This window comes from Zea mays, chromosome 2 (assembly GCF_902167145.1).
Source record: "Zea mays cultivar B73 chromosome 2, Zm-B73-REFERENCE-NAM-5.0, whole genome shotgun sequence".
NCBI lineage: Eukaryota > Viridiplantae > Streptophyta > Magnoliopsida > Poales > Poaceae > Zea > Zea mays.
Window position 1 is genome coordinate 210,483,164 of NC_050097.1, and position 58,503 is coordinate 210,541,666.

Consider the following 58,503-nt stretch of genomic DNA (forward strand, 5'->3'; position numbering starts at 1 on the left):
TAGAAGTGACAATGGCAAAGAATTTGACAACACCAACATTCATGAGTACTGTGATGAAATTGGGATCAAGCATGAAGTATCTCCAACATACACACCTCAACAAAATGGAGTTGTTGAAAGAAAGAACATGACCTTGATCACACTTGCAAGAACAATGATTGATGAGTATAACACACCGGAGAGGTTTTGGGCCGAAGCTGTCAACACTGCTTGTTATGCATCAAACAGGCTATTTCCTCACCGGCTACTTTTGAAGACTCCCTATGAACTACTAAATGGGAAAAAGCGAGACGTCTCCTTCTTCCGGGTGTTTGGGTGCAAATGCTACATCTACAAGAAACGCCATCACCTAGGGAAGTTTCAAAGACGTTGTGATATTGGTTTTCTTTTGGGCTATTCATTAAAGTCCAAAGCATATCGAGTATTCAACCATGCCACTGGCGTGGTAGAAGAAACATATGATGTGGAATTTGATGAGACTAATGGCTCCCAAGGAGCACTTGAAAATCTTGATGATGTAGGTGATGAGCCACTTAGGGAAGCAATGAAGAACATGCCTATTGGAGCTATCAAACCAAAAGAAGATGAAGAAGAGGTGCAAATAATTGACAGGCCTTCTTCATCAAATGTACCACAAGATGATGAAAAAGATGAGAGGCATGCAAATGAAGATACATTTGTCTCTCATGAACAAGCAAGGGTACAAGCCGAAGATGTTGATGCTCCAGGATCTTCTTCCCAAGTGGTTGACAGGAGAAACTCATCACTACTTCAAGCTCATCCTCAAAACCAAATCATCGGGAGTCCTTCACAAGGGGTTATTACTCTATCACATAGACATGCTTCTTTTATTGAACATCACTCTTTTGTTTCTTGTGTTGAGCCTACTTGTATAGATGAGGCGCTACAGGATCCAGACTGGGTGAATGCCATGCATGAAGAACTTAACAACTTCACCCGTAACGAAGTTTGGACCCTGGAGAAGCCCCCACAAGATGCAAGAATCATTGGAACAAAGTGGGTGTTCAGAAACAAACAAGATGATCAAGGTGTGATTGTAAGAAACAAGGCAAGACTTGTTGCAAAGGGATTCTCTCAAGTTGAAGGCTTAGATTTTGGAGAGACCTTTGCACCGGTTGCTCGACTGGAAGCCATCTATATCCTACTTGCATATGCATCATGCTATGATATAAAACTTTATCAAATGGATGTAAAAAGTGCATTTTTAAATGGCTTCATAAATGAACTTGTATATGTTCAGCAACTGCCTGGATTTGAAGACCCTAGATATCCTAACCATGCTTACAGGTTGTCCAAGGCGCTTTATAGGCTAAAGCAAGCTCCAAGGGCTTGGTATGAGCGCCTTCGCGACTTCCTCATCGAAAAGGGCTTCAAGATCGGGACCGTCGACACAACTCTCTTCACAAAGAAATATAACGGTGATATTTTCATTTGTCAAGTATATGTTGATGATATAATCTTTGGCTCGACAAATGACTATCATTGCAAGGAATTTGGTGAGTTGATGTCGAAGGAGTTTGAGATGTCAATGATTGGTGAGCTAACATACTTCCTCGACTTTCAAGTCAAGCAAATGAAAGATGGTAACTTTCTCTCACAAGAGAAGTATACCAAAGACTTGTTGAAAAGGTTCAACATGGAGAAGTGCAAACCAATCAAGACCCCCATGCCTACAAATGGACATCTCGACTTAGATGAGGGAGGTAACCCGGTTAATCAAACTCTCTACCGCTCTATGATTGGTAGTTTATTGTACCTTACCGCATCTAGGCCCGATATTATGTTTAGTGTCTGCATGTGTGCTAGATTTCAATCTAATCCAAAGAAAGCTCATCTTCGCGCTGTTAAGAGAATTCTTAGGTATCTCAGGCACACCACAAGCGTTGGTCTGTGGTATCCCAAAGGAGCTACTTTTGATTTAATTGGCTATTCCGATTCGGATTATGCCGGTTGCAAAATTGATAGGAAAAGTACTTCTGGGAGATGCCATCTGCTTGGCAGATCACTAGTATCATGGACATCCAAAAAGCAAAATAGTGTTGCCTTGTCAACTGCCGAAGCGAAATACATTGCCGCAGGTGCTTGTTGCACACAAATTTTATATATGAAACAAACTCTTCTAGACTATGGCGTAGTTCTAGAAAAGGTACCTTTGTTGTGTGATAATGAGAGTGTTGTTAAAATTGCTAATAATCCTGTACAACACTCTCGCACCAAGCACATTGATATCCGTCATCACTTCCTTAGAGATCATGTTGCTAAAGGAGATATCATTTTAGAAGGAGTGAGGTCGGAAGATCAATTAGCGGATATTTTCACTAAGCCACTTGATAAGACCCGCTTTTGCATGTTGAGGAATGAACTAAATATTCTTGATCTCAGAAATTTTATGTAAAATGTCAAATGGTGTTGTCAAGCTTGCATTGCATGTTTAAATTACTTGTATTGCATCTAGGGCTTGTCTAACCTAGTTGAGATAACCGCCAACAAAGCGAGTGAATAAGTTTAACTCGGGTCAAACTTGATAAGTCTTAGTTTTAAGCTTTTAGCACTTAAATTCTTACTTTGTATGCAATTGTTGGTTCTTGAAATATGCATGAGGTACTACACTTAGGGGGAGTATTCAAAACTCAAATCACTCATGAAAACCCCTAGTGCAAGCCAAAATGCAAATTTCACCATTTGCCTATTTACTCTAAAAATTATCTAGCCTATGGCAAAATATTTTGAAAAGTATATGAGGGTGCCAATACATGTCCCAACAAGTGTTATTTTGTGTGATTATAAGTTGGGATTTGGTTTGGTTGGAAATTAGATAGAAAAATTCAAAATTTTCCAATCTTCCCTCTGTTTGGGCTCACCGGGCAGTCCGGTGTGCACCGGACACTGCACTGTGCAATGTCCGGTGCACCGGCAGCCGCGCGCTATAATACCTTTCTCCTGTGCGCTGTCCGGTGGTTCACCGGACAGCTACTGTGTGCTGTCCGGTGTGCACCGGACAGGCACTGTAGACTGTCCGGTGCGCCCATACTCGGTTTTTAAAAAAACTCTTCTCTGCCCGAGCCCGAGCCCAGGCTCATTTCCTACCCCTCTGGCCAGCCTCTCTCTCTGTATCTGGCGGTCTCAACCCCGCCCGCGACCACCCCTCACCGGCGTGCACCGTCTCCGGTCGTGCTCCGGCGACCCCGACCAGTGCTCCTTGGTGAGCAGCCTCCTTTCCTCCTCTATCTTCTCTCTCTTTCTGTTCTCTTGGCTGTGCACTCCTCCATTTCCATCCTTTTGCACAACTTTCAATTCCCTGTGAAATCCTGTGAAACCAAGTGGCCATTTGTGTGTCTCTGTGTGTCTTGAGCATTCCTGCAGGTTCTTAGCTCCTTCGGGAGGGTTTTTTCACCTCAAACAGCCATTTCCCCGAAACCCTAAACCACCGCCCTCCACGTGTTCGGTGAAATGCCCAAACCAGCCAAAAATGCTCCAATTGAACCCAAATTTTTCAGGCACCTTCACAACACTTCCAGTAACATATTTGCCAAATTTCACGCCAATCCGAGATTCCAGGCTTTAATTTCACCAAATTCCCGGTTTCGAGCGATCGTTTCCGAGCCGAGTGCCCAAATCTCTTTTTCTTCGCCTAAATTCAAACCAAGCACACACTTCACTCATATTCACCTATATAAACCTATTCGTGAAGTATCGGCTCAATTCCATGTCGTTTCGTGCCTCAATTCAAATTCCAAACCTCCTATGGCACTGTTTATCGTTCAAACGTCGTTTTCACGTCGTTTGACCTCTCGATCGTCTCATCTCGTGTTTCCTGTGCCATATTTATCTGTGTATGTATTTATTCATGTTTCATATACTTATGACTATGTGACTAATACGTGCTCACCTCTTCTGTCATTTCAGTGACCTTGATTGCCCGTGTGCCGTCTCCTGTCCTGCCTGGATCGTCACCTCTCGTGTGAGCTTTCCAGGTAGTCATCTCATCCTTTGCTAATCTATCGGATATTTTTGATCTGTGCTTAGTCACTCTCTCTCATTTGCAGACATCAGTTCAGGATGCCGCACATGAAGAATGTGTCGGCGCCAGGGGGAGGCGATGATGAGGATCCTCGTCGCCCCTTCAGGCAGGTCAAGGGCAAGACAGTTTAGTTGGAGCAGCAGGAAGGCCGCAAGAAGCGGCGTACGGACACAGCAGCACGTGCAGCGGCAGCAGCAGCAGCAGCCGCTGCGCAGGCCGAGCTTGGAGATCAGCCGCAGACTCCGTCAGATCAGATTGCATACCGTGTTCGTCGTCTCGCCTCCCGACCTCGCTCCTCCACTCACTCCACTGCTTCCACTCCACCACCCACTCCACCTGCTCCCGTCACCCCTGTTGCGCCATCCACCACCACAGCCATACCCGCTACCTCCACTACGCCAGCTTCCACTGCTCCTCCTCCCGCTCCCGCTTCAGCTCCTCCTGTCCCTCCACCTCGATTCCGGGAGCGCAATGAGACTGAGGTTCGACCCCTTGCTGCGGATCCTAGACTATTTGACCTTCAGCGTGCTACAGCGGCACGGGTACGTAGGTTCAGATACGTACCCGTGGAGTCTTGGTTACCAGCTCAGAGGGACCCTGCAGCAGTTGACCTATTCAGCACACGTATTCAGGAGTCTTTTTTTAGAGCTCAGATGTCTGCCCAGATAGCTCTGCGAGTGCACCGGCTTTTGGATCTTCCAGCCTTTCTGCTTGCAGCCGGTGCTGACTCTGAGGCGCACCTCACATATCTGCCTGGCCTTCTGACCCTTTTGACTACCAGCGACCGGTATGTTGAGGAGTGGGTCCGAGTCTTCTACGCCTCTGTATGGATAGACCCGGATCATCACTGGATGAGGTTTCGTTTTGAGCGAGAGGATGTCACCATTACTGCCACTCAGATTCGCCAGCTCTTTGGATTTCCCGAGTCGACGACTCGACTTCACAGCCTCTGCTACGGCACCTCTGACCCTCCTTGACGCCCTCACGGCGGTGTGGCTCCGGGTACAGCTCCCGTCGCGGCTCTGTTCCGCCCGCCCTTCTCTGATGGGTCGCGACGTTCACCAGCAGATTTTTACTACAGTAGCCAAGTACTTATTTGAGCTTATCAGACGGACTCTTCTACCGAGGATGGGATACAGGGAGGCTACCACACATATCCAGCTCTGGCTCCTTGGTGCCCTGGTCTCTCACTCTGAGTTTGACATCGTGGATTTCCTTATTTGTGAGATCGAGGACATCGTTTTGGATGGGATTCGTGCTCGTCGACAGTTGTCATATGCTCACTACTTGTGCCACATTTTTGTGCAGCTGATTCAGTCTCCTCGGTTTCAGGGCACACTTGAGGCCTCACGCCTCGTTTTTGGATCCTACCGTCCTGCGCCTGAGGCTCCTGTGCCAGCTTCTGCTCCTGTTTTTGACTCTCAGGCTGAGGACGCTGCTCTTCGTCAGTTCGACACTCAAGATACAGCAGCTGATGATGATGATGATGATGATGATTTTGGGGTTCCTCCTCCGCCTCCGCCTCCTATGCCTCCTCGCTCCCATGATCATGAGGCTGGGAGTTCTAGTGTTGCCCCTGCTGCCCCTCCGGCTATGGACCCTGCTCTTGCTTCGATTCTCCAGTCTATCACTCAGCAGCAGGCTCACCTGTCAGCCAAGCAGGCCCGGTTATCCGAGAGGATGCTCTCAATGTTTCAGAACATGCAGGACAGGCAGGATTCGCTTCAGCAGCAGCTTCTCCAGGATCGGGCTGAGAGCAGGGCATTCATGGCGCTTATGCTACAGCAGTCTGGTATCTCAGTTCCTCCGGTTCAGTCTGCTCCATCTCCTCCGGTTCACGCTCCTGTTGTGCCAGCGATTCAGTCAGGACCCCCTGTTCCCACTGTTGGTCCTTCTCCGCTCCGGCCGGTCACTCTGGCGTTCACGTCCCCGGTTCTCAGCTCTATCTGCCCTCAGCCGCAAGTGCCACCAGCATCTGCTGTTACCACTACTGATGTGGCAGTATCTGTGACCTCTTCTGTTCCGGCAGCTCCTGCAGCGCGGCCTCAGTCCGAGTCAGTACCAGCTCCAGCTTCTACAGCAGATCCTGGATCCGAGACTGACTCTGACCCCCCGCCGGCGTTCGCTCTGCTGCCTCGACCGCGACCGGATGCGCCCCCGCCACCTCCTCCCGCTTCTGATGTTTAGGTTCGGGTACCCTTTTGGTGTTTGACGCCAAAGGGGGAGAGATATGAGTTGTGAGAGCTAGGGGGAGTTAGAGAGTTAGTAGAGAGTCATTTTGATGTAATATATGTGCTTGCTACTCTCTGTACTAGCTTGATGTTTTTGGCTCACAAACTCGATATATACTCTCGTTGCTTATGATTGACTGTGTGTATTATGTTTTCACCTTATATTTTATCACCAGTCTTCTAGTTCTTGTTTCATTGATTTAACTTCACTTTTATATGAACAAGAACCTTATGATGTGTATGCGCTCACTCTTATTATTATGGTACACGTTCTTTCTGTCAAAGATTACTGAGTATAACTAACCATCCTTTCTATTGACAGAAACTTCAAAACAAACTACTCTCTCAAAACTTGTAGGGTTGTCATCAATCACCAAAAAGGGGGAGATTGAAAGCATCTAGGCCCCTGGTTGGTTTTAGTGATTAATGACAACGTAATATTATATGTGACTAACGTATGTTTTGCAGAGACAAATGGTAAGTTAGGTCGCATAATAGGTAGAAGTACTACAACGTGAAAACAATCCCGGAGATAAGAACTCGAAGCGACGGCTAAAATGATGAAACAAAAGGTGAAGGTCTACGGAGTCCGAGTGTCAAGGAGATGTGGACACTCGCGATTTAGTTAGGTCTTTTATTCTCTTTTAGTCGTACTATAAAGAGGGGTTGTCGATGAGTAGTTTGACCAAGAGAGTTCTAGTGTAGTGTTGGTGAACAATCACACTCACATACAGTGCTAGGTGTCACTCTAGAACTCACTCACAAGTTAGAACGAAAACCGATTTGAAAATCAGCTGAAAAACAAGAAGTAGGGTTTCTGGCCCTGGGGCACCGGACTGTCCGGTGCACCCTCTGCCAGGTGGGGCCTGGCTGGCCCGGGGAAGATCTTTCTCCACCCAGAAACCCGAGAGCCTAGGTTTCAGAGATGAATTTTAGTGGCGCACCGGACATCGCACCGGACTGTCCGGTGTGCACCGGACAGTGATTGTTCACTGTCCGGTGTGCCATGAGCCCAACGGCTAGCTGTCAAAACTAGCCGTTGGAAACGACCGTTGGCGCACTGGTGGCGCACCGGACTGTCCGGTGCGCCAGTGCGCAGAAAGTTGCCTGTAACGGCTAGTTGGTGGGTGAGGGCTATTTATACCCCTTCCACCCACCATATTCAATGTCTTGCACTCCACATTTATTCCAGCACATTGCTAGAGCATTGCAAGCACCAAAAGCCTAGTGAGGAGATTAGAGAATCTTAATCCACGTTTGTTCATCATTAGCGCTAGCGAGAGCCACCTAGAGCACACACCACTTGCATTAGGCTTCTCTTGGTCAAGCGAAAGTCTACGGCTTGTTACTCTTGGTGATCGGCATCACCTAGACGGCTTGGTGGCGTTGGGAGCTCGGTGATCACCGTGAAGATCTTGTTGGTGACCCGACTCAAGTTTGTAAGCGGTCTCGAGGGATCCACCGCGCCGGAGTGGCAAAGGATCATCTCGTAGTGAGCACTTGGTTCTTGCGAGGACCAAGGGGGAGCGATACCCTTGCGCGGGTGCTCCAACGAGGACTAGTGGAGAGTGCCGACTCTTCGATACATCGGGAAAAATTGGAGGAGTCTTCTAAACCTTGCTTTACATTCCGCACTTAATTCAAGCACTTTACATTGTGTATTTTTTAGCAAGTATTTGAAGTATTGTCTTAGCATTGTTGCATTTCTAGTATTATATTATTAGTGCTAGTTGTTAGGGTGAAGTTGGGCTCTTGCTTAGCTCTTGCTTAGGTTTTAATTAGTGTTGATTTTTAGAAAAGCCCAATTCACCCCCCCTCTTGGGCATCATGATCCTTTCAATAATCTTGAGCTTGATCCTTATCTTGAGTTGGTGGAGATGCTTGCATGGAGGAAGATGGTTGATCTTGTGCTTGTGGAGGCTCTTCGGATTCCTTAGAACACACATCTCCAATGGACATGTTCCTTAGCACGACGCACGGAGCCTCTTCATCATCTAGCTCATCAAGATCAACTTGCTCTACTTGAGAGCCATTAGTCTCATCAAACACAATGTCACAAGAGACTTCAACTAGTCCAGTGGACTTGTTAAAGACCCTATATGCCCTTGTGTTTGAGTCATAACCAAGTAAAAAGCCTTCTACAGCCTTAGGAGCAAATTTGGATTTTCTACCTCTTTTAACAAGAATAAAGCATTTGCTACCAAAGACTCTAAAATATGAAACATTGGGCTTTTTACCGGTTAGGAGTTCATATGATGTCTTCTTGAGGATTCGGTGAAGGTAGAGACGGTTGATGGCATAGCAAGCGGTGTTGATTGCTTCCGCCCAAAACCGATCCGAAGTCTTGTACTCATCAATCATGGTCCTCGCCATGTCAAGTAGAGTTCTATTCTTCCTCTCTACTACACCATTTTGTTGTGGTGTGTAGGGAGAAGAGAACTCATGCTTGATGCCCTCGTCCTCAAGAAAGCCTTCTATTTGAGAGTTCTTGAACTCCGTCCTGTTGTCGCTTCTTATCTTTTTTATTCTCAATCCGAACTCATTTTGAACCTGTCTCAAGAATCCCTTTAAGGTCTCTTGGGTTTGTGATTTTTCCTGCAAAAAGAACACCCAAGTGAAGCGAGAATAATCATCCACAATTACAAGACAATACTTACTCATGTCGATGCTTATGTAAGCGATCGGGCGAATAGATCCATGTGGAGTAGCTCAAGCGGCATGTTGGTCGTCATGATGTTCTTGTGTGGATGATGAACACCAACTTGCTTCCCTACTTGATATGCGCTACAAACCCTGTCTTTCTCAAAATGAACATTTGTTAGTCCCAAAATGTGCTCTCCCTTTAGAAGCTTGTGAAGATTCTTCATCCCAACGTGGGCTAGTCAGCGGTGCTAGAGCCAACCCATATTAGTCTTAGCAATTAAGCAAGTATCAAGTTCAGCTCTATTGAAATCAATTAAGTATAGCTGACCTTCGAGTACTCCATTAAATGCTATTGAATCATCACTTCTTCTAAAGACAGTAACACCTATATCCGTAAAAAGACAATTGTAGCCCATCTTGCATAATTGAGAAACTGAAAGCAAGTTATAATCTAAGGAATCTACAAGAAAAACATTGGAAATAGAATGGTCAGGTGATATAGCAATTTTACCAAGTCCTTTGACCAAACCTTGATTTCCATCCCTGAATGTGATAGCTCTTTGGGGATCATGGTTTTTCTCATAGGAGGAGAACATCCTTTTCTCCCTAGTCATGTGGTTTGTGCACCCGCTATCAATTATCCAACTTGAGCCTCCGGATGCATAAACCTACAAAACAAGTTTAGGCCTTGTTCTTAGGTACCCAAACGGTCTTGGGTCCTTTCACATTAGAAACAAGCACCTTGGGTACCCAAACACAAGTATTTGAGCCCTTGTGTTTGGCCCCAACATATTTGGCAACTACTCTGCCTGATTTGTTAGTTAAAACATATGAAGCATCAAAAGTCTTAAATGAAACAATAGGCTCATTTGATGCAATAGGAGATTTCTTTTTAGGCATTTTAGCATGGGTAGAACACCTAGAGCTAGAAGCCTCATTCTTATAAATAAAAGCATGGTGAGAAACAGAATGAGTCTTCTTAGCATGAATTCTCCTAATCTTATCCTCAGGATAACCAGCAGGATATAAAATTTAGCCCTCGTTATCCTGAGGCATGGGAGCCTTGCCCTTAACAAAATTAGACAATCTTTTAGGGGCATTGAGCTTGACATTGCCTCCCTGTTGGAAGCCAATGCCATCCTTAATGCCAGGGCATCTCCCACTATAAACCATACTACGAGCAAATTTAAAATTTTCATTCTCTAATTCATGCTCGACAATTTTAGCATCTAATTTTTCTATATGGTCATTTTATTGTTTAATCATAGCAATGTGATCAAGGATAGCATCAACATTAACATCTCTACATCTAGTGCAAATAGAGACATGACTAACAGTAGATGTAGAGGGTTTGTAAGCATTTAATTCATCAATCTTAGCATGTAAAATAGCAATTTCATTCTTAAGATTGGAAATAAAAACATTGCAAACATTTAAATCTTTAGCCTTAGCAATTAATTTTTCATTCTCAATTTTAAGGCTAGAGAGTGATGCATTCAGCTTGTCAATCTTAGTAATCAAACTAGCATTATCATTTCTAAGACTAACAATTGAATCATCACAAACATCTAACTTCTCAACCTTATCAATTAATTTTGCATTTTCATTTCTAAGGTTTGAGATAATATCATGGCAAGTGCTTAGCTCACTAGTCAATTTTTCACACTTCTCTACTTCCTGAGCATAAGCATTTTTAACCTTAACATGCTTTTTGTTTTCCTTAATAAGGAAGTCCTCTTGGCTATCCAAGAGTTCATCCTTCTCATGAATAGCACCTATTATTTCATTTAATTTTTTCTTTTGTTGCATGTTTAGGTTGGCAAAAAGGGCAAGCAAATTATCTTCATTATCACTAGAGTTATCCCCATCACTAGATATTGCATATTTAGTGGAGGTTCTAGATTTTACCTTCTTTTTGCCGTCCTTTGCCATGAGGCACTTGTGGCTGATGTTGGGGAAGAGGAGACCCTTGTTGACGGCGATGTTTGCAGCGTCCTCGTCGGAGGAGGAGTCGGTGGAGCTCTCATCAGAGTCCCACTCCCGACAAACATGGGCATCACCGCCCTTCTTCTTGTAGTACATCTTCTTCTCCTTCTTCTTTCCCTTCTTGTTATCGCCCCTGTCACTATCACTTGATAATGGACATTTAGCAACAAAATGACCGGGCTTACCACACTTGTAGCAAACCTTCTTGGAGCGGGGCTTGTAACCCTTCCCCCTCCTTTGCTTGAGGATTTGGTGAAAGCTTTTGATGATTAGCGCCATCTCCTCGTTGTCGAGCTTGGAGGCGTCGATGGGGAGCCTACTTGACGTAGACTCTTCTTTCTTCTCCTCCATCGCTTTGAATGCGACAGGTTGCACCTCGGATGTGGAGGTGGCACCTCGCTCGATGATTTGTTTGGAGCCTTTGATCATTAGCTCAAAGCTCACAAACTTCCCTATAACATCCTCGGGAGACATTAGCTTATATGTAGGATCACCACGAATTAATTGAACTTGTGTAGGATTAAGAAAAATGAGTGATCTTAGAATAAACTTGACCATTTCATGGTCATCCCATTTGGTGCTCCCAAGGTTGCGCACTTGGTTTACCAAGATCTTGAGCCGGTTGTACATGGCTTGTGGCTCCTCTCCTTGGTTGAGCATGAACCGACCGAGCTCCCCCTCGATCGCTTCCCGCTTGGTGATCTTGGTCACCTCATCTCCTTCGTGTGCGGTCTTGAGTACATCCCAAATTTCTTTGGCACTCTTCAACCCTTGTACCTTATTATACTCCTCTCAACTTAGAGAGGTGAGGAGTACAGTAGTTGCTTGGGAATTGAAGTGCTAGATTTGGGCGACCTCGTTCGCATCATAATCTTCATCCCCTATGGAAGGTACATGTACTCTAAATTCAACAATGTCCCATATGCTTGTGTGGAGTGAGGTTAGGTGATACTTCATCATTTCACTCCACCTACTATAATCTTCACCATCAAAAATTGGTGGTTTGCCTAATGGGATGGAAAGTAAAGGAGTATGTTTAGAAATGCGAGGGTAGCGTAGGGGGATCTTACTAAACTTCTTGCGCTCATGGCGCTTAGAAGTGACAGACAGCGTGTCGGAGCCAGAGGTGGAAGGCGACGAAGAATCGGTCTCGTAGTAGACCACTTTCTTCATTTTCTTCTTCTTGTCGCCACTCCGGTGCGACTTGACACGGGGAGGTGATTCCTCCCACTTCTTGTTGCCGGACTCCCCCAATGGAGCTTTCCCGTGGCTTGTGGCGGGCTTCTCGCCGGTCACCATCTCCTTCTTGGTGTGAGCTCCCAACATCACTTCGAGCGGTTAGGGTTTAATGAAGTACCGGGCTCTGATACCAATTGAAAGTCGCCTAGAGGGGGGTGAATAGGCAAATCTAAAATTTATAAACTTTAAGCACAATCTACAAGCCGGGTTAGCGTTAGAAATAAAGGCGAGTCCGAAAGAACGGGTGAAAACAAATCACAAACAAATGAAGAGTGTGACACGGTGATTTGTTTTACCGAGGTTCGGTTTTTGCAAACCTACTCCCCGTTGAGGTGGTCACAAAGACCGAGTCTCTTTCAACCCTTTCCCTCTCTCAAACGGTCACTTAGACTGAGTGAGCTTTTCTCCTCAATCAATTGGGACACTTAGTCCCTACAAGGACCACCACACAATTGATGTCTCTTGCTTCGATTACAAAGATGTTGAGAACAAGAAATGGGAAGAAGAAAAGCAATCCAAGCGCAAGAGCTCAAAGAACACGGGCAAAACTCTCTCTTCTAGTCACTAATTGCTTTGAGTGGAATTTGGACTTGGAGAGACTTTGATTCAATCTAATTGTGTCTTGTATTGAATGCACTAGCTCTTGTATTGAATATATTGGCTGAAAACTTGGATGCCTTGAAGTGTGGTGGTTGGGGGTATTTATAGCCCCAACCACCAAAGTGGTCGTTGGGAGGGGCTGCTGTCGATGGGCGCACCGGACACTGTCCGGTGCGCCACCAGACACTGTCTGGTGCGCCAGCCACGTCACCCAACCGTTAGGGTTCGACCGTTGGAGCTCTGACAAGTGGGGCCACCGGACAGTCACTGTGCACTGTCTGGTGCGCCTTCTGCGCCTGCTCTGACTCTGCGCGCGCTGTCCGCGCGCTGTAGCATTCACTGTTCACTTTTGCAGACAACCGTTGGCGCTGTAGCCGTTACTCCGCTTGGCACATCGGACAGTCCGGTGAATTATAGCGGAGTGGCATTTCCAGAAACCCGAAGCTGAGCAGTTCAGAGTTGTTCACCCTGGTGCACCGGACACTGTCCGGTGGCACACCGGACAGTCCGGTGCGCCAGACCAGGGTAGCCTTCGGTTGATTTTGCTCCTTTCTATTTGAAACCTTTCTTGGACTTTATATTGGTTTGTGTTGAACCTTTGGCACCTGTAGAACTTATAATCTAGAGCATACTAGTTAGTCCAATTATTTGTGTTGGGCAATTCAACCACCAAAAATATTTAGGAAAAGGTTTGACCCTATTTCCCTTTCAGCTGCTCTCGTCGATCCGATCACCTTAGAGGCCAATGACTCGAATGCCAGGAATCCGCTACCTGCTGATGGAGCTGAGGTCTCTCCGAGTCATGATTTCAACATTGTTCCTATTGATGCCCCCTCAACAAGCAGCGCATTAATGCTTCCAGCTTTGGGTCTTCCTTTATTTCTCTCCAATCTCCAGGTGGGCCGACCTTTGCTTCTTATTGTTCATGTTGGCAAACGAGTTCTCTTGCTATTTTTTGAAATTGCAGAATGCCTTCGATTCTGTGTCTGCCCAGCTGAAATCTTGTGGCGCTCCTGTCCCCGACCAACTTTCGTCTTTGACGCAGTGTAACCCTCTGCTGCTTCAAAGACAAATAGATGATCTGAAGGCTTCGAACCTTGGTTAGTGAATCTCCAGTTCCCCTTTTTCTGCTTATTGGTTTTCTTGTCTCATATCTTGTGTTCTTTTCCTGTTGCTTCACCAGCTCTGACTCAGCGGTGCTCCGATGATGAGGAGAAGTATACCCAGAGCCAAACTGACCTCAACCAAGTATCTGCCTTCTTGGACAGTGCCTGCGCCTTGAATTCTTCTTTGAATGCTCAACTTGACTCAGAGAAGATGGCTTATGATGTAAATTTTCTTGATTGTTTCTGCTTTGCTTCCTTTGCTTCGATGTTCAACGTTGTTCTTGCTTGAGGAGGAGGAGAGGCGAGCGCTTCTTGCTTCTCGCGACAATCTGGACAGACTATATCGCGACGTCAGTAATTATTTGACTATCCTGGAGAGGAGTCATCGCTTCACCATGTCGTACATGGATCATCATTGGGATGAACAGAGGGTGTCCTAGACTGAAGTATCTCGACTTGGTAAGTTGTTGTCTTCAAAGGATTCTGTCATCAAGGAGTTGCGTGCTTCAAAGAAGCTTGTCACGCAAGAGCTGGAGGCCGCCCGCCTCAACATCAAGGCCTTAGAGGATGACCGTGTTGTCATGAAGGCGATGTGCAACAAAGCCATGGACAAGGCCGTTCGCGCCGGGCGGATCCTGATGAGGAGGCCTGGCGTTGTGGTGCCCGAAGATATTGTTGTCGATGTTATTGCTGCGCCTGCTATCATGAGCCGACCTTCTTCCTCTGCTACTCCCGCAACTGAGGTCTCCTGCAAAAATACTCCTGCATAGTGATTTGCTCGGATGAAAAACACTTTTCATTGAGTTAGTACTTTTAGTGGAACAATGTATTTTGAATTTCATGTGCGTGTAATTGTGCTACACTTGAACTGATCGTTCTATTAGTAGGGTGCTGAAACCACCCTCGGGCATGTGAACGAGTTACTCTTTTTTTTGAAGTGCTCCGGATTTGAGTTGATTACTTTACTAGTAGGGTATAGTGATCACCTTGAGTCGCGCAGGCATGAGCATGTCGCACCGACTTAAGGCGTTTCTGACTTAAGTCGATTGCTCTGTTAGTAGGGTATAGTGATCACCCTAAGTCATTTAAGCGTGAGCATGTCGCACCGACTTAAGGCATTTCCGACTTAAGCTGATTGCTCTGCTAGCAGGGTATAGTGATCACCCTGAGTCGTGTAAGCGTGAGCATGTCGCACCGACTTAAGGCGTTTCCAACTTAAGCTGATTGCTCCGTTAGGAGGGTATAGTGATCACCCTGAGTCATGTAAGCGTGAGCATGTCGCACCGACTTAAGGCGTTTCCGACATAAGTCGATTGCTCTGTTAGCAGGGTATAGTGATCACCCTGAGTCGTGTAAGCGTGAGAATGTCGCACCGACTTAAGGTGTTTCCGAATTAAGTCGATTGCTCCGTTAGCAGGGTATAGTGATCACCCTGGGCGTGCCGTGCTGATTTTGAGTTGAGCCCAACCTAAGTCAGTTGTTGATCAATAACTTGTATGCCTTGAAAAATGGAAGCTTTATTGATAATGAAACCTTCTGCTTACAAAGTACAACTCTTCCTCAAGAGTTTTGAGGCATTGTTAGGGGTAGAATTTCCTGAGGTGCTCAATATTCCATGAATTCCCCACTTCAGTGTTGTCCATCTGAGTAAGCCGGTAGGATCCCGGTCGCGTGACCTCCTCGAAGATGAATGGTCCTTCCCACGGTGGTGACAGTTTGTGTCGTCCCTCCCCCATCAGCACTCGGCGGAGGACCAAGTCTCCCATTGCGAAGGATCAATGTCGCACTGCTTTGTCGTGGTAGCGCCTCAGGGTCTGCTGGTATCTAGCCGACTAAATTACCACATTTAGCCGTTCTTCCTCCAGTACATTGATGTCCTCCAACCTGGTTGCTTCTGCTTCGACTATGCTTTCAAATGGTAATCTGGGTGCTCCAAAGATCAGATCTGCTGGTAGCACTGCCTCTGATCCATACATCATGAAGAATGGGGTGTTTCCGTGTAAAGCTCAGCTCGGCTGGGTTCGCAGGCTCCAGACTACATATGGCAGTTCCCTGATCCACTTCCCTGCGAGCTTCTCGCTTTTGTCGAACACCTTTTTCCTGAGTGCATCGAGTATCATCCCATTGGATCTTTCCACCTTCCCATTAGCTCTTGGGTGTGCCACAGATGCATACTTGATCTGGATGCTCCTCTACTCGCAGAAGTCAAAGAATTCCGAACTGGTGAAATTAGATCCCTGGTCGGTGATGATGTTGTTAGGTATTCCAAACCTGAACATTATTTCCTGAATGAACTCCACTGCCTTTGTTGAGGTCAAAGAGGCAATGAGCTTGTATTCTATTCACTTTGTGAATTTGTCGATGACAACTAGTATGTGAGTATATCCCCCTTGAGCTTTCTTGAAGGGTCCGATCATGTCCAGCCCCCAACATACAAACGGCCAGGTCACAGGAATAGTCTGTAACTGTTGTGCGGGTAGATGTTGCTGCTTTGATAAGAATTGGCACGCCTCGCACTTCTGGACTAACTCGGTTGCATCATTCTTTGCTTGGCCAGTAGAACCCGGACCTGAAAGCCTTTCCTACTAGAGTCCTTGACGCTGCATGTACGCCACACTGCTCGGCATGAATCTCATTTAACAGTTGCTTTCCAGTAGTCGAGTGGATGCACTTCATGTGGACCCCTCCTGCACCTCTTCTATGCAGCAAGCTCCCTATAATGGTATAGTGGGCCGACTGTCTTGCAATGCACTCCACCGCAGCTTTGTTATCTGGTTCTTCCTCGTTTTTTATGTATATTATGATTGGCTCTCTCCAGTCATTGGGATATGCTTCTGCCTGACTTAGAACGTGGCATTCTTCCATCTGATCTGTGGCAACACTCGGTTGTTGTATTTCTTGGACGAAAACCCTAGGTGGAACTTGAGCCAACCTAGACCCCATCTTTGACAGTGCGTCAGCCACTGCATTGTGATCCCTTTCCACATGGTGGAATTCTAATCCTTCGAACTTGTCCTCCAGCTTCTGCACCGCTGCACAATATTTGTTCATTGAGTCGGTCGAGCAATCCCAGTCTTTGTTTACTTGACTTATGACCACCAGTGAGTCGTCGTACACCATTAATTTCTTGATGCCGAGTGAAACAGCGATGCTTAGCCCGTGGACCAGTGCTTCATACTCTACTGCATTATTGGATGCTAGAAACAAGAGCTAGAGTGCATACTTGAGTTGTACACCTCCGAGAGCGATAAAGAGAATCCCTGCCCCTGCTCCTTGCAGTCTCAGCGAGCCATCGAAGTAAATACTCCATATTTTAGTGACCTCTGAGCTTTCCAGGACCTGGTGCTCAGTCCACTCTGATATGAAGTCGACCAGTGCATGAGTTTTTATCGTCGTGCGGGGTCAGAACTCTATATCATGAGCTCCAAGCTCGCACACCCACTTGGCTATTCTCCCAACAGCTTCCTTGTTGTGGAGAATATCGCCTATTGGAAATATTGTGACTACTATGACTTTGTGGTCATCATAGTAGTGCCGGAGCTTGCGAGCTGTTAGAAGTACCGCGCATAACAGCTTCTGAACTTGAGGGTACCTTATCTTTGAGGGTCTGTGGACTTCGCTAATGAAGTAAACCGGATGCTGCACTGGGTATGTGTGTCCTTCTTCCGCCCGCTCGACTACTAACGCGGTGTTTACCACGTGAGTCGTGCAGGAGATATATAGCAGCAAATCTCATGTCGGCTCACCGGGCGTAGCTCGTCGTGGTGGCTTGAGTACTGGCGGAGTGGTCAAGAATTTCTTCAGTGTCTCTAGAGCCTCCTGTGCTTCTGTGGTCCACTGAAATTTGTCCACCTTCTTGAGCAATTTATAGAATGACATTCCTTTCTCGCCTAGCCTTGATATGAATTTGCTTAGCGCTGTCATGCATCTAGTGAGCCTTTGTACCTTTTTCTGTGACCGCGGCGGTTCCATCCTCATAATGGCATCAATCTTCTCTTGATTTGCTACTATTTTTCGATGACTGACAATAAACCCAAGTAGCTTTCCGGCTTGCACTCCAAATACGCATTTTCTGGGTTTTGCTTACATCGGTAGCGTCTCAAGCTACTGAAGACTTGTTGCAGATCCTCGATGAAATTTTCTGAGTTTTCTGTCTTGATAACCACATCGTCGACGTAAGCCTCCACCCGCTTGCCCTAGTGATCGGCTAAGCATGTCTAGATGGCTCTCTGGTAAGTCGCTCCAGCGTTCTTGAGGCCGAACGACATGGAGGTATAGCAGAAGGCACCAAATGGTGTGATGAAGGCGGTCTTCTCCTCGTCCTTTTTCGCCAGACTGATCTAATGATACCCTACCTGGCGCGCCAGCTGTCGGTGTCTAGTGTCCGACCGCACACCCGGGGATACCCTCGTGGGGCTTTTGGGTAGGACGGTGTTGCTGATCGTAGCTTGATGGTTCTGGTGTGGCTCTGTATGTGTGAGACATGCGATTTTCTGCAGGTTCGAGCCGCTTTGAGAGGCGTAATACCCTACTTCCTGGCGTGGCTCTGTATGTGTGGTGTGTTACAAGTGGCGTCTCTTGAATGGAGATGGGCTAATGAGATGAAAATGATGGGGTTCCCCTGGGCCTTATATACACGACCGTGGGACACTCCCTACGTACATGGTGATCACATTCTTCTAGCATATCTCCTAGCTGATAGAGAATTAACTTAGCTTATCTTAAGAAAAACCTGCCAACTCCATCCTGATCTATTCCCGACGTTCGAGGGCACCGGGCGCGGAGAAAACAGACAGTTCCTTGAGATTGTGCGTGATCCAACGGACGATCCGGGCATGAGCCCATTGCCTTCTTGGGTCGGCCCATTTCACTTGCGGTCTTTGTCCGGCCCACGATGAGACGACCTTGCGGGATAACTGGTGTGTGGACCCATGCAAGGGTCTTTCGCCTTCTAGTGGACCCGGGGATATCTGTCCCACACACCATTAGCCTCCCATCTTGCGTGATTGCTCTTTGAAGAGATGTCGCAACCATGGTTGTGTGTCATAGGGGTGTAAACCGATGTAGATGAATGCAGCATGCAAGAGCATGTCTAGTTGTCTTACGATGTCGTCTGTGTCCTACTATACAACATCTATGAACTTGTTAAGGACACTCAATAATTCTTGCCTTACTCGCGATGGATAGTTTAATTTGAATCTAATCACATTCATCAATATGACGAGGAGGAGTGGACCCAACAATGTGTTTGATCATTGTGCTTGGAGGTAAAAGAATTGACTTGGTCGGTCAATGTGACATATATGACTCCTTATAACTAATTTCATAAACCTATTACTTGGTGACATTGACGGCAAACAAATTATCTTGTCTATCTAAAAATAAATTGCAAACACGAACCAATATCGAAGCTAGCTCATTTGTTAAATGTTTGTTTGTTTGTTTGTTTTGGTTTCCTCCAACATTTCATAGGCCTATCAATTTCGAAACACATATTACTCTATTGGATTTGAGGATTGGACAATATATATAATAGACATCAAAGCAATAATTTTTAATTATGGAAACCAATGGTGTGATTCATCCACAATTATCCATGCATCATTGATCTATCATGACTGTACTCCAAAGCATTCATGCATTAAGCATCGGTGTGTTATTTACGGTGTCACAAGAGCAATGTTGTGTGAGATGAAGGAAATGAACAAGTTATAGGACTAACATCATCACAACAGCTGGGTACTGACCATTACCTCTATTTTTTCTCTCAATTCTCTCACAATCAATACTATGGATCCTATGTGTCACAATGGACGGAACTAAACCTTAATAACTTGCTCTATGCCCAATGACAACAATTTCAAACTCATATATATCGTTTTGCTCTCATTAATATCTACTTGGTAGAGAATGACATATTAATCAATGTTTATGGTTTGCCACATTAAAGGTAAAATAACGTAGAGATTTAGTTGGTAAAGAACCATATTTCAGTCAATGTTTTGGTTCACCAAATTCATGGCTTATAGTACTAGTAATACTAGTATAATACTCATGTGTTACGACAGTATATCAGGTATAATGTAACAGTTGTACGATGTTCGAGGGTCCAGTAGAAAGCTAGTGTGATGCACCCTCCCATAAAAATAAATTTAGAATTAAATGGACCATTCCCACAAAAATGAATTTAAAATTATAGTAGCCATATGGCTAACATACCAGATATTAAACTGCAGATATTGTATTTTATTTTAACGAAAACGTCGAGAAGGGTATAAGTTAAAAAAAGACCAGCACTTTTTGTAGCTAGCCCGGTCGTTCGTCCTCCTTTAGCTAGCGAGTTATTACTATCCGGAAGCACTGCACTGCATGTGACTTCGTGTCATATTGGGTTTGATTGTTTTAGCGTGACCTATCTTGGAAGTAATGGTCTGATTGTTAGGCAAGACGTGAAAAAAACAAATCTATTTTACGTGTTTTGCGTGTGATGCACGACGCATGAAAATTGTGCTTTAAAGGAGTAGAGATTATTGGACATGTTGTTAGTACTTACTAGCACAGCGCGTAGAGAGGGTTCCAAATTATCTTTTTTCGTTGAGGCTGGGTTCACGGTTGAAGAAACGGTATCCGAGCAAAGACAATTGGCTATGTATCCCCATTTTTATTGGTTACCTTGTACAGTGACATGTATCCTATTTTTTAGAAAATCAGAAAAAAAAAGTGAGAGAATACAACAAGGAACAAGGATGTCTACGAGATAATTGTATATTTGGGACTCTAAATATAGCACTTCGCAATATTGCCATTCGAAAGATTTACGTCGCAAAAAAGGTACTACAAACATCTTCTACTTGATTATACTACCATTTAAAGTATTGTCTTGCTTTTCTAATCTAATTTCATGTATTTTGTCCTGATTAGCCATTTTTACCCGTATGTAATTATAGGCACTAACTGAACTTACTACTCGTCTGCGCTCTCGCGCTCAACAGGATCAACAGCTGGCCAACAGGAAGCCAATTGCAACACCAGGAAGCTAGTATTTGCAATTTGCAGCTTGTCTGCGCAGGAACCAGGAAGCTGGTATTTGTAACTTGCAGGATGCAAACAACTCTTAATGTTCACGTAATACTCATGAAACACATTGATGATGATACAACTTCCATGGCCAGCGTGTCCCTGGGCTGGGCTTATGATGCGGACGAGGCGCCTCTGTCCAGCATTACATCGCCCAGCGCGCTCTCACCTAGTGCGATCTCGCCCAACGTGGCGGTCGGCGCGGCCTTGGCCAGCGCGCGTAGGGCCGAGCTTGATGGCGGACATTGCAGCAGGGGTGAGCCTAGAGAGATTCTGATATTTGCCATCAGCAAGAAACAAGTTTGTAAAATTGCCATCAGGCCCACATTTCATAGACCCAGCTGGACCCACAATTCATAGACACAGTGGTAATTATAACAAGAAGACAACAATGTGAGTGGCAAAAATCCAATTATCTCGGTGAGCCTGAGGGCCTGGACGGGGTACAGGGTGGCTGTGGGCAAGACGGTGGCCGGTCATCCATGGCGTCGTGGAGACAGAACGTACACACAAGATAATTTGGTTTCCTTAGGTACAAAATATAGGGAAAGAAGTAATAAAAAGAAGATTATATAGTAAATGGTAGTATAATCAATTAGAACATATTTGTAGTCACTTTTTTGTGAAGTAAATCTTTTGGATGACAATATTGCGAAACACTATGTTTAGAGTCCCAAATATACAATTGGCTCGATGTCTACCATCACAAACTTCTCCATCAAATCCACATCCGGCTCGACTTCTTCGCTGTCGTTGGCTCGCTCTATATTCATCCATGAGATAGGCCCGCAGCACCACAGCCTTTTCTTCTATATGCTTGGACCACGGTGTTCTTGTAAATCTTTGCAGATCTGGAAATTCTCAGATCAGGCCAAACGCCCCCTCGCTCTAGACGGCTGGCGTTTCACCGGGCGTCGCTGCCGCCGCTGCCGCCGCCGCCGCCGCTACTGGAGTCCGCCCTGCTCATGGATAGCGTGAAGTAGAGGAGGATCAGTGTTCCCACGCTGGACCTGCAGAAATCAGGAACGGGCGTGCGTAAGCCACACTAGAGTTTCAGCTAGCTGAAGACATCAAATTCTGGACTTGGATTCAGAAATCCGAACAGACTTTTCCAATAACAAGAAACTATGTGCTGGACGGGACGGGAGACATGGACCGAGAAACACTAAGGCGCCGCACTCGGCACGGCAGCGTCGTGCTCGCCACGGCGGTCGCTCGTCGGTCTCCGTCCTTATTTATCACTGCTGTCGCTGTTGCGAAGGCGACGACGACGGCCGAGAGGCCAGAGCCCCCGAGCTAGCTCTGCAACGGCAACCCGACGGAGGCTGGGGCCGACAAAACCTGCGACGCGGGCAGTCCGTCCTGCGCTCTGCAACCCTGCCACTGCGAGCATGGCCATCGCCATCGCCATCGTTCTGCCGCAACGAAACGAACGTGTCCTTGGGGCTGCGGAACAGTGCATTTTGATAAGAGATCCATCGCATAGAATTGATGGAACCCATTTGTTGGTGGGTTTGGTTGTGTACTCTGTACGCGCTACTGACTCACTGAAGATGGTACACTGGAGAATTTACTGGCGTTCACTGTCACTCCGTAGCTTGTTCAGGGCAGGCTCGCTTAACTGCGCTAGGGCCGCTAGCCTAAGCGTCTGGGTACTTCATGTAGGAGTATTAATCACAACTGCCACTTTTGCCACACACTAAGGCAAGTCACAGTGAGGATGTTATGTCTCTGTTTCCAAAAATACCACATCAACTTTATGGATAAATGAAACACTCTCTCTTAATAAAGAGTTTCATCTCACTATTTCATATGTCAACATACTTCTTAAATGCTGCATATAAATAACCAATAGGATTTACTCAAATATATGAAGATGAAACAAAACACTCTCAGTGGAGGTTTCACATAGTTTCCAAGACATTGAAAATGGGTTAACATGGTTTCATCCCTATGAAACTTCATAAAACTCTTCCTTCTTAAATGATGTAACATGTCATCTAAATAGCTGACGTGGAAGGCTAATTAATACATAAAACACCTCATGAAACCTCATGGTGATTAGCCTAAGCTACCAGCACGGGCAATAACTGTAAGACGTACATGCTGTTTAATTTGTGGCTAAGTGTGCCACACTTTATTTAAGGTTAGTCATTTTAATTAAAGAAATAAGTTTAAACTTAAGCACAAAAATTAGGCAAATTATGACAAGTTAACAGCCATTACGTAATGCCACTTTTACCATGTTGAGGTGATATATGTCATAGTATATGTTTTCTTTCTTTTCTAATTTTTTTTAATTCTAAACTTAGAAATCGTAAGGACTGACAACCGAAGGGGACAGTTTCCTTACAGCGTGGCGAAGAGGAAGACCACCCTGCGGGGATCGAGCCACGGCGCCGCCCGCCTTCCGAACCGCCGGGACTTGCTTCCGGGCGTGCCGGCCAGCGGCGTGTGGACGACCAGCCGGGCGCTGCCGGGCGCGTCCCCGAGGTCGCCGGCAGCCACGTGTACGAACAGCTGCGGCCGCTCTCTACCGCCACCTGCACACACACGCACACATCGTCAGCGGAGGCTGTCATAGCGGAGATTAAGGGATGCCCAAAACAAAGACGAGGAGAAGCAGAGAACCACGAAAAAGAATAACCATCGCCATCAAACTGCGTTTTTTTTCTAATGACAAGCAAAAACAGAGGATTTGTATAGCTACCCAGAGAGAGAGAGCGCTAATCGTTTGGACTGACGTACCGGCGGTGGCGTTGGCGTCGGCGTCGGCCGGCTTCCTGTCGCCCTTCCTCGACAGCGACCTCACCACCCTCTGTCGCGTTCACGGCACGGGCGCGAGGAAGAACAGTCAGCTTTGGGAAGAAGCAGCGGGAGAGAATTTGGCGTGCGTTCTCGGACTTACGGGTGTCCGGGGCGGCGCGATGGGCGTGCCCGGAGGGCCGGCGTCGCCGGCCAGAGACGAGAGCTCACCGACGTCGAGGGCGACGAACCCGGCGCCGGTGGTGGGGGGTGAGTTGGCGCTGAAGCTCGATTGCCCAGCATCTCCTCCCGCCGCGACAACCTGCAACTGCAAGTAAGAGAAACCAGAAAAGCAACTGCAAGTAAGAGAAACCAGAAAAGTTCCTGTCAGTGTGTTGCCGTTTCCATCTTCAAGAACAGAGCGCTGGAGAACTCAACCAAAACGGAACCAAACTTGGAGTACACAAGAGAATTCAGCCAATTCCTCGCAGTGAAAACGTCACGGTGCGGCGGCCAGAGACGGTTGGCTGGCTCTCACGAGGTTACGTTACGTACACGTACGCCGTACGCGGGGCGAGGGACTCACGGCGTGCTTTGCGGCGGCGGCGGCCCCCATGCCTCTGGACCGCTGCGGCGATGCTCTGCTGCGTGTCCGTGTGGCGGCTGCGCCTGCTTCGTCCTTCTCTTTTGTTGCTTGCGAGCTCTGCTGGTTCGTTGGGGATGATGCAGCGGGAGCCTGTAGTAGTACCAAAACTAGGAACCGGGGGGAAAGGGCTGACACTTTGCTCTTTTTTCAGGGCGAAAGATTCTCCCCGTCTCCTGGCGCCCTGCCCTGTGCCCTGTCAAGTGTGGAGCCTGAACAACATGTTGGGGGAGATCGACGATGTGGCCAGTACGGCGTTTTATATAGGAGTACTCTGCTGGTTTTTGTTTCGACATCCAGTTACATTTTGCATATTATATTTACACCTGGCCTCATTTGAAGGCAGTAAGTGGTGCTTTCAAAAAAAAAAATAGCTTTGTTCAAAGTTATTTTTCCCTGAGCAAGTTTAAGTAAAGTGTATTAATATCTCCTAATGATATATGTAATAAAATCAATTTGATGTCATAGATGTTGGTGTGTTTTTCTATACTCCCTCATCCACAATATAAGTCATTTAAGATAATGATACATCTCAAAAATATAGATTTGACCAATGTGTTTTTGTTAAAATAAAAAATGAATACATTTATACTTTTTAGAAGTATTTTTTAGATAGATCGATACATATAACTATTAGATTTCAAAAATAAATAATAAAATAGTTATTTGCAATTAAACTTTTACATGTTTCCTCTAAACATTGTCCAGAACAACTTAGGGCCTGTTTAGGAATGCAGTTTTAAAATAATGTAGTTTTGAGATACTATAGTTTACAATTGTAAATGACATAAATACTACGGTATTGCTTTACCACAGTAAAACTACAGTATTGTTCAAAACCGAGATCTGCTTGTTTCTATTGGAAAAACAAAGTATATGTAGAGAGAAGAGAAGAAAACTGAGGTCCTGACTGGAGTTTCGAAAACTCCAAAAATACCACAGTTTTGGGTAAACCATGGTATTTAAAACTGAGTTTTGACTATACAAATCAAACACTTTTTGAGCTCCAATACTATAGTATCATCAAATACCATAGTATTGTTTCAAAACTGCAAAAATACTACAATTCCAAAACATGGCCTTATAATTTGGACCTGGAGGTAGTAGACTTCTTTAAAGTTAGGAAAGTTAGCTTACTATAAAGCTATAGTGACCTATAATTAGAATGTGATAGTATTTTTAACAACCAAATAAACATATTAAAAATGTACTGGTAACTAGGTTTTAAATGCATCAGCAACACACAAAAAACACTTTTTTTATGGGACTGGTAGCAAAAAATCATTAAGATTGACAATTTTTGCTACCTTTGTCTCCCTAGTTTCCTGGCAGATCTGGCATGCATTTATTTTGTTGCCAAACTATAGCTCCATGCCAAAGTTTTACTGTGATAGTACACATTAATGATTAGCCAATTGGAGAAGCAACGTTTGGTACTTTTGCCAAACATATTGGCAGTCAATTGGCTACTTATTATCGGTAGTGCTAGCTATAGCTAGCAGGAGCCATTGTTTTAGATATACCTACAAATAATTATTGCCTTTTAGGAGTAAGCAGGGGGCTGATCTACGATCGGGCCATCCAGTCTCGGACCCCGAGCATGATCTATATGATCTATCGATCTATGTAAGCCCATATAATTCTATTTAATTCAGTCTAAAATGGTTAAAATAACAGAGAGAAAATTCGGTAGGCTGGTCATGAGAAAAAAACTAGATCGATCCTTGAACTCAATGGGGATTTAAGTATCCAAACTAGCCCATAAAATCTTATATTATGTCAATTGTCAAATCTTTGCAAGCGTCCCCTTACCAAATTCCGAAGTCCTTGAGGAGTGATGCATAAAACGTAGCGAGAAAAGGTCATATTTATCCACTCGAGGTCGTTTTCGTGAGAAAATATTTTGGCAGGCGGATATCCTCAACCTCAAGCATTCGATCGATGGCTGCGTCTTTTCTTCCGCCACTTCCACTTGAGATAGCTAGGCAAGCGCAAGCGTGCGAGTATTTCCCCCAACTCCACCCATTTCCCCCTTTTTCTTTCTCTTTTTTCCCATAAATGAATCCATGTAATCGAGTGGAAAGGAATAGTCCTTGGAGCTAGCAGCCTAGCAATCGAGTGGGTTTATTTTAGTAAAAAAAAAAAGAATTTCAGTTGAAGCTGACAGAGGGAGCAACCACATCTGAAAATAAAGCTAGAGTTCACCGGAACCGTACCCTCTCTAGTTTCTAACCAAATAATTAGCGTAATTTTCACAAGATTGGCATGGCCATGACCATGGTCATACCATATGGCATACTATCAGTTTGGATCGTGAATGAGATATACGAATGTTTTCTTTTGCCATTGATTGATCTTACTATTATTAACTAAAGATCCTCATATATAGAACTCTCCACGTTTAATTCTTATATATACACAAGAAACTAGTCCAATACAGTACGCTGCGACGACACAATCATACTAATACTCATAAAAATAAATTTAGTATCATAGTGAACATATGGTTCACATATCAGTTATTAAACCGACAAGATCAAATATTACACTTTATTTTAACGACAAGATCAAAAAAGAATAAGACGAAAAGACAAAAAAAAGAATTTAATATCATAGTGTTTTAAAAGAGAACAAAAAAATAAATTTTAGAGATTCTCGTAAAATTTACATACTTTTGGCACTAGTTCGATAGACTCCTACCATAATTTTAAAAATAACCATTGGAACTATATTGTACTTTCTAAAAACTTGTCCATTCTTTATTATAAAATATAATATAAATTATTTTTAAAAATCTCTACTCTTTAAAGCACTAGTTTCGTGCGTCGTGCCTTACGTGTGAAGCGCGTAGGTCTTTCCTCTCCTTAGCTTCTTACCTAACAATGAGTCCAATAGGCTATTAGATTATAGATGAGCCATGAGAAACCAGTCAAGTCCAACACGATAGGAAGTCATATGCAATGCAACGGACCCATGTAGTCCCACCTCGCTAGCTAAATAAAAACCAGCGACCAAGCAAACTATATAAAAAAGTTGAGCTCCGTTTCAACTTTTTTTTGCTTTACAAACTTTGCTCCTAGCCTCCCACATAAACTATAGCAAGGAGCTGAAGAGCGCCAAAACAAGTCTAATTACTCACTCGCATCAATCTACTAAAGACGAGAAGTCTCCCATTTTGTCTAGAGATAATTCATTCAAAAGTCATCTCTAAATATAATTTTTGAAGGCGGACATTTTATTTACGGAGATCGTCAAAAATAACATGCTAAAAATAGCCTCCATTAATAGAAACGAAGAGGTCATTTTTGGAGAGACACTTTTTAAGCGGCCGGGCTGTCACACAGAAATGGTATAAGGTCTAACGAGGGACAAAAGAACCATGACCTAGATAATAAAGTAAGATTGTGCATAACTAACTAGACTTAATATTGCTATTGAAAAGTTTAAAGATCTCCAAAAGGAAGTTGTTCCTGTGTAAACGAGAGACTTAATATTGCTATCGAAAAGTTTAAAGAACTTTATGAACCCCAAATCTATAATAAAGCTGCTCTACACGGTAGAGAGTTAGATGAATCTTGATGGATCCGAAACTGACGAAGCTCTAATAAATTGGTCATATATAGTGGCTCACCTGCCGGCCGTAGTAGTGATAGTGATATATACACACACATTGATGGTTGATCCCGTACGTCATCAGCACAGTGGGGATCGGACAAATATACAAGTCTTGCATGACTGGTAGTGACGACGATATATATATATATATATATATATATATATATATATAGTGATATATACAGCTCTACAGCGCATATACACATGTGCTTCCGTTGTTCCACTCCATGTGGCACACACAGCACAGGGACCGGCATGCAACTGGCGCTTCAACTTGGGCACGTATACAGTCCAAGCAATACAAGAATGCGGCCGGTATGTTCCAACGGACCAAAGTGCTCCACACAACTACGACGGAACGGAGACGGCCAGCCGGCGACCGCCCAGGAATGGTTCACATATAATCTGAAATGTATCTATAAAATATAAGTAATTCTAAGATTCTTGAAAAGTCAAAGTTTTTAAATTTTAACCAAAAATATAGTGAGAATGATAAAGATTTATGATACGAAATAAATATAGTATAAAAATATATTTAATGAAGAATCTAATAATATAAATTTGATATCAAATTGTATAAATTTGGTCAAACTTAAAAAACTTTGATTCTTTAAAAAAAACTTGGAATGACTTGTATTTTAGCAGTGAGGGAGCATATAGGTGTACCCCACGCCCTGCCAATGATCCACGCGCTTTTCGTACGTGCGTCGTGCGCGGCGGCACACACATTTCCGCATCTAATAAAGTATTAAAACCTTACCTGGTTTCAGCGTCCGTCCGCGTTCGGCGGGCTGCGTGGCCCATGTGTCAACGCACGCGTCATACGTCGACCGCACGTGCAGCCAGGGCTTCCTAGCCTGCTTCGCCCATACGTGGACCCCACGTGCAGCCAGGTCTTCGTAGCCTGCTTTGCCCACATGTCACGCGTCTTTTCCTCTTCCTTTGGCGTTCCAGACGGCGGAGACGGCGGAGACGGCGGATGGGCCAGATCTACAGCGCAGCGCTCGGTCGCCCTCTGTAGACGCGGCCGGCTCCGTCCCTCTCCGTTCATTGACGCCGCCATCGCCTTGCGTTGCCTCGTGCGTCGTCGTCGTCGCTTCGGGGGCCATGTGGTGCTGACTCAGTGGTCCCTGCCTCCAAGCGGGTCCACGCGCAGCTGCTACACGGAGAGGCGCGGGACTACGCGATGCTGCGGAGCCATCGTCGAGTCGCCGGCGGTCTCCGTTGCGACTGTGCTGCAGCAGTGACAGGCATGGCCGACATAGTGCCGTCCTCTGGGTGTGTACTTTCTTCCCCTTAAATATTTCCTTCCCCTCTCCTTGGAGCCCGCTCGCATTATTTAGTCCTTATATATATACTGATTCTCGAATCTGTCGTCCTCATTGTTTCGCTCTTTTGTTTTGCAAACCTTCGTCCTCATGGGAGCGTTTGGTGTGTTCCTGCTGCCTGCCGTGCCCTAGCCATTGTCGCCGCCTCCGTAGGCCTAGGTTTGCTCTGCTATATCTTTTTGGTTCATGTCCATGTGTCGCTGCTGGAATCGGTTCCAGATCCGTGCATTCATGAGGGCATGTTGTCTATGCGTGCTTGGCCTTGGTTAACTTACAGATCTGTGCATTTGATAGGGACGTGTTATCTATGCATGTTGGATATTTGGTTGGTGCATTTTGGTTCCAGGCTTGGGTGTCGTGTGCGCATAGATAGCTTTTGTAGTTTGCTATTGTTTTTTTCCTGGTCAATCGAATGACACATATCGGTTCTGCTATTGTTCACAAGAGGTTTTCTGTGGTGTAGTCTTGCTGATGTTTGGATTAAGGACAGTAGTTGTTCCAAAAAAATGTTTGGTCTGTATTAAGGAGAATAGTTCGACAAAAATACCATGCCTTTATTGCCAAAGAACATTACAACAGTCTATTCAGAACGCGACTCTCACATTACATAAAAGCACATGTAAAGAGCTGCATACATGTGTATGCCTTTTCGCTGTTACCGTTTACGCATGCGAAAATTAGCGGTACAGTCATATGACAGTTAGACATGGTGGTTCCCTTCATGTTTACACTTCCATGACTTTCTCCCCTTCATGTTTACACTTCCATGACTTTCTCAGATCTATTGCCATGGTTTGTTGGATAATGATGATGATAATATCTAGATGTTCGCGTCATGTTGCCCTTCCTGTTTCTACGTAGCTGACATTTGGGAGCTGCAACAATGTTTTTCTTTGTTTCATTCCATGCATATTGACATCTAAAAGAGGCACTGGGCTCTACTTATGTGCAGAGATATGTCCTTGCTTGCTGGTTCCGTAATTCTTATGCCTGCCTTTTTTCAGTGATCTGGGTGCCTGTTGCCTGGGTGACTTTTACCGCTGCTTGGAGGACTCGCCGCTTCGGATTTCCGGTCGTCGGTAAGTGTATGCCTATGCGTCTGTTTTGTTTCTAATGTGCTCTATTGAATAATTTCTACAATGTGATGGTTCAAAAGAACTTTATGTACTGTTGCCGATGCTGGGATTAGGGAGCTCAGTTCGACCAAAAGTATGTCTGATATGCATTAAGGAGGAGAGTTCGAGCAAAAACACCTTAGCTTTTTTTTGGCAAAGAACATTAAACCAATCTACTTTGAGCGCGACTAACATTACAAGAAAACACGTCGTAAGGTTTTAACTGCACCAGATACTCATGCTGAACTATAAAAGAGTCATGGTTTAAGGTATGGCTTAATAAAAAAAGAATTTCTGCCACCATATGCAGAACAAATAAACAGGGTAGAGCAGGTACAAATACTGACACCAAATCTTGTCACATTAGATGGGAGATTCACTTTGACAAATTTAGCAGCCAAATAGATAGCGTCGGCTTCAATATGTTGCAGGCCGAACTGCAGGCAAAACGAAGTACGCAGGCCTGCATACCGATCAATTAAAAAATTCTAGGCACCTAAGGAAGTGGGCTTCTTTTAGCAATACAGTTTCGGTGACAATAACCTTCGAGACCCCAAATATGTCTTATATGTATCAATCTGAATAATCATAATAGTATCGTTTGCATGCTCGTGTCATGTTGCTTTTCTTGTTTTTACACAGTTGCCATTTGGGAGATGCATACATGTTTTTCTCTGCTTCATTCCATGCATACCAGCCTCTATAAAAAGGCACTAACCTCTACTTATGTGCGGAGATATGTCCTTGCTGGTTGGCTAATTCTTATGGGCTATTTTTTTCCAGTGATCTGGGTGCTTACTGCTTGGGGGCATCTTCGAGGAGACCACTCGCCATTTCGCGTTTTCGATCGTCGGTGAGTTGTGCCTATGCGCCTGATCTGTTTTTAATGTGTTGTTTGTTAAGGGGCTACGAGCCAATTTTTCACCAATGTTACGTGACATTCTTCTATGCTATGCGGTATATAGTGCTATGTCTAATTCTCCATGCGTGCGTGTTGCGAGTCGCCACGAAGCGAAGCGCCCGAGGCACAGTGCATTTGCACAGGGTTAGTCCTCAAAAATTCGCTGCTTTGTTTATGCATGCGATGGTCGATAACCATCCTAATTTGCGATGCCTCTCTTGCGGGCCAAAAAATGCAACCTCTTTAGATTGCCCGGTCTTTGAGACAGCTGATGGCCATCGCATTTTCCATGCTGAAGCCGAAATAGACTCGTCTAACCTTCCGGGGACCTCTAACCAGCCAATACCTGCGCTACAAGAATCACCTGGTACAGCCATGTTTGCCCATTCGTTCCTTCAGCAAAAACAATATGGTGTTAGTGATGCTTATGTCGACACAGGTAGTAGATCTATAATGTCATTCCCTTCAGCGCTTGCCGCATACAATAGGCGACGCCGGCGCAGTAGAGTACGTCACATGGTAGCTGACGAGCCATTGTCAATCACGCTTCCTTTGGACAGGTCATACGTAGATGCTCTAAAAGGTGTGTATTATGCCCAACAATTCTGGTAACATTCTTCCTGCTTTGCTGTGGTGCGACCCTTTCACTTTTTCATGTGTAGATGCCTACCCTGAGAGGTCATACTATGGTGGACCCGAACACGTATGCCCATACTGCCATGCTGTTTTTTGGTTCCAAGAGCGTGTCAAAAGCGATTCCTGCTCGACCCAAAGGAAAATTGTGTACAACCTTTGCTGTAGAGGAGGGAAAGTGAACCTAAAACCATTTGAACGTCCGCCGCCTTTGCTTGTTGATCTTTTGAGATTTGATGGAGGTACTCGCTCGAGGCATTTTTTGAGGCTTATCCGGTCCTACAATTCATTGTTTGCATTCACCTCTTTAGGTGCGTCCATCGACAAAACGATTAATAACGGCACCGCGCCTTATGTTTTCAAAATTAATGGGGTCGTGCACCATAAGATTGGCACCCTACTTCCACAGCGTGGGACACAGCCAAAATTTGCCCAGCTATACACATATGACACGGAACATGAGACCCAGAACAGGCTAGGCATGTTTGAGACCGATGATGGCGCTGGTGGCCACCCAGACCCTGAAATAGCGTCGTCGCTGCTCGATATGCTGAATGAAAACAACTCACTTGTCAAAGCGTTCCGATACGCGAGAGAGCGCCTTGAGCGCGAGGGTGATCAAAAGATAACACTCAGATTGCTAGGCTGCAACACACGCCATGATGTGCAATACAACCTACCCTCAAATGGTGAGATCGCTGCCATAATTGTTGGTGACTACACGACTGGAGAACACACGTACGACGTTCTTGTGCACGATAGAGAGTGTGGCCTAAAACGTGTTTCATGCTTGCATCCAGCATACATGCCTTTGCAATATCCGTTGTTGTTTCCTTACGGTGAACATGGCTTCCATCTTGGCATTAAGTACTTTGGTGCTGACGATGTTGGTTCATCAAAACGAAAATACGTTACGATGCTTGAGTTTGTAAGGAGACACCTGCACTACAGATTGGATGAGCCAAACCCATATACGTGTTACGGTAGATTAAGTGATCAAATAGATGTCGATGCATATTCAACTATCGAGGGCAACAGGCTACAGTTCATAGCAAGCCACCAAAGCGAATTGCGTTCAGAAACTGTCCAAGGCATAGCTGACGCCATTGATAAGGGCTTCCTCAATGCTGATTCGATTGGCGGTCGTGTAGTTGTTCCTGCCAGCTTCACTGGTGGTAGAAGGTACCATGTCATGAATTACCAGGACGCGATGGCTATATGTAGGGTATACGGACCTCCAGATCTTTTTGTGACTTTTACTTGTAATACCAAGTGGAGGGAAATAGCCGATGCCTTACGCTTTGAACCTGGCCAACAACCATGCGATCGTTCTGACTTGGTGGTGCGTGTGTTCCATATGAAAGTAAACGAATTCATAGCAGATATTAGAGAGGGAAAGACATTTGGTTCGATACTTGCGGTCCTATACACTGTTGAATTCCAAAAACGTGGCTTGCCGCATATACACTGCCTTGTGTGGCTAGCCGATGGGAGCAAAGAGTTTAGTGCTTCTATTGTTGACAGATTCATTTGCGCTGAGATTCCTGATATCGTCGCTGACCCTTTAGGGTTTGCTTTGGTCGACGAATTTATGATGCACGGTCCCTGTGGTGTCGACAACAAAAGATGCCCATGTATGAAAAACGACAAATGCAGCAAAAAATTCCCAAAGCCTTTCCAAGAAGAGACAATCTTAGACGGATTTGGCTTTACTATCTATAGGCGTAGGCCTGATGACAGACATGTTCTCAAGAATGGTGTGAGACTTGATAATAGAAATGTTGTTCCATATAATATGCACCTTCTGAAAAAGTATAACGCACACATAAACGTTGAATGGTGCAACAAGTCAAACATGATTAAATATCTATTCAAGTATGTTACGAAGGGAATCGATAGAGCAAAGGTGTACTTCGAAATCACCGCAAACACGTCTAACGCGTCGCCTGCTTCGCAGGTAGCCCCACCGAATGAAATCCAGGAATACATCGATGCTAGGTATTTGTCTACATGTGAAGCACTATGGCGCGCATTTGAATATGACATTCACTTTAGAGTGCCTTCTGTTGAGCGGCTTGTTGTACATCTTCCTGGGTTAAACCACGTGCGATACGAACCTAGCGCGGACCTGCATGCGTTGCTTTCTAGCTCTGCGGCCAAAAGCACAATGCTGACTGAATGGTTCGAGGCTAATTTGAGGCATGAACAAGCTAGATGCTTAACGTATTGCGACTTCCCAAAACAATGGACATGGGATGCCTCGGCTCGATGTTGGAAATCGAGGTCTCGCTGCACAAAAATTGGACGCATGTACTATGTACATCCTACTGCTGGTGAACTATACTACTTACGCATGCTATTGATGATAGTTAAGGGTTCAACAAGCTACGCTGATATCAGGACGTTCAACGGTCAAGTGTACGACACATTTCGTGCTGCCTGCGAGGCGCGTGGGTTGCTTGAGAGCGATAATGAGTGGAAGTTGTTGTTTGACGAGGCGATCGTATCCGCGTCGTCGTACCAGCTCAGGCAGCTTTTTGTGACCGTGGTTATGTTCTGCCCTGTTGCTAATGTGCGTGCATTGTTTGATACATACTGGCTATCTTTTACAGATGACATTGTCCGACAACTTAGAGATACATTGGGAAATCCTAACTACAACATACCGCATGAACAACTCATGTCTCTCCTGATACGCAAACTTTCGGCTGCCTTTGCTAATAGTGGCGGGAACATAAATGATTACGGTCTGCCAAGGATAGATGTCCAATGCGCTTTCATGGATGAGAACAGATTAATTAATGATGAAATTGACCCTGAGCCATTAATGTTGTCGATGCACGCTGATTCCTTGGTTACACAGTTGAATGCGGAACAACGAACCATTTATGATACCATAATTGGTCGTGTTTATAGTAACTCACCGGGTTTTTTCTTTGTCTATGGACATGGTGGCACAGGCAAAACATTCCTATGGAACACTATAATCGCAAGGTTACGATCCAAAAAGAAAATAGTGCTTGCGGTGGCCTCCTCTGGTGTCGCATCCCTACTTTTGCCCAAAGGGCGCACTGCACATTCAAGATTTAAAATACCATTCGATGTAAATGATGCTAGCACGTGCAATGTCAATAGGGGTACCATGCTTGCAGAACTTATACAGGTGTCCTCCCTCATTATATGGGATGAGGCGTCAATGACGCACCGTTGGTGCTTTGAGGCTTTAGATAAGACAATGCGTGATATTCTTTCAGAGCATACTCCTTCAAATGCGCTCCTCCCATTTGGTGGCAAGCCTGTAGTTCTTGGTGGCGATTTCCGTCAAATACTACCTGTTGTTAGAAAAGGATCTCGCTCTTCCATAGTTAACGCCTCTATTACAAACTCTAATCTATGGCGCCAAGTTGTCCTCCTTAGGCTGCGCACCAACATGCGCCTTTTTGATCCCTCTTTGCAAGAAGATGCACGAAAAGAGCTTGACATGTTTGCCAGATGGGTCCTATCTATTGGTGATGGTACCTTGCCTGCTGAAAGAAGAGGGAGCGAGTGTCAGGCTACGTGGATTACAATCCCTGCAGATTTGTTGCTCCAGGTTGAGGGTGATAAGGTAGCTGCCCTTGTATCAGAAGTATACCCAGATTTTCTGTTGAATTACCAAGATCCCACGTACCTTTCCTCGCGTGCCATTGTTTGCCCAAATAATGCCACAGTTGATGACGTTAACAAATACGTTCTCTCGCTTGTCCCTGGAGAAACCGTACAATACCTGAGCTGTGACGTTATAGCAAAATCGTCGGAACACATACCAGACTTCGATGTCCTCTACCCTACTGAATTCTTAAACTCAATTGATGCAAGCAATTTTCCTACCCACAAACTCGAGCTAAAAAAGGGTGCCATTGTGATGCTGTTGCGCAACCTGAATCAAAATAAGGGTCTCTGTAATGGCACAAGGCTTCTTGTCACTGAACTTGGTCAACGCATCTTGCACTGTGTAGCGCTTACAGGATCAAATGTTGGGGAAGAAGTCTTAATACCAAGGATTGCCCTCAATACTACTGATGTGAAGTGGCCCTTCACACTTCAGCGACGCCAATTCCCAGTGCGTCTGTGTTATGCAATGACGATAAATAAAAGTCAGGGGCAAACGTTATCAAGAGTTGGCCTTTACCTCAAGGGACCTGTCTTTACGCATGGCCAGCTTTATGTGGCTGTCTCCCGTTCAACGTCTAGAAATGGACTTATAATCCTGATTGAAAACGAAGATGGTTCGTGCGGCTCACAGACCCGGAACGTTGTTTACAAGGAAGTCCTTGCTGCCGCTGATGCGGCTGCCACTTAGTCCTTTTACTGCTTGGTTGCTGTAGCGCCATGTGTGGCGTCTGTAAATAAATAACGTCGTCAAGTACCTGCACGTTTGTTTCTTATAGTTTTGTTTCTACGTTTGCAGCTGCTTATGTGTGCTATGTATAGGTTAGTAAGAGAGTTGTGTTTTTTTGTCATGCTTTGCACATGCTGTTTCATGCATGGGTTTCGATGTCCTTACTCTTATGTTTTTTCTTCCTGTTTTAGCTTGTAGATGGGAGACGTGTTGATCCCGGAGCTCCAACGTGGGAACACTTCTGTGACCATATGCGCTCGCGTTTCTCGTTTATGGGACTTCTGTGATCCTCAGGATGAAGCAAAGTTGCTCCATTGTGATATGGTGCTGCTTGACGAAGAGGTACAACATGTGCACGCTTATCTATTTGGTAAAGGGAAGGTGGTACTGTTATGAGATTAATTGTTATTATGATGTTGTTTCCTCCATCGCTACTTTGTGCAGGGAAACGGTATCCATGCTGCAATATTCCCACCAGTCATACAAAAGTTCAAACCTCTGATAAAAGAAGGAGTCGTCTACAACATCACATACTTCCGGGTCAGAGCCTCGAACAATTTGTACAAGCCTGTTTTCAATGAGAACATGATTACCTTTACAAACTGGACAAAATTGGAGGAGGTTGTTGAGGTTCCGCCAGCATTTCCTGTGCTTACCTACTCACTCACACCAATAGACCAGCTCCATTTATGTGTCGACCACAGAGAGTACTACACAGGTAGACTTTCTTACTACATAGGTATTACAAAATTTAACAAACTATAATTTTGTTGTATTCGTTAATTGGATCCAATACAGATGCCATTGGAATTGTCACTTCCATCTCGGCCGTGGCACCGCACCGATCCAGAGGGCAACATACAACCAGCTCTAAGAGGACTATTTCCTTGTGCAGTGTCAGGTTCGTTATACATACCTGCTGCAGTTTTTGGGTTTAGTCGCGTAGGGGTTTGTTTCCTTTGCCTTCATCTACATATGCTTCGTTATATGACTCTACCTACATACTTAAACTGAAAACAGCAACAACAGTTCGGTAAATGTTGCTCTATGGGGTGGGCAAGCTAGCTTATTCCCTGGAGAACAGATCTACAACGATGGCCAGTCCTCTCCACAGATCCTGATGTTTGTTGGCATGCTTGTCAAGAAATACGCGGGTATACTAACTTTGAACTTTTGAATTTAGTCCTTTTTATAGTTGGGACCTAATGCCCTTTGTTTTAGATGGACTGTGCTTGTCTGGCGGCTCACCCTGTAAGTGGTACATTAATCCTGATGTTCCTGAAGCATGTGCCCTCATGGCTAGGTAATATTCTGCTATGCTTGCTGCACGTATATGACTGTTGTTTGTCTTCGCTGTGTTCTAACTTGAGCTTGATTCATTGTATGTACAAACCAGTGCGAGGAAAGCGCATAGTCCCATTAAGTGGAACGAGGTTCTATCTTCGAATCAGCCTATGCCCCATGTTCCCGAGGAACAAAAAATCGCTTGTATTAGAGATCTGCACCCATTTGAGAATAAGGTATGTTCCATGTTTGATTAGCTTAGTCACTATTGCCTTACCAACTGTAATCGTCTTCTGTTACTGTTTTCCTGCAGTCGTGCCATACTTGGTTGGGTCTGGGAATATAATATGACCGTATATTTACATGTTCGTGCAGGATAGGGAATTCTTGGTGACAGTCACTGTAAAAAAGATTGGTGATAGGTGGTGGTACAATGCATGCAAAAAATGCACCCGCACTGCTGTGGCTCATGGGGATTCCTACAAGTGCAGCGATCAAGTTTGCGCTACCATTGGCACGCCCAACCAAAGGTTAGGCAGCATCTCTTCACTTCAATTGCCTCCATTCTACCTTTGCCTCCCAACAGCTCTTGCAGTTTTGACTCCCACTCACATCTAATATGCAGTAGCTGCTTTTCTATGCGTCACCCTGATTGAACGTTTCCATCTCCTATACATACGGCCTATCCATTTTCACCGTGTTGACTCGGTATCACCATGTGTTTCAGGTACAAACTACTTCTCACTGCAGGGGATGAGACGGGTGACACAGACTTCATCCTCTTTGGTCGAATGGCGCAACGCATCATCAAGAGGCCGTGCGATATGCTCATAGCCAACAATTCAACCGGCTTTATTCCTAATCCAATCACAGATCTGCTCGAGAAGACGTATGTATGGAATGTGAGTTTCTCTGACCACACAATCAATACTGGAAATATTTGTTTCCAGGTCAACGCAGTCGTGGCAGAGATAGGTACTGCAAAGGACTCCATCCAATCATCTTCATCGGGGCCAAAACAATCACAAACTGTGCTATTGCAAGGTGTACCCAGTGGCATTGAAGACACTCCTGACAAAGCCTCGAACTTGGTCATGCTTTCGACCCCGCTCACACCACAAAGTTCTCCAACCAGTGTGCAAGATAAGGTGTGCATCCCAGAAATTTTCAGATTTCTGTTGCAAACAGTACTCGCTCTGTGACTGACCCCTTATATGCAGACTATTGGTATTGGCAGCAGCACTGCGGTTCCAAGTGGTACTCCCGCCATAACAAAGGAACTGACATCCACGCCTAGGAAGAGGTAAATTCCGCTTCATCGCACTCCAACACAGCTTTATTACAACCCTTTATGGTGCGTACAAACAAAAAAATACGCTTCAAGAGTAACTAGAGGCCGAGGAGAACAAAGGTTAAGGAACCATGCTTTGTACCATGTCAGAAGAAGAGGATAAAGAGAACATCTATGGCACCACACTCTGCGCTAGGACAACTTAGCTATACACATCTTACACTTGATGGGTGTCAAAATAAGGTTACTACCTTACGGTTGTAGGAATCAGCTATATATACTTGATTGTCATTGGCATAAACAACACCCAAGGGATGTTGAAGTAGCACATCTGAGCCAGTCCCGTCATAATCTCCAAACTGAAGAGACAAAAGTATCTGACTTAAAAATGCTCAGACATATTAGCATCAAATAAGTTAACAGAACATCAATTGTATCAAGAGAGAAATACCCTAAACAAATATTCTGGAAATACTGGATCTCCTCCTGCCAGCAATCTTGAGCCTCCTGTCTTCAGATTAACAACTCGAATGGAACTACTTTCACTATCAGCAACAAGTAACTCATGCATTTCTGTTATAAAAATTCCTATGCTCAGTGCCATGAGATCAGAAACAGAATGGCAAAAAAAGAGTCAGCAATGAATACCAAAAGCTAATGAAATCCCAGAAGGCTGTGCAAACGATGTGCTGGTGGCGCTGCAACATAAATTTAATTTTTCAGAAAATAAATTCAAAACTTCAAAGTATTAACCAAATCAAGTGCAAGGATGTGCAGGAGACAAATGAACACATTAAAGGAAGAAAAGTCTTAGGCTGATCATATAAGAAGCAAGCCTGTACGCCAAGATCTGGAATGGTTATTCTACTTCAACTTTCACAGAAATTAACATAAAAAGGAAAAAAATAAACATGGCTTCATGCTGTAAAATAGGGCCTGTTACACTGTTTGGAACAGTTCCAGCTCCAAGATCCATACAGGATTGCTACTTGTAGGATAAAATAAAGCGGTTTAAACATATGTATTTATCACAAGGAAATATCGCCAAAAATATCATTAGCCACTCATCAGATAGAAACCGTCATTAACCATCTTCATAAACATTACTGCGCTGTAACGCCAATTAAAACAGCACATTTAGAACTTTCCTGACAGATAATGCCAGAATCTGTTACCTTGAGCCATTCAGATTCCTCTCATAGCCATCACCGCTAATAACTTTGGTTACTCCATCATGTAAATTGTGCTTCCAGATCTGGTGTTGCCCAGCCATTGCAATATACACGGCCTCCTCTGCGGGATCGTAGCATACATCCCATGGTGAATTTAGGACCTGCATGAACACTTTCCAGTCAATTGTTGTTCCATCTACCATAAACAATAATATGATAAAGCCAAGGGTGCTGAATTAATCCACTAATCCAGACATACAGGTGAAGCAATACTGAATTACATAGTCATAGACAATGACTTGACCACCTCAGTTTTCAGACAACCCTTTATGGTGCGTCAAAATACGCTTGTCTACATTAACATAAATGTGCAGTGCTAACAGATGAAGTCCTACACCATGGCCGATCCATGTTTGTTGTTTCTTACTAAAAACGTACAAGCGCATGACCAATGTTACGCTGACACTATTCTAACAATGATTACTGTTCGAATCATATATTAGATTGAAAACAGCCCCTGTTTATCTTTGCCTAGACCAGGGAAATGTGATCCTTTTGGCTTATGTGGATTACCATCAATGTATGGTTAATATTTATGTGTTGTTTTACACACGGAGTTCGTTGCTAGATAAATATTTGTCTTGCCTACCAACTAGATTTGGCCGATCCATGTCTGCTGTTTCTTACTAAAAACGTAGAAACACTAAGAGAGGCCAAAATTGATAATTAGCTCTATCCATTGTTGATAAATCACACGGCCCCAGGGTCTGAGACAACATCAGTAGCATTGGTACTGCTGGGCAAATGAACTGGGTCGTCATCGACCATGCTAACAATCGGAGTTTCCTGCTCCTGCTGAACATCCTGTGGAGACCGTGGTTGTTGTGAGAAGGATCGCTTTCGCCCACAGGTAGTCACTCAAAACATTGTCTATCAAACCTGCAAAGAACGTCGAAACTGTAAATTAGCAGCGGTTCATTTCTCTCAGTGTTATTTTTATTAATGGGTCCTCAACATTTCTACAAGTTATTCCTACATATCACCGTGTAGCTTTATTAATAGAACTTCCATGAGTGGAGAGCAAACCTACCTTTTCCAACAACAAGACCAGCTTGTTCCCATGTGAGCCTGTGGAATGGTACTTTGGATAGAGGCTAAAATTGATAATTAGCTTTTGAAATTGTTGCTTTCATTGCTAGATAAATATTTGTCTTGCCTAGCAGCTAGATTCGTGTCTTTAACTCTCTTCTGAATGGAATTGATACTTTTGCTCTTGATGTATATGTAGCAGACAACCATTAGGTGCATACAGTAATGGTGCTTTGGATAAAGGCCAAAATTGATCATTAGCTTTTAATATTGTTGCTAACCGACCTTTTCGTTCTAGGACAAGGTCTTCGCCTGCAAAGACAGTTACAAAGAGGTTGTTCACCGACATAGATGGAGGAACCACTGGCTTTAAGGATGCCGCAGATAACACTGCTGCTCCTAGGTACCTTTTCCCTCGTACCTATAGGTTCTCCATGAACGCCTAGGCAAGAAAATATTTTTGTTTAGCTTCCTGTCCTAGACTGTCTAATTGTAACTCTGTCCCCTTTTCAGCCCTTCCAAAGATGCTTAGTCACAGAGTGCCACAAGTCTTTTGGGCTCACAGTTGCAGCTGTTCGCTCTTTTGGATGATCGTTGTCTACTGCTTTTGTATCCAAGCTGCTATGTACAATTGCTTTCGGAAGGATGTATGATACATGTTCATGTCCACGTGCTCGATACAAATTGGCCCAAAGCAGACTTAACAAGGTATGCCGGTTTCATCTTATGCTACATTTGTCGTCTACACTGCACATTTTATGCGCCACACAATCGCAGTTTCACACCTTAGACTTTACATGATAAATTAACTGTGTTTGCACATTTTGTTACATGTAATAGGTGTTAGACATTTCTACTAACGCTGTATTACACTTCTATTCTCAAATCATCTTATCTTGTCGGTGTTCTATTGCTACAATTTGTTTGTATTAATGGCTTACTCTGAAAAAATTAAGTGTTCTGAATGCTTCTCACAACTGTGTTTCAGGTTACTACTAGATCGTGGTTCGCCATCGATGCTATGCACAGGCCACACTGGATTTCTATGCTTGTTGACATGAATGTGCTTCGCTCCCTTCATGTTTAAGCCTAAGCAGCTTGATGTGCTTGTGCCAAAGACTTTTTAAGAACTGCGCAGCAAACCAACGCTTACAGCGTGCTTTTGTGTACAACGATCATCTGCTTGTTGCACCGTACATGTATAGTCTATGGAGCTGTAAACTGTTAGAGTTATGTACTGTTGTACTGAACACCGTTTCGCAACTGCATGTACGCTGTCTTTTAGAGACAGTTGTGGAACCTGCGCCCGCGCCATATGTATTATATTGTCATATTGTATTCTACAATATGTTTGTGTTCCTACAATGTGTTTGTGTTTCTAAACTGTGTTTATATATAATGTATATGGAAGTAGGGCGCCGCGAAGCGCGCCTCCTTTTCCTAGTAATATAAACCGACCGACCGACCTGTGACTCTGTGAGTGAAGCGAAGGCACTTCACGCATGCACATGGCGATCGAGGTGCAGCCGCAGCACTTGCTGATGTGGTTACGTTGTCCTGGATCGATTTCTTTATCATGCATGAGCATGACTGCATGGTCAAAAGCAGAGGCCCTACAAATGTATGATCACTTCGATTCAGCGACTAAAACTGATCGATCTGCTGCACTCGGAATGATAACGACGTATCTAGACCAGTGGAACGAACCGGAGCTTTTTGGTTTCTTTTACAGATCGAACGTCCATGCGAGTTGCCGGCTGTTTTGCCCGGCACCGTCCATCGCTTAGCTGCGCGCTGCGCATGACATGAGCGCATATCAACAGCGACAACCACTAGCGAGCGGAGTGCGAGACGCGCGATAGGATAGTGTTGGTCCGCGGTGATGGCGCGGACGGTCCGCGCGTGCGCAGAATCAGTTAGGGTTCCTAGTTTCTCGCGGGATTGGTTACCTAAAACCACGGGATTAACTCGGAAATCAGTTGGAAGCGGATCCAGACCTCCCCTTTATATAGATGAAGGGCTACGGCCGATTGAACCCCCATCAATCGAACAAATCAAGTCTATTTCTCGTTTTTACCTTACGCATTAGGAATAGTTCTAGTCTAGTTCTAGTTTAGCCTCTCAATCTCCAAATTCTCCGCCTCTCTTCGACTCTACGTCGATTAGAGGAGTCTAGGTCGGCCTGCCGAGCCTAGACAACACCTAGGATCTCTCCTCCCCGACGGGGTCCCTCCCGGGAGCGAGATCCAGGCGCCGCCGGCGACCTTCGCCACCCCCTGCGCACGCGCGGACCGTCCGACCTGTAGGCGCGGACCGTCCGGCCGTCAGGCAGGGAACCTTTGCCCCTGCTCCAGGTCGCGGACCGTCCGGTCCCTGGTCGCGGACCGTCCGCGCCTGTGCAGAGAGCACCGCCGCCGGTTCTTGTTGAGTGTTTGGCACCCGAAAAAGGTGTCAACATACTTTTGGCGACTCCGCTGGGGAAGGTGTTTAGATCTACTAAAAATCGGGCCCTCAAATGGCCGGTTCTAAAGATCACACCGATATCTCCCCGGACAATATCCTGAAGCCGGCTGTTGAAAGTCTGACGGCCGATGAGCAACAGCAATACGAGGACTACATGCGTCAAGCGAGGGAGAAATTCTTATCACAATACACGGTGGATCGCCACCAGAAAGTTGTCAAACATGGAGAGACCGACGTCGCATCTCTTCTATCTTCGCTTCAAGTCCCCAACGTAAGTAAACCCGACGACATCCAATTTATTAAACAGTATGTAGATCAGCAGCAGGATCAAATGAAACAACAGATTGTAGGGTTAGAAGAGTCAATTAGAAAATTAACGCGTACGTTGGAGAAGTCTGTTGCTCCTAGTTTTCCATCATATGAGACTAGTAACAGGATATCTATGTCTAATACATCGGCAACAAATGGGGATTTGCAGCCCCAGCCATTATATGGTATGCCGATGAACTCATATACAGGACAAGTACCACCACCGCCATCCCTGCTTGGTAGATCGGCACCCATGAACACGGTCGGACCGTCCGAGCTTCTGCCCGGACCGTCCGACCCATATGCAGACCGTCCGGCTTGCTCTGTCGGACAGTCTGGGGCCGCCCTAGGACCACCGCCGTCCCTGCTTGGCAGACCGGTGACCCTGGACGCGGTCGGACCGTCCGAGCTTCTGCCCGGACCGTCCGGCCCTTACGCGGACCGTCCGGCTTTCCCTGCCGGACAGTCCGGGCCCGCACCAGGACTACCACATGGCGTCCCGATAATGGCGAACGCAACCGGTCAGTTCGGATTTACCACCGAGCAAGCTGGATATGCATACGCAGAACCTGTTGTTGCACACCATGCACCAAATTATTACACACCACAGCAGCAGTATGTTTCGCCCTCTACATATTTAAACCATAACGTACCATACAACCACAGACCGATCAACACTATCGATCGGTCACGGCAAGAAGGTCGATATACTAATACCCGACCAAATGAGCCCCACAGCCCAGGATCCGGTGGTCTGCCACCGGGTGCAATGGAAAAAATTAGGGAAGAGATGACTGAACTATTTCGAGATAAGTTCGGAGTTAGTGTAGCCAGAGTAGGGCAATCATACCAAAAGCCGTATAATCACCGGTTTGACACTGTCCCATATCCACAAGGGGCAAGGATGCCAGAATTTTCCAAGTTTTCTGGTGAGAATGGGAGGAGCACACACGAACACATAGGCCAGTTCCTAGCACACCTAGGTGAATTGGCCGATGGAGAAGCATTTCGTGTTCGGTTATTTTCTCTATCCCTTACTGGTACCGCTTTTGCATGGTACGCCGCCCTGCCTCCTAATTCCATTAATTCCTGGAATGAGTTAGAAAGTAAATTTCATGAACATTTCTTTGCCGGGGAATATGAATTAGGACTAGCTGACTTAGCTTCAGTTCGACAAGGACGCGAAGAATCGGTTAATGATTATATCCGGAGGTTCCGGGACACTAGAAACCGATGCTTTCGGATCCATGTCGCAGACAAAGAGCTAGCAAGGTTAGCTTTTAATGGGTTGCTATCCTACTTAAGAGACAAATTAGATGGGACCCAGTTCTTTTCGATAGCCCAGCTACATCAGCGGGCTTTAGCCTGTGAAAGCCGATTTAAAGAGACATCAAAATCGGTCGCCCGTACTATACATCTAATAGAGCGTGATAGTTCAGATGATGAATCCGCAGATGTATATACCGCTGAGTTTATTTGGCCAACAAAGGCCAAATCTTCAGCATGTTCTTCCTTACAGCCAGTTCAAAAGAATCGACAAGAAGAGATTAAATTTACCTTTAATGTTGCCAAATGCGATAAGATATTTGATGAGCTACTTAAAAATGGCAACATTAAATTAACTCATACTATCCCTCCTATAGATGAATTAAAGAGACGTGCTTATTGTAAGTGGCATAATTCTTTTTCTCATGCCACCAATGACTGTAATGTTTTTCGTCGACAGGTACAATCGGCCATAAATGAGGGCCGATTGGCTTTTCAGGAAATGCAAGTGGACACACAACCATTTCCTGTTAATACAATAGATATCGCATGCAAAAAGATCTTAGTTCGGCCCGAAATGGCCGATAAAGGCAAAAGCAAAGACATCATCATTGGTAGTCCTCGCACGTCGAATATATCACAAAAGGAGATTGTTCGAAAGGCTCCGGATGATAAGGCTAAAAAGTCCGGAGGCACCGGGGGGCAGGCACAATTAATGAGTCAAGCACGACAGCCTGTCCTGAGCATCACAGACGATCTGGCACCTACGTGCGGACGGTCCGGTGTTCAGATAGACGGTTCGGCTAACTCTGCCGGACAGTCCGCCTATGCCCAAAGGTGTCAGCCTCCACACAAAACCTTAAAAGGGAAGGAGACACAACGGAGAAGCACAAATGGTCGGCTGATCAAAGCTGACTCTACTGTTGATCAGTTGCTCTGCAAGAATACTAGCAAGAAGACCGTTCTACGTGATCGGTCAACGAAGAAACCTCGGTCACCTACTAAAACGAAATGGGTAAACAAAACGGCCCGAAAGGCGACACAACAAGCATCGCCTATTCATCCTATGAGACCAGGGTACTTTCCACCCGTTTACTCATCGTCAGTATATTATCCTGTTCAAACATGGAATGGTACGATGATGAATCCATGGTACATGTATAGTCCCTTTGTCTATCCATACTGGGGGGCACCTCCATTCTATTCCTTTTGATTCAGTGATCAAACGGTCATGGTCGAGAAAGATAAAATCTGAAACGACCGTTATACATTGATGCTTTATTAAATGATCTCAATATTGAAAAGCCGGTGACTTACATCAGGTTTAGTTCATATGCTTTTGGTTCGTCAACCTTCACCAAAAGGCAGGGGGGCATATGTTGGACACCAAATGTGTCTCGCGGACGGTCCGGCCCTGAGGCCGGACGGTCCGCGGTCCGGACAGTCCGCGGTGGTGGCGCGGACGGTCCGCGCGTGCGCAGAATCAGTTAGGGTTCCTAGTTTCTCGCGGGATTGGTTACCTAAAACCACGGGATTAACTCGGAAATCAGTTGGAAGCGGATCCAGACCTCCCCCTTTATATAGATGAAGGGCTACGGCCGATTGAACCCCCATCAATCGAACAAATCAAGTCTATTTCTCGTTTTTACCTTACGCATTAGGAATAGTTCTAGTCTAGTTCTAGTTTAGCCTCTCAATCTCCAAATTCTCCGCCTCTCTTCGACTCTACGTCGATTAGAGGAGTCTAGGTCAGCCTGCCGAGCCTAGACAACACCTAGGATCTCTCCTCCCCGACGGGGTCCCTCCCGGGAGCGAGATCCAGACGCCGCCGGCGACCTTCGCCACCCCCTGCGCACGCGCGGACCGTCCGACCTGTAGGCGCGGACCGTCCGGCCGTCAGGCAGGGAACCTTTGCCCCTGCTCCAGGTCGCGGACCGTCCGGTCCCTGGTCGCGGACCGTCCGCGCCTGTGCAGAGAGCACCGCCGCCGGTTCTTGTTGAGTGTTTGGCACCCGAAAAAGGTGTCAACATACTTTTGGCGACTCCGCTGGGGAAGGTGTTTAGATCTACTAAAAATCAGGCCCTCAAATGGCCGGTTCTAAAGATCACACCGATATCTCCCCGGACAATATCCTGAAGCCGGCTGTTGAAAGTCTGACGGCCGATGAGCAACAGCAATACGAGGACTACATGCGTCAAGCGAGGGAGAAATTCTTATCACAATACACAGTGGATCGCCACCAGAAAGTTGTCAAACATGGAGAGACCGACGTCGCATCTCTTCTATCTTCGCTTCAAGTCCCCAACGTAAGTAAACCCGACGACATTCAATTTATTAAACAGTATGTAGATCAGCAGCAGGATCAAATGAAACAACAGATTGTAGGGTTAGAAGAGTCAATTAGAAAATTAACGCGTACGTTGGAGAAGTCTGTTGCTCCTAGTTTTCCATCATATGAGACTAGTAACAGGATATCTATGTCTAATACATCGGCAACAAATGGGGATTTGCAGCCCCAGCCATTATATGGTATGCCGATGAACTCATATACAGGACAAGTACCACCACCGCCATCCCTGCTTGGTAGATTGGCACCCATGAACACGGTCGGACCGTCCGAGCTTCTGCTCGGACCGTCCGGCCCATATGCAGACCGTCCGGCTTGCTCTGTCGGACAGTCTGGGGCCGCCCTAGGACCACCGCCGTCCCTGCTTGGCAGGCCGGTGACCCTGGACGCGGTCGGACCGTCCGAGCTTCTGCCCGGACCGTCCGGCCCTTACGCGGACCGTCCGGCTTTCCCTGCCGGACAGTCCGGGCCTGCACCAGGACTACCACATGGCGTCCCGATAATGGCGAACGCAACCGGTCAGTTCGGATTTACCACCGGGCAAGCTGGATATGCATACGCAGAACCTGTTGTTGCACACCATGCACCAAATTATTACACACCACAGCAGCAGTATGTTTCGCCCTCTACATATTTAAACCATAACGTACCATACAACCACAGACCGATCAACACTATCGATCGGTCACGGCAAGAAGGTCGGTATACTAATACCCGACCAAATGAGCCCCACAGCCCAGGATCCGGTGGTCTGCCACCGGGTGCAATGGAAAAAATTAGGGAAGAGATGACTGAACTATTTCGAGATAAGTTCGGAGTTAGTGTAGCCAGAGTAGGGCAATCATACCAAAAGTCGTATAATCACCGGTTTGACACTGTCCCATATCCACAAGGGGCAAGGATGCCAGAATTTTCCAAGTTTTCTGGTGAGAATGGGAGGAGCACACACGAACACATAGGCCAGTTCCTAGCACACCTAGGTGAGAGCACCTAGAGGGGGGGGGTGAATAGGTGATCCTGTGAAACTTGAAAACTTAAGCCACAAAACTTGGTTAATCGTTAGCACAATAGTTGCCAAGTGGCTAGATAGAAATCCTCAACAAAATACAATAACCAACAAAGATCAATCACAGAGATGACACGGTGGTTATCCCGTGGTTCGGCCAAGACCAATGCTTGCCTACTCCACGTTGTGGCGTCCCAACGGACGAGGGTTGCAATCAACCCCTCTCAAGCGGTCCAAAAACCCACTTGAATACCACGGTGTTTTGCTTTGCTTATCTTTATCCCACTTGCGAGGAATCTCCACAAATTGGAGTCTCTCGCCCTTACACTTAAAGTTCACAAAGAAGCACGGAGTAAGGGAGGGAAGCAACACACACAAATCCACAGCAAAATGCGCACACACACGGCCAAGAATCGAGCTCAAAGACTATCTCGAAGTTCTCACAAGAACGGAGCTCGAATCACTTAGAATGACAAACGAATGCGCAAAGACTGAGTGTGGATGATCAAGAATGCTCTAAGGTTGCTTAGTATCCTCCTCCATGCGCCTAGGGGTCCCTTTTATAGCCCCAAGGCAGCTAGGAGCCGTTGAGAACAAATCTGGAAGGCCATCCTTGCCTTCTGTCATCGGGCGCACCGGACAGTCCGGTGCCCGATTTCCTTCCTTAAACAGCGCAGTCGACCGTTGCAGATCTAGGAGCCGTTGGCGCACCGGACATGTCCGGTGCACACCGGACAGTCCGGTGCCCCCTTCCGACCGTTGGCTTGGCCACGTGTCGCGCGCAGAATCCGTGGCCGACCGTTGACCCTAGCCGACCGTTGGCTCACCGGACAGTCCGGTGCACACCGGACAGTCCGGTGAATTTTAGCCGTACGCCGTCGGCGAATTCCCGAGAGCGGCTACTTCGGCCAAGGCAGCCTGGCGCACCGGACACTGTCCGGTGCACCACCGGACAGTCCAGTGCCCCAGACCGAAACAGCCCCTTGGCTGTACACAGCCACCTCTTTCCTTTTCTTTTTCTTCCTGTTTCCAATACTTAGACAAGTATATTAGTACACAAAACCAATGTACTAAGACTTAGAAACATACCTTTGCTCTAGATTTGCACTTTGTTCATCCATGGGCATTGATTCTCATTTAAGCACTTGTGTTGACACTCAATCACCAAAATACTTAGAAATTGGCCCAAGGGCACATTTCCCTTTCAGTCTCCCCCTTTTTGGTGATTTATGCCAACACAATATAAAACAACTAGAAAAAGTGCAAAATCACTTCAAATAAAACTCAAATTGATTTTGATTCAATTTTGGCATATATGGATCATCCTTTGCCACCACTTGGTTTGTTTTTGCAAATCAAACTCAAATCTCTATCTCTAAGTCAAACACACATGTTGAAGCATAAAGAGAGTCATTCCACAAGAGATTGATCAAAAACAAACTCCCCCTATTTCCCATAATCAACACTTCTCCCCACAAGAAGCCAGCTTTTGACAAGAGAGACAATAAGAGACAATAAAAGAGTTTGACAAAACAAAAACTCTATTCTACTATTTTCAAAATCTCTCAAGTGGTAGCTGATCCATTTATCGCTTTGGCCTTTATTTTCTCCCCCTTTGGCATCAAGCACCAAAACGGGATCAATCTTGGCCTCTTTAACCCCATTGCCTTACCAAAATCTTCAATTAAGAGTACAAAGGCAATAAGATCATAGAGATGAACTTGGAATAAGTTACCCTCTCATCGGAGTGCAGTGGAAGTCTTGCATGGTCCAAGTTCACCTTTCCCTTTCAATCCACCTTCGAGACTAAATCAAGCAAACTCAAGCAAATGGTTAGTCTCAAAGGGTCAAGTTGTAACACATCTCCCCCTAAACATGTGCATCACTTTGCAACGGACTTGTGAGGTCCGGGGAGTGTTTGTACAACTTGAGCACCACAATAAGCAACAAAATGCAGAATGAACCTGATCAAATGCATAAACACATGTATGCTACAATTCAATCCAAGTTCCGCGAATCTAAGACATTTAGCTCACTACGCAGCCTGCAGAAGGTCTTCTCATCTAGAGGCTTGGTAAAGATATCGGCTAGCTGGTTCTCGGTGCTAACATGAAACACTTCGATATCTCCCTTTTGCTGGTGATCTCTCAGAAAGTGATGCCGGATGTCTATGTGCTTTGTGCGGCTGTGTTCAACAGGATTTTCCGCCATGCGGATAGCACTCTCATTATCACATAGGAGTGGGACTTTGCTCAGATTGTAGCCAAAGTCCCGGAGTGTTTGCCTCATCCAAAGTAGTTGCGCGCAACACTGTCCTGCGGCAACATACTCGGCCTCAGCGGTGGATAGGGCAACGGAGGTTTGTTTCTTAGAGTTCCACGACACCAGGGACCTTCCTAAGAATTGACACGTCCCTGATGTACTCTTCCTATCGACCTTACATCCAGCATAGTCGGAATCTGAGTATCCAACCAAGTCAAAGGTAGACCCTTTTGGATACCAGAGTCCGAGGCAAGGCGTAGCAACCAAATATCTTAGAATCCGCTTCACCGCCACTAAGTGACACTCCTTAGGATCGGATTGAAATCTAGCACACATGCATACGCTAAGCATAATATCCGGTCTACTAGCACATAAGTAAAGCAAAGAACCTATCATTGACCGGTATGTTTTTTGATCAACGGGCTTACCTCCTTTGTTGAGGTCGGTGTGCCCATCAGTTCCCATCGGCGTCTTTGCGGGCTTGGCGTCCTTCATCCCAAACCTCTTTAGCAAATCTTGCGTGTACTTTGTTTGGGAGATGAAGGTGCCGTCCTTGAGTTGCTTCACTTGAAACCCAAGGAAGTAGTTCAACTCGCCCATCATCGACATCTCGAATTTCTGTGTCATCACCCTGCTAAACTCTTCACAAGACTTTTGGTTAGTAGAACCAAATATTATGTCATCGACATAAATTTGGCACACAAACAAGTCACCATCACATGTCTTTGTAAAAAGAGTTGGATCGGCTTTCCCAACCTTGAAAGAATTAATAATTAGAAAGTCTCTAAGGCATTCATACCATGCTCTTGGGGCTTGCTTAAGTCCATAGAGCGCCTTAGAGAGCTTACACACGTGGTCGGGGTACCATTCATCCTCGAAGCCAGGGGGTTGCTCTACGTACACCTCCTCCTTGATTGGCCCATTGAGGAAAGCGCTCTTCACATCCATTTGGTACAACCTGAAAGAATGGTGAGCGGCATATGCTAGCAAAATACGAATGGACTCTAGCCTAGCCACAGGAGCAAAAGTCTCCTCAAAGTCCAAACCTGCGACTTGGGCATAACCTTTTGCCACAAGTCGAGCCTTGTTCCTTGTCACCACCCCGTGCTCGTCCTGTTTGTTGCGGAACACCCACTTGGTTCCCACAACATTTTGCTTGGGACGAGGCACCAGTGTCCAAACTTCATTGCGCTTGAAGTTGTTGAGTTCCTCCTGCATGGCCAATACCCAATCCGGATCTAGCAAGGCCTCCTCTACCCTGAAAGGCTCAATAGAAGAGACAAAGGAGTAATGCTCACAAAAATTAACTAATCGAGATCGAGTAGTTACTCCCTTGCTGATATCACCCAGAATTTGATCGACGGGATGATTCCTTTGAATCATCGCTCGAACTTGGGTTGGAGGTGCCGGTTGCGCTTCTTCCTCCATCACATGATCATCTTGTGCTCCCCCTTGATCACATGCCTCCTGTTGATGAACCTGTTCATCGTCTTGAGTTGGAGGATGCACCGTTGTTGAGGAAGAAGGTTGATCTCGTTCATCTTGTTCCTGTGGCCGCACTTCTCCAATCGCCATGGTTCGTATAGCGGCCGTTGGAACATCTTCTTCATCTACATCATCACAATCAACAACTTGCTCTCTTGGAGAGCCATTAGTCTCATCAAATACAACGTCGCTAGAGATTTCAACCAAACCCGATGATTTGTTGAAAACTCTATACGCCTTTGTATTTGAGTCATAACCTAATAAAAACCCTTCTACAGCTTTGGGAGCAAACTTAGAATTTCTACCCTTCTTCACTAGAATGTAGCACTTGCTCCCAAATACACGAAAGTAAGATACATTGGGTTTGTTACCGGTTAGAAGCTCATACGACGTCTTCTTGAGGAGGCGGTGAAGGTAGACCCTGTTGATGGCGTGGCAAGCCGTGTTCACGGCTTCCGACCAAAAACGCTCGGGGGTCTTGAACTCTCCAAGCATAGTCCTCGCCATGTCGATTAGCGTCCTGTTCTTCCTCTCTACCACACCATTTTGCTGTGGTGTATAGGGAGCGGAGAACTCATGCTTGATCCCTTCCTCCTCAAGGAACTCCTCTACTTGAAGGTTCTTGAACTCGGACCCGTTGTCGCTCCTTATCTTCTTCACCTTGAGCTCAAACTCATTTTGAGCTCTCCTGAGGAAGCGCTTGAGGGTTCCTTGGGTTTCAGACTTATCCTGCAAAAAGAACACCCAAGTGAAGCGGGAAAAGTCATCAATAATAACTAGACCATACTTACTCCCTCCTATGCTCAGATAGGCGACAGGTCCGAAGAGGTCCATATGCAGCAGCTCCAGGGGTCTTGAAGTGGTCATCACATTCTTGTTGTGATGCGCTCCTCCTACTTGTTTACCTGCTTGACAAGCTGCACAAGGTCTATCTTTTTCGAATTGCACGTTAGTTAAACCTATCACGTGTTCTCCCTTTAGAAGCTTGTGAAGGTTCTTCATCCCTACATGTGCTAAGCGGCGATGCCACAGCCAGCCCATGCTAGTCTTAGCTATTAAGCATGCATCTAGACCGGCCTCTTCTTTTGCAAAATCAACTAAATAAAGTTTGCCGTCTAATACACCCTTAAAAGCTAGTGAACCATCACTTCTTCTAAAGACAGACACATCTACATTTGTAAATAGACAGTTATATCCCATATGACATAATTGACTAACAGATAGCAAATTATATCCAAGACTCTTCACTAAAAACACATTAGAGATAGAATGCTCATTAGAAATTGCAATTTTACCTAACCCTTTTACCTTGCCTTGATTCCCATCACCGAATATAATTGAATCTTGGGAATCCTTATTCTTGACGTAGGAGGTGAACATTTTCTTCTCCCCCGTCATATGGTTTGTGCATCCGCTGTCAATAATCCAGCTTGAACCCCCGGATGCATAAACCTGCAAGACAAATTTAGGCTTGGGATTTAGGTACCCAACTCTTGTTGGGTCCTACAAGGTTAGTGCAAATATCCTTAGGGACCCAAATGCATGTTTTGTCTCCCTTGCATTTTGCCCCTAACTTCCTAGCAACTATCTTCCTATCCTTTCTACAAATAGCAAAGGAAGCATTTAAAGCACAATAAATTGTAGAAGGTTCATTAACTACTTTCCTAGGAGCATGAATAGTATTCTTTCTAGGCACGTGATGAATAGCATTTCTCCTAGTCATACTTCTACCAAGCATATAGGAAGAACTAGAAGCAGTCATGGCATAAGAATCATAAGCATGTGAATCAAAAGCATCATAACTTCTAAAAGCATTTCTAGAATTTTTCCTATCATGATACAAAAAGGCATGGTTCTTTTTAGCACTAGTAGCCATAGGAGCCTTCCCTTTCTCCTTAGCAGGAATGGGAGCCTTATGGCTTGTTAAGTTCTTGGCTTCCCTTTTGAAGCCAAGTCCATCCTTAATTGAGGGGTGTCTACCAATCGTGTAGGCATCCCTTGCAAATTTTAGTTTATCGAAATCATTCTTGCTAATCTTAAGTTGGGCATTAAGACTAGCCAATTCCTCAGTTAGTTTGGAAATTGAAACTAAATGATCACTACAAGCATCAATATCGAAATCTTTACACCTAGTGCAAATCTTAACATGTTCTACACAAGATGTTGATTTACTAGATTTTTCTAGTTTAGCATTTAAATCATCATTTATGCTCTTCAAACTAGCAATTGAATCATGACATGTAGACAACTCACAAGAAAGCATTTCATTTCTCTTAATCTCTAATGCAAGTGATTTTTGTGCTTCTACAAACTTGTCATGTTCTTCATACAACAAATCCTCTTGCTTTTCTAAAAGCACATTCTTATCATTCAAGGCATCAATCAATTCATTGATTTTGTCTATCTTAGATCTATCTAAGCCCTTGAATAAGCATGAATAGTCTATGTCATCATCATCACTAGACTCATTATCACTAGAAGAAGCATAAGTGGAGTCTCGAGTACTCACCTTCTTCTCCCTTGCCATAAGGCATGTGTGACGCTCGTTGGGGAAGAGGAATGACTTGTTGAAGGCGGTGGCGGCGAGTCCTTCATTGTCGGAGTCGGAGGAGCAATCCGAATCCCACTCCTTTCCGATGTGTGCCTCGCCTTTGGCCTTCTCGTAATTCTTCTTCTTTTCCCTCTTGTTCCCCTGTTCCTGGTCACTATCGTTATCGGGGCAGTTAGCGATAAAATGACCAATCTTACCGCACTTGAAGCATGAGCGTTTCCCCTTTGTCTTGGTCTTGCTTGGCTGCCCCTTGTGACCTTTTAGCACCGTCTTGAAGTGTTTGATGATGAGAGCCATCTCTTCATCATTAAGTCCGGCCGCCTCAATTTGTGCCACCCTGCTAGGTAGCGCCTCTTTGCTTCTTGTTGCCTTGAGAGCAAGAGGTTGAGGCTCGTTGATCGGTCCATTCAAGGCGTCGTCCACGTATCTTGCCTCCTTGATCATCATCCGCCCGCTTACGAATTTTCCGAGTACCTCCTCGGGCGTCATCTTCGTGTACCTGGGATTCTCACGAATATTGTTCACGAGATGAGGATCAAGAACGGTAAATGACCTTAGCATTAGGCGGACGACGTCATGGTCCGTCCATCGCGTGCTTCCGTAGCTCCTTATTTTGTTGATAAGGGTCTTGAGCCGGTTGTATGTTTGGGTTGGCTCCTCGCCCCTTATCATTGCAAACCTTCCAAGCTCGCCCTCCACCAACTCCATTTTAGTGAGCATGGTGATGTCGTTCCCCTCGTGAGAAATCTTGAGGGTGTCCCATATCTGCTTGGCATTGTCCAAGCCGCTCACCTTATTGTACTCGTCCCTGCACAAAGAGGCTAGCAACACAGTAGTAGCTTGTGCATTTTTATGAATTTGTTCATTAATAAACATAGGGCTATCCGAGCTATCAAATTTCATTCCATTCTCTACAATCTCCCATATGCTTGGATGGAGAGAGAATAAATGACTACGCATTTTGTGACTCCAAAATCCGTAGTCCTCCCCATCAAAGTGTGGAGGTTTGCCAAGAGGAATGGAAAGCAAATGCGAATTCGAACTATGTGGAATACGAGAATAATCAAATGAAAAGTTTGAATTGACCGTCTTCCTGTAGTCGTTGTCATCATCCTTTTGGGAAGAAGAGGATTCGTCGCTGTCGTAGTAGACGATCTCCTTGATGCGCCTTGTCTTCTTCTTCTTCCCGTCTTTGCGCTTGTGGCTTGAGCCCAAGTCGGTAGACTTGTCATTCTTTGGCTCGTTGAAGATAGACTCCTTCTCGTTGTTGTCGACCACCATCCCCTTTCCCTTAGGATCCATTTCTTCGGGCGATTAGTCCCTTCTTGAAGAGAACGGCTCTGATACCAATTGAGAGCACCTAGAGGGGGGGTGAATAGGTGATCCTGTGAAACTTGAAAACTTAAGCCACAAAACTTGGTTAATCGTTAGCACAATAGTTGCCAAGTGGCTAGATAGAAATCCTCAACAAAATACAATAACCAACAAAGATCAATCACAGAGATGACACGGTGGTTATCCCGTGGTTCGGCCAAGACCAATGCTTGCCTACTCCACGTTGTGGCGTCCCAACGGACGAGGGTTGCAATCAACCCCTCTCAAGCGGTCCAAAGACCCACTTGAATACCACGGTGTTTTGCTTTGCTTATCTTTATCCCACTTGCGAGGAATCTCCACAAATTGGAGTCTCTCGCCCTTACACTTAAAGTTCACAAAGAAGCACGGAGTAAGGGAGGGAAGCAACACACACAAATCCACAGCAAAATGCGCACACACACGGCCAAGAATCGAGCTCAAAGACTATCTCGAAGTTCTCACAAGAACGGAGCTCGAATCACTTAGAATGACAAACGAATGCGCAAAGACTGAGTGTGGATGATCAAGAATGCTCTAAGGTTGCTTAGTATCCTCCTCCATGCGCCTAGGGGTCCCTTTTATAGCCCCAAGGCAGCTAGGAGCCGTTGAGAACAAATCTGGAAGGCCATCCTTGCCTTCTGTCATCGGGCGCACCGGACAGTCCGGTGCACACCGGACACTGTCCGGTGCCCGATTTCCTTCCTTAAACAGCGCAGTCGACCGTTGCAGATCTGGGAGCCGTTGGCGCACCGGACATGTCCGGTGCACACCGGACAGTCCGGTGCCCCCTTCCGACCGTTGGCTTGGCCACGTGTCGCGCGCAGAATCTGTGGCCGACCGTTGACCCTAGCCGACCGTTGGCTCACCGGACAGTCCGGTGCACACCGGACAGTCCGGTGAATTTTAGCCGTACGCCGTCGGCGAATTCCCGAGAGCGGCTACTTCGGCCGAGGCAGCCTGGCGCACCGGACACTGTCCGGTGCACCACCGGACAGTCCGGTGCCCCAGACCGAAACAGCCCCTTGGTTGTACACAACCACCTCTTTCCTTTTCTTTTTCTTCCTGTTTCCAATACTTAGACAAGTATATTAGTACACAAAACCAATGTACTAAGACTTAGAAACATACCTTTGCTCTAGATTTGCACTTTGTTCATCCATGGGCATTGATTCTCATTTAAGCACTTGTGTTGACACTCAATCACCAAAATACTTAGAAATTGGCCCAAGGGCACATTTCCCTTTCACTAGGTGAATTGGCCGATGGAGAAGCATTTCGTGTTCGGTTATTTTCTCTATCCCTTACTGGTACCGCTTTTGCATGGTACGCCGCCCTGCCTCCTAATTCCATTAATTCCTGGAATGAGTTAGAAAGTAAATTTCATGAACATTTCTTTGCCGGGGAATATGAATTAGGACTAGCTGACTTAGCTTCAGTTCGACAAGGACGCGAAGAATTAGTTAATGATTATATCCGGAGGTTCCGGGACACTAGAAACCGATGCTTTCGGATCCATGTCGCAGACAAAGAGCTAGCAGGGTTAGCTTTTAATGGGTTGCTATGCTACTTAAGAGACAAATTAGATGGGACCCAGTTCTTTTCGATAGCCCAGCTACATCAGCGGGCTTTAGCCTGTGAAAGCCGATTTAAAGAGACATCAAAATCGACCGCCCGTACTATACATCTAATAGAGCGTGATAGTTCAGATGATGAATCCGCAGATGTATATACCGCTGAGTTTATTTGGCCAACAAAGGCCAAATCTTCAGCATGTTCTTCCTTACAGCCGGTTCAAAAGAATCGGCAAGAAGAGATTAAATTTACCTTTAATGTTGCCAAATGCGATAAGATATTTGATGAGCTACTTAAAAATGGCAACATTAAATTAACTCATACTATCCCTCCTATAGATGAATTAAAGAGACGTGCTTATTGTAAGTGGCATAATTCTTTTTCTCATGCCACCAATGACTGTAATGTTTTTCGTCGACAGGTACAATCGGCCATAAATGAGGGCCGATTGGCTTTTCAGGAAATGCAAGTGGACACACAACTATTTCCTGTTAATACAATAGATATCGCATGCAAAAAGATCTTAGTTCGGCCCGAAATGGCCGATAAAGGCAAAAGCAAAGACATCATCATTGGTAGTCCTCGCACGTCGAATATATCACAAAAGGAGATTGTTCGAAAGGCTCCGGATGATAAGGCTAAAAAGTCCGAAGGCACCGGGGGGCAGGCACAATTAATGAGTCAAGCACGACAGCCTGTCCTGAGCATCACAGACGATCTGGCACCTACGTGCGGACGGTCCGGTGTTCAGATAGACGGTTCAGC

The 58,503-nt window shown here is 45.4% G+C and overlaps 2 protein-coding genes, 2 non-coding genes and 1 pseudogene across 4 annotated transcripts; 2 read left to right on the forward strand and 3 right to left on the reverse strand.

Moving 5' to 3' along the window:
• Positions 1–21,478: 21,478 nt before the first annotated feature.
• Positions 21,479–24,559, reverse strand: LOC103647721 (uncharacterized). The gene is made up of 5 exons (XM_008672238.3): positions 24,256–24,559; positions 23,833–23,997; positions 23,673–23,742; positions 23,278–23,467; positions 21,479–21,934 (listed from the first exon to the last, which is right to left on the reverse strand). The coding sequence occupies exons 1-5, from the start codon at positions 24,283–24,285 to the stop codon at positions 21,829–21,831; spliced, it is 561 nt and encodes a 186-aa protein (XP_008670460.1). The 5' UTR covers positions 24,286–24,559; the 3' UTR covers positions 21,479–21,828.
• A 2,174-nt stretch (positions 24,560–26,733) lies between these two features.
• On the reverse strand, positions 26,734–26,891 carry LOC111590977 (uncharacterized; annotated as a pseudogene).
• Positions 26,892–28,694: 1,803 nt separating this feature from the next.
• Positions 28,695–37,003, forward strand: LOC103647724 (uncharacterized). The gene is made up of 5 exons (XR_002267707.2): positions 28,695–29,414; positions 30,260–30,334; positions 31,154–31,223; positions 36,477–36,627; positions 36,730–37,003. It is a non-coding gene; the product is annotated as an uncharacterized protein (transcript).
• Positions 37,004–37,305: 302 nt separating this feature from the next.
• On the forward strand, positions 37,306–41,567 carry LOC103652241 (uncharacterized). The gene is made up of 6 exons (XM_020549137.3): positions 37,306–37,439; positions 37,507–37,805; positions 37,945–38,099; positions 38,297–38,717; positions 38,790–38,872; positions 41,420–41,567. Exons 2-6 carry the CDS (start codon positions 37,740–37,742, stop codon positions 41,565–41,567), a joined length of 873 nt encoding a protein of 290 aa, XP_020404726.2. The 5' UTR covers positions 37,306–37,439; positions 37,507–37,739.
• On the reverse strand, positions 39,108–40,233 carry LOC103650667 (uncharacterized). The gene is made up of 3 exons (XR_004856423.1): positions 40,036–40,233; positions 39,312–39,433; positions 39,108–39,219 (listed from the first exon to the last, which is right to left on the reverse strand). It is a non-coding gene; the product is annotated as an uncharacterized protein (transcript).
• Positions 41,568–58,503: the final 16,936 nt, after the last annotated feature.

Coding starts and splice junctions, on each gene's coding strand:
- LOC103647721 (XM_008672238.3), bottom strand. CDS start 24,285: ATGGGGGCCGCCGCCGCCGCAAAGCACGCC. Junction 23,743..23,832: donor TCGCGCCGCCCCGGACACCC/GTAAGTCCGAGA, acceptor TGAACGCGACAG/AGGGTGGTGAGGTCGCTGTC. Junction 21,935..23,277: donor GTCTTCCTCTTCGCCACGCT/GTAAGGAAACTG, acceptor TGATTTCTGCAG/GTCCAGCGTGGGAACACTGA.
- LOC103652241 (XM_020549137.3), top strand. CDS start 37,740: ATGCCCCATGTTCCCGAGGAACAAAAAATCGCTTGTATTAGAGATCTG. Junction 37,806..37,944: donor TGCACCCATTTGAGAATAAG/GTATGTTCCATG, acceptor ATGTTCGTGCAG/GATAGGGAATTCTTGGTGAC. Junction 38,873..41,419: donor ACATCCACGCCTAGGAAGAG/GTAAATTCCGCT, acceptor TTTTCGTTCTAG/GACAAGGTCTTCGCCTGCAA.